General features: G+C 40.1%; 1 long non-coding RNA gene across 1 annotated transcript; it reads left to right on the top strand.

The window, feature by feature from the left end:
- Nucleotides 1–16,159: 16,159 nt before the first annotated feature.
- On the top strand, nt 16,160–31,524 carry LOC113907661. The gene is made up of 4 exons (XR_003515254.1): nt 16,160–16,318; nt 17,229–17,370; nt 19,425–19,522; nt 30,242–31,524. It is a non-coding gene; the product is annotated as an uncharacterized LOC113907661 (long non-coding RNA).
- The last annotated feature ends 40,565 nt before the right edge of the window (nt 31,525–72,089 follow it).

Below are 72,089 nucleotides of genomic sequence, written 5' to 3'. Positions count from 1 at the left end.
AAAGAGATGAGAAGAAGAAGAACCATTAAGGTTGATAAAAGATGTAGGCTGGGAGAATTTTGCTTTTATGTGAAGAGACGAGACTGACATCTTCCTGGAGAAGCTTGGAGGCTGAGCTATGCAAGGTGTCCGCCGTGTAGGCACAAGAGCTCCAGCCACAAGGACATGTTCTCGTCAGCTTCCCACGAGGCCCCCACTGGCTGGAAACTATTTTTCTTAGGAAAAGACTAATTAATAATCTGAGTTTTAACTTGTTAGTTCTTTATTTACTTTTCTGTGGTACTTAATATTTTGGTGTGTTTCTGCAACTTCTAAGGTGGATTACGAGTAACATATAGAACGATTTATCTGTTTTTTATCTTATCTTCTTATTTCTTTTTGTCCTTTGATCCCCTTCACCTTTTTCTCCTACCCCACCCCAGCCTCTGGCCACCACCAATCTGTTCCCTGTATCTAGGACCTTGGGTTTGGTGTTGATTTTGTTTTGTTTGTTTTTAAATTCCACATGTAAGACAGATCTTATGATACTGGTGCTTGTCTCTCTCTGTCTGCTGACTTATTTCACTTAACATAAGGCCCTCAATGTTGTCACCAATAGCAAGATTTCATTTTTATATCTGAATAATACTCCATTGTATGTATATATGTGTATGTATAAATTTAGCACACCTTCTTTATCCATTTCTCCATTGATGGACACTTAGGTTGCTTCCATGTCTTAGACTTTGGAGATAGTGCTTCAGTGAACGTGGGGATGCATGTATCTTTTTGAGTTAGTATTTTCCTTTTCTTCAGATAAACACCCAGAATTGGAATTGCTGAATCACATGGCAGTTCCATTTGCAATTGTTTGAGGAACCTTCATACTGTTTTCCACAGTGGCTCCCCCAATTTACATTTCCACCAACAGTGTACGAGAGTTACATTTTCTCCACATCCTAGCCAACACTTTTTATTTTTGTCTTTTTGATAATAACCATTCCAACACGTGTGAAGTGATATTTCACTGTAGTTTTGATTTGCGTTTTCCGGATGATTAATGATGTAGAGCATCTTTTCATGTACCTGCTAGCCATCTCTCTGTTGGCCTTTGGAAAAAGGTCTATTCAGATCTCCTGCCCATTTTAAGATCAAATTGTTTGTTGCTATTGAGTTGTATGGGTTCTTTATGTCTTTTGGCTATTAGGCCCTAATCAGATATATGGTTTGCAAACATTTTCTGCCGTGAAGTCGGTTGCCTTTTCATTCTGTTGCTTCCTCTGCAACCCCACTTGTTTATTTTTGCTCTTGTTTCTTTTGATTTTGATGTCAGATTCAAAAAATTATTGTAAGGCTTATGTCAAGGAGCTTTCCTCCTATGTTTTCTTCTTGGAGTTTCATGATTTGGGGGCTTATAATCAGGTCTTTAATCCATTTTGAGTTAATTCTTGTGTATTGTATAAGATAGTGGCTTGAGTTTCATTTTTTCACATGTGGTTGTCCAGTTTTTTCCAAACAAATTTATTGAAGAAACTGTCCTTTCTCCATTGTATATTCTTCTTTATCATAAATTAATTGACCACTTATGAGTGGGTTTATTTCCAAGGTCTCTTTCTGTTCTATTGATCTATGTGTCTTTTTTTAATGCCGATAACATACTATGTTAATTACTAAATATTTGTTAATTACTAAATTTGTTACTTTAGTAATTTGTTAAGTAATTAGTAATTTGTTAAGTAATTTAGTAATTTGTTTAGTAAACTTGTTAACTAATTTGTTAATTACTAAATATTTGGATATTTGGTTTCATCCTAGTTTTATAATTATTTGTTCTATTTCTATGAAAAATGCTCTTGGAATTTTGATAACAATCATATTGAGTCTGTAGATTGCTTTTGTTAGTATGGACATTTTAACAATATTAATTCTTTCAACCCATGAACAGAAAATTTCTTTCCATTTATTTGTGTGTTCTTCAATTTCCTTCATTAATGTCTTATAGTTTTCAATATAAATGTCTTTCACTTCCTGCTTAAATTTATTCCTAGGTATTTTGCTTTGCTTTTGTGGATGTAATTGTAAAGAGGAATGTTTTCCTTTTTTTCTTTTTGTTGTTCAGTTTCTCAGTTGTTCCCAACTCTTTACGACCCCATGAACTGTAACACACCAGGCTTCCCTCTACTTCACCAACTCCCAGAGCTTGCTCAAATTCATACCCATTGAGTCAGTGATGCCATCCAACCATCTTGTCCTCTGTCATCCCCTTCTTCTCCTGCCTTCAATTTTTCCAAGCTTCAGGGTCTTTTCCAGTGAGTCAGCTCTTTGCATCAATACTTTGGTGGCCAAAGTATTGGAGCTTCACCTTCAGCATCAGTCCTTCCAATGAATATTCAGGGTTGATTTCTTTTAGGATTGACTGATTTGATCTCCTTGCTGTCCAAGGGACTCTCAAGAGTCTTCTCCAACACCACAGTTCAAAGGCATCAATTCTTCAGTGCTCAGCCTTATTTATGGTCCAACTCTCACATCCATACATGACTATTGGAAAAACCACAGCTTAACAGTGGCTCATCATATATGAAGGTTGGACTGTATGCCACATGCCTGCAAGCCCAGCCTTGAGACCAAAGAAAGAGTCTGGAGTCAGTGACAGAGACATCAATGATTTAATGGATGGGGAATCTTTCATGTCTGAAGCAAGGCCCTGGAGCAACACCTCGCAGTGTGCTGCAGACATTGGGCAGGACAGAAAATGGCCGCAGTCTTTGCTACTGGGGGAGAAGCAAGTACCCAGTTACAGGGGAAATTGACATCAGGTTGGCTGAGGGGTTTCCAGGGAAACAGCAGAGCGAAATGCCCCTCACAGTCCCTCATGCTAAGGACCAACAGCGGGGGATGTTTCTCACTGATCCACTATCATACTGGATCAATAACTAGCTGGGGACCAGGGGCTGGGGGAAAGCACATAGACAGTTACTGATTGGGGCTCCATGATTTAAAGGGAAGGTCAGTCATATGAGTGGGTGGATGTTGTGCATGGACTGGTCTGGCAGGAGATGCACAGAAATCAAGAGAGCAGTCCTCTTGGGTGGGCTGGCCATCCAATGACTTTACGATGTGGAGGTACTGCTCTCTACACCTGCTTTATTGGGAGTTTTTCTCATCAATGTATGCTCAATTTTGTTCAATGCTTTTTCTGCATCTCTTGTAATGATCATGATTTTTTTCTCTGTTTTGTTAACTTGGTGCATCACATGACTGCTTTGCAGATCCATCCACCACTGCATCTCTGGGATGAATTCCACTTGATCATGGCACACCACCTCTCTATCCTACTAGATACAGATGGCCAGCACCAGTTTCTGTTGCCACAAAGCCCCTTGTCTGACACACAGGGTGACTTCATATTATTTCTGGGAGCCTAGCACTGGGGGTGGCAAGGATGGAGGAAAGGTATGTTTAAAGATGAAGAGTCTTTGATGATCTGGTAGGGGTCAGATTCAATGGTCTGTGGAAGGTTAGTTGTTTCATTGTAGAGGTCAAGGAATGAGTAGCTAGTGAATTAAAGAGGGAAACTAATACAATATTTTAAAGTTTAAAAATAAAATAAAATTTAAAAAAAATAAAAATAAAATTATCTTCAAACCAAAAAAAAAAAAAAAGGAAGAAATCACTGGGGAAATGACAGCCCTTGGTGGCTTCACAAATTCCTCAGTAGCAGAGTCTGTCTCCTGTGTGTATTGTCAAGGTTAGCTCTTGTCAATGTATGGACTCCGAGATCCAAATGTGAGGATCCTATTTTAAGAACTAAGGTGTGAGCTAATCACTCTATTACCTGAGCATGGGGTGAGTTATTTCATACTCTGTGGAAAAGTCATTTATCACAGCCAGAGTCAGAATAAAGCATTTATAAGAAATTTGAAAAAAAAAATACAGACAAGTTTAAGAAATTTTCAAGCATTATGGTCTTCACATGTGGTTATGGAGAGGGTGTGCATATGTGAGTGGTGGGGTTCAAACATCACTGTGAGAAAACCAGACACAGCAGAGCTGGGTTAGATCAACAAACACGTAACAAAGTGTTGGTGGAGTGGGTGACTGGGGTGGAAAAGGGAAGCATTACAGCCACTGAAACAAATAGAATAAGTTACAAACATTAAGTTATAATGTAATGGGTTTTTACTACTACCTTCCTATCATCTTCCTCATTTGTACCAACACCACAACTGAGATATTAATAAATTATATTTCATCAGGAAAAAAAATTTTCCACCATTAACTTACTGTTGAAATTACCCAAACATCAATGAGAGCAGGATAATTATTGTTTAGGAGGGTAATTTTTATCAGTTCTTTTTAAATGGTGAAACACATTTGACATCTAAAAACTCCCTACCTTGCGTGAGGAAAATATTCCCACCTAGTGTATGAAAAGTATTATTTAATGTACTGATTAGATCTCTTGACATATTTTAGCAGAGCTCATTTATATTTCCATCAGAAATCATATTTTGGTCACATATAGCATTGGAGGCAATATGGTTAAATATAGAATAGCTTTAATTTTTTTCCATTGCTGTTACCATAGATAAATGAGCCATATCATGTGGGAGATGGTAAGCAAATTTCACAGTTCTAAACAAATTTATAAAACATTGCTTTTGGCATTTCCATAAAAAGACTTGTTTGCTTTTATGTTTCAAATATATTTTGAATTAATTTGAAGCAATGAAACTCTAAAGTCCAAGGAATATGAAAAAGAAAGCGATCAAATTGTAGAATCTAAAATAAGGCAAACCCTAAAAGGGGACATTAATTTTTTCAGTTAATTTCTTAACAAATAGGTCAACATACATGGACATGTACACAGAGTGGACTCCATGGCTTTATGGAGCCCCTAGTCTGTTTGATGGGCTCACCATTCTATCCCTGCTGCTGCTACTGCTAAGTCACTTCAGTCGTGTCCGACTCTGTGCTACCCCATAGACGGCAGGGCACCAAGCTCCCCCGTCCCTGGGATTCTCCAGGCAAGAACACTGGAGTGGGTTGCCATTTCCTTCTCCAATGGATGAAAGTGAAAAGTGAAAGTGAAGTCACTCAGTCGTGTCCGACTCTTAGCGACCCCATGGACTGCAGCCTACCAGGCTCCTCCGCCATGGGATTTTCCAGGCAAGAGTACTGGAGTGGGGTGCCATTGCCTTCTCCGATTCTATCCCTAGTACATGTCAACTACTCAACAAATACTGATGAGCAAGGTAATAAATGAATGGATGATGGCATCTTAGAAAATAGCTTCATTATATGACTTATATGTAACTAGTTTCTATAGTTTCAACTAACTACAATAAAATTCCAGGGATGGAATCAGTAGTAATCTCTTTATCTCTACAAAATTGTGAACTTTGTTTACTAAACCAATTAACATTAAAAAGTCTCTGCATCTAGCATGGAATGCTCACCTTTTAGTAGGATGCTTTTGGCATTATATTAGTATATATATAAATACTCTCATGGAATACAGTCACAGAAAACTAACCAATCTGATCACATGGACCACAGCCTTGTCTGACTCAGTGAAACTGCAAGCCATGCTGTGTAGGGCCACCTGAGACAATGGGTCGTGGTGGAGAGGTCTGACAAAACGTGGTCCACTGGAGAAGGGAATGGCAGCCACTTCAGGATTCTTGCCTTGAGAACCCCATGAACAGTATGAAAAGGCAAAAAGATAGGACACTGAAAGATGAACTCCCCAGGTCGATAGGTCCTCAATATGCTACTGGAGATCAGTGGAGAATAAAGGGATGGAGCCAAAGCAAAAACAACACCCAGTTGTGGATGTGACTGGTGACGGAAGTAAAGCCTGATGCTGAAAAGAGCAATATTGCATACGAACCATGAATCAAGACAAATTGGAAGTGGTCAAACGGGAGGTATCAAGAGTGAATATCGACATTTTAAGAATCAGCAAACTAAAATGGACTGGAATGAGTGAATTTAACTCAGATGACCATTATATCTACTACTGTGGGCAAGAAGCCCTTAGAAGAAATGGAGTAGCCATCATAGTCAACAAAAGAGTCTGAAATGCAGTACTTGGAGACAATCTCAAAAACAACAGAATGATCTCTGTACATTTCCAAGGCAAACCATTCAATATCACAGTAATCCAACTCTATGCCCCGACCAGTAATGTTGAAGAAGCTGAAGATGAATGGTTTTATGAAGACCTACAAGACCCTCTAGAACTAATACCCAAAATAGATGTATTTTTCACTGAAAAGAAGAAAGCCTTCTTCAGTGATCAATTCAAAGAAATAGAGGAAAACAATAGAATGAGAAAGACTAGAGATATCTTCAAAAAAATTAGAGATACTAAGGGAATACTTCATGCAAAGATGGACACAATAAAGGACAGAAATGGTATGGACCTAACAGAAGCAAAAGCTATTAAGAAGAGGTGGCAAGAATACACAGAACTATACAAAAAAGATCTTCATGACCCAGATAACCATGATGGTGTGATCACCTATAGCCAGACATCCTGGAATGTGAAGTCAAGTGGGCCTTAGGAAGCATCACTATGAACAAAGCTAATGGAGGTTATGGAATTCCAGTTGAGCTATTTCAAATCCTAAAAGAAGATGCAGTTAAAATGTTTCACGCAATATGCCAGAAGATTTGGAAAACTCAGCAGTGGCCACAGGACTGGAAAAGGTCAGTTTACATTACAATCCCAAAGAAAGGCAATGCCATAGAATGCTCAAACTACTGCGCAATTGCACTCCTCTCACACGCTAGCAAAGTAATGCTCAAAATTCTTCAAGCCAGGCTTCAATAGTATGTGAACTATGAACTTCAGATGTTCAAGCTGGATTTAGAAAAGCCAGAGGAATCAGAGATCAAATTGCCAATATCTGTTGGATCATTGAAAAAGCAAAAGAATACAAGAAAAACATCTACTTTTCTATTGACTATGCCAAAGCTTTTGACTGTGTGGATCACAACAAACTGTGGAATATTCTGAAAGAGATGGGAATACCAGACCACCTGACCTGCCTCCTGAGAAATCTGTATGCTGGTCAAGAAGCAACTGTTAGAAGTGGACATGGAACAACAGACTGGTTCCAAATAGGGAAAGGAGTATGTCAAGGCTATATATTGTCACCCTGCTTGTTTAATTTATATGTGGAGTACATCATGAGAATCGCTGGGCTGAATGAAGCACAAGCTGGAATCAAGATTGCCAGGAGAAATATCAATAACCTCAGATATGCAGATGACACCACCCTTATGGCAGAAAGCAAAGAAGAACTAAAGAGCCTCTTGATGAAAGTGAAAGAAGAGAGTGAAAAAGTTGGCTTAAAGTTCAACATTCAGAAAACTAAGATCATGTCATCTGGTCCTATCACTTCATGGGAAATACATGGGGAAACAATGGAAATAGTGAGAGATTTTATTTTGGGGGGCTCCAAAACCACTGCAGATGGTGACTGCAGCCATGAAATGAAAAGACGCTTGCTCCTTGGAAGAAAAGCTGTGACCAACCTAGACAGCATATTAAAAAGCAGAGACATTACTTTGCCAACAAAGGTCCATCTAGTCAAAACTATGGTTTTTCCAGTAGTCATGTATGGATGTGAGAGTTGGACTATAAAGAAAGCGCCGAAGAATTGATGCTTTTGAACTGTGGTGTTGGAGAAGACTCTTGAGAGTCCCTTGGACTGCATGGAGATCCAACCAGTCCATCCTAAAGGAAATCATTCCTGAATATTCATTGGAAGGACTGATGCTGAAGCTGAAACTCCAATACTTTGGCCACGGATGTGAAGAACTGACTCCTTGGAAAAGACCCTGATGCTGGGAAAGATAGAAGGCAGGGGGAGAAGGGGACGACAGGATGAGATGGTTGGATGGCATCACCAACATAATGGATATGAGTTTGAGTAGGCTCCAGGAGTTGGTGATGGACAGGGAAACCTGGCATGCTGTAGTCCATGGGGTTGCAAAAATAAAGAAACAACTGAGTGACTGAACTGAACTGATACTATCATGGGCTTCCCTAGTAGCTCAGCTGCTAAAGAATCTGCCTGATATGCAGGAGATCCTAGTTCAATTCCTGGGTCGGGAAGAACCCCTGAAGAACGGATAGACTACCCATTCCAGTATTCTTGGGCTTCCCTGGTGGCTCAGGTGGTAAAGAACCCTCCTGTAATGTGGGAGAACTGGGTTTCATCCCTGGGTTGGGAAGATCCCCTGGAGGAGGGCATGACAGCCCACTCCAGTACTCTTGCCTGGAGAATCCCCATGGACAGAGGAGCCTGGTGGGCTACTGTCCACGGGGTCACAAAGAGTCAGACACTACTGAACAGCTAAGCACAGCACAGCAGTGAATACGATCACACACATAATTGTAAATATATTTGAAACTAAAAAAATTACTTAAGGGTCTTGTATGTGATTTTGAAGAATTTTGAGATTGAACACAGTTTTTTTTTAATTAATTTATTTATTTTAATTGGAGGCTAATTACTTTACAATATTGTAATGGTTTTTGCCATACATTGACATGAATCAGGCATGGGTATACATGTGTCCCCCCTATCCTGAACCCCTCTCTCACTTCCCTCCCCATCCATCCCTCTGGGTTGTCCCAGTGCACCAGCTTTGAGTGGTCTGTTTCATGCATGGACACATTTTTTTTTTACATCCTTCAAGAGCTTTTATTTTCTGAGAACTGAATATTTTTAAAAGTGTGCTATTATTTGACCAAATTAAGTCAAGGAAATAAAATGGGGAGAAAAAGGAAAAATTGCCATTTTGTATTATTCTAAGCTAGTGATTAGCTATGATTTAATACTCTTTCAGAAATACAGAGGATTTCCGTATTGGTCTAATTATTAAGAACCTGCCTGTCAATGCAGGGAACATGGGTTCAATCACTGGTCTGGGAAGACTCCCCATGCCTTGGGGCAACTGAGGCTGTGTACCACATCTACAGAGCCCACATGCCTAAAGTCTGTGCTCTGCAATAAAAGAAGCCACTGCAACGAGAAGCCCTCATACCACAACTAGAGAGTAGGCCCCGCTCACCGCAACTAGAGAAAGCACTCGCACAGCAGTGAAAACCTAGCACAGACAAAAATACATAAATAAGTAGGCATTTTCAAAATATGGTTTCAGTTCAGTTCAGTCGCTCAGTTGTGTCCAACTCTTTGCGACCCCATGAACCGCAGCATGCCAGGCCTCCCTGTCCATCACCAACTCCCAGAGTCCACCCAAACCCATGACCATTGAGTCAGTGATGCCATCCAACCATCTCATCCTCTGTCATTCCCTTCTCCTCCTGTCCTCAATCTTTCCCAGCATCAGGGTCTTTTCCAGTGAGTCAGCTCTTTGCATGAGGTGGCCAAAGTATTGGAGTTTCAGCTTCAACATCAGTCCTTCCAATGAATACCCAGGACTGATCTCCTTTAGGATGGACTGGTTGGATCTCTTTGCAGTCCAAGGGACTCTCAAGAGTCTTCTCCAACACCACAGTTCAAAAGCATCAATTCTTCTGCACTCAGCTTCTTTATAGTCCAACTCTCACATCCATACATGACCACAGGAAAAACCATAGCCTTGACTAGACGGAGCTTTGTTGGCAAAGTAACGTCTCTGCTTTTTAATATGCTATCTAGATTGGTCATAACTTTCCTTCCAAGGAGTAAATGTCTTTTAATTTTATGGCTGCAATCATCATCTGCAGTGATTTTTGGAGCCCAGAAAAATAAAGTCAGCCACTGTTTCCACTGTTTCCCTATCTATTTGCCATGAAGTGATAGGACCGGATGCCATGATCTTCGTTTTCTGAATGTTGAGCTTTAAGCCAACTTTTTCACTCTCCTCTTTCACTTTCATCAAGAGGCTTTTTAGTTCCTCTTCACTTTCTGCCATAAGGGTGGTGTCATCTGCATATCTGAGGTTATGGATATTTCTCCTGGCAATCTTGATTCCAGCCTGTGCTTCCTCCAGCCCAGCGTTTCTTTATCATGATGAAATTTCCACAAAACCACATGCCCAGAAATGAGTGATATTATCTCTAGTCCAGAAGGAAAATATCAGAATGCCAGAAAGATTAATTGATCTCATATCATATTTGCAGAGCAAATTAATGAATTGGGGGTAAATACCTAGGACTCCTACTAAATGAATGTTCTTTATATACACCTTATTTTCTCCTTTTATGCTGTGTAGCCTCCTAGTACCTTCCAGCAATGGGAGTGAAGACTCTCCTATGTTTGATATGAGCACAACTGTAGCAGCATTATTAAGTGACTACTGTATACAGGTCATGATATTACATATAGAAAGACATTTAAATATTTCCCCTGGTTTCCTCCAACAGCAATAGAGAGTGGATACTTTTGTTACTAGTAACAGGATTGTCTATTTTTCAGACACACTGTGACTCTTCAGCATATGGGAGTCACATAAAAATAAAATGATCCCAAATAATCACTTGTGAGTGTGTTATTTTATAATTATTGGAAGCTATAGGATTGAGCAATAAAATATTTTAATTCCAAATCAGAGGAGTCCTTTAACAGATTTCATGGGTTACACTTTTCCTACATCATAACATCTTCAATATCTTTCCAATTCTCTCCTCTTTAGACATTTATTCCTCCTACAGTATGTAGGATGAGGCAAGGCTTATCCAACATATCTTCTATGGCCTGGTTTTCATTTTTATGTACTATATTAAACAAAAAATACCACTTACATTCATTGCCTTCAAGAATATTCATGACTGAAATAAGGGCCAGGTTTTGCTCTTATGGTCCTATCTAAATGGGAAAAATTAATTTTCTATAGGAAAGAAGAGGAACAACGGTTGTAGAAAATATCTAATGCCCTAGAGGAGATCCTAACTTCAATTAACAATAAAAAGCAAGGAAAGAAGGATAAGTCTTTAAGTACTGGTCCCCATGTCTACTCAACCTTGAGTAACAATGTTAGATGGATGCTTTGGGTACACAGACCAAAGGGAATGAGTCCGTGCTTCTGTAGATTAGCATTGGTGTTCTTGTTATTGTTGTTGTTTAATCCCTAAGTCATATCAGACTCTTGCGCCCCCATGGACTGTAGCCCACCAGGCTCCTCTGTCCATGGGATTTCCCAGGCAAGACAACATAGACTTCTCTAAGTAGCTGAATATTGAGCTCTTATGTGATTCATTTTTAGATCCTTTGAACTTAGCCTTCATGGGTAGTGTCAGACCACTAAATACAGTGTTCCCTCAGTATCCACAGGGAACTGACTCCAGGACCCCCTTCAAATACCCAAATCCATGGATGCTCAAGTCCCTCCTACAAAATGGTGTTGTATTTGCATGAGACCTTTGCATATGCCCTATATAATTTAAATCATCTATAGATTATACCAAATGCAATGCAAATCTATTAATTAATAGTTGCAAAGGCATGCAGGCTCAGTCATGACTGACTCTTTGCGACCCCATGGACTATAGCCTGCCAAGCTCCTCTGTCCATGGGATTTTCCTGGCAAAAATATTGGAATAATTTGCCATTTCCTCCTCCATGGGATCCTCCTGAACCAGGGGTCAAACCTGCATCTCCTGCATCTCCTGCATTTCAGGTGGATTCTTTACCACTGAGCTACTGGGGAAGCCCCAATATTTGCCAGGTGCAAGGCAAATTCAAGTTTTTCTTTTTTGAAACTTTCTGAAATTTTTTTTCAAACACTTCTGAATTACTATTGGTTGACTCTGTGGACAAGGAACCTGTGGATAAGAAGAGCCAAATGTGTATCCTGAGAGTTCCAAAGTCCTTAATATTTTCCAACTTTTGCACCAATATATCCAATCCTAGTTTCAGACAACTGACAACAATGAAGATCATCATTGACCAAGATGCATTTTTTTAGGACACCTATGTTCTCTGGTTTGTGAAAAATTTGGTGTGTGTGTGTGTGTGTGTGTGTGTGTGTGTATGGCAAGGAACAGAGAGGGAAATTCTTTGCTGAAATAAATGTGGGCAGCTCTGGATAAGCAAAGTCAGACATCTGTTTAACACTAAACGTTCAAACCATGAATACATTAATAGCATTTCTACATCATGCGCAATCACTAAGGCTGTTGCCCCAACCTTCTGCCCCCACCACTGTGGACATCATTTAAATGCTTTGCAGGACTGTAGCGCCCCTTTGACCCCCTGGAAAATACAGGAACAGACCAGCAAGCTCCTGGCCCAGTGTTGTGGGCAGCAGGTTTGCAGTCCTTGGACCCCACTTTTGCCTCATGAACAGAGACTTTTGACATATTTCATGGTTCCTGCTTTTCTGTCAAATAAGCAAAGCTGAAATACTCTGTCCTGATAGTCACGTTCAGCCCCTCACATAGGGTTAAATCATCTTGCTCTCCAGCCCCTAGCTATTTAATTTCCACCAAAAGCATGACAGATAGTTTTTGTCTCCTGACTTAGAATATAATTATTTTTCAAATCCATGTATTTTCTCTCTGATGATTACAAAAAACCAACAAGACATTTTTTTTTCTTTTTCTTTTTTTTATTTATTTTTAATTTTATTTTATTTTTAAACTTTACATAATTGTATTAGTTTTGCCAAATATCAAAATGAATCCACCACAGGTATACATGTGTTCCCCATCCTGAACCCTCCTCCCTCCTCCCTCCCCATACCATCCCTCAGGGTCATCCCAGTGCTCTAGCCCCAAGCATCCAGTATCGTGCATCGAACCTGGACTTAAGATTTACAAAATATATGCTTTCCCTTCCTGAGTAACCAATAAGTAACAGAATGCTGGAAAATGGGTCGCAGATAAACTTTGATATGATCATTTTTCCAGGGTAAATTTGAGATGTTCAAATGTCTTGTTGGCAAACGAGATGCCCTGGAAATTTACCCTGGAAAAATGATCATATCAAAGTTTATCTGCGACCCATTTTCCAGCATTCTGTTACTTATTGGTTACTCAGGAAGGGAAAGCATATATTTTCTAAATCATTTGATATCATCCCCCTCAGGTTTTTTTGTTGTTCTTAAGATCTCTCCATGTCTGGAAATTTTTGCTCAAAAGCAATGAAAGAGGAAAATTTTGCTCAAAAGCAAAAAAAAAAAAAAAAAGGAAATTCAGTAATAAGAATACAAGTCAATCATAGGTTGAAATTCCTAATTACTTTCTCACCTAAAAAGGAAACAATCTAATGTTGGCCTTTCATCAGGTTAACAGGCAAAATGGTTGAATTAACCACGGTAAGAGTATTGTTAACATTACAATTTGTTTGGAATTAGGCTGTGGGAAAGAGGAGTTTCTACAGAAAGCTAAGCCAAGTTAAACAGAGAAGGAAAAAAACACTGTTATTCCCTTTACTCCAAGTCTGGGTTAAAGAGCTGATTATGTGGGAAGATGCCAAAGGGTCAGATATTCAAAACTCATGGAATCTGGCTTCTTGACAAATACCTAAATATAACTTATGGCTTCAAGTACTTTTTTTCTATTTTGTTCATTTGGAAATTCTGATATAGATTATTATCAAAACACAAAAAGTAGTTTATTCTTTCTTACAAATGGTTTAGATATTTACAAAGTAAATACAAAGTTAATATTATGATACTTTTGCATACAATTATATGGTTTTATAGACATATTTTGCAGATGAAATGTAAACTATCTATTTTGCAAAGAACTCCCAAGGCATTTTATACATGCACAATATCATGGTCTCATCAAGTCTTTAGAGACCATTCTTAATGGAATAGACCATATAAAATTATGTAGTATGTTCTCTAGTTGAAATATGAAATTAATTTTATATTCACATGTATTAGGAAATTGACTCAAAATGGAAGCACTTAATATATAAATTATTGAAACCCAACTGTGGGAATTATCGCTCCATCCTACATCTAGTGTCAGTTTGATGATAAGCATGTATATTTTTATTCATGGAGGCTTACACTATAAAATAACTCTTCTGTAGTCAAACATTTGCCGTGTTGCCTTATTTTAGCACAACTGTGGTCCAACATATACACTGTTCTATGTTGCAACATCAATAAATGTATGAATATTGTAGGACTGTTGTAGTAGATCGCTCAGATGTACTGATTATTTTATTGAAAAAAGTCTTGATTCTTTTCCAAGAGTCATAATGCTGTTATTTTTAGTTAAACGTTGTGTTCTTTGGGTTGCAATTTTTAGACTTGAAAGAAATCTCCTAAACTCTCTTGAAACACAGAACAATTTTTTCTTTTCCTTTTCCTCTTTCCAACCCAATGCCTTACAGCCGCCCTGATTTAAATCTGTTTTGAATTAATTGTTCCTTTGACCAAGAGCAAATAAAATTTCCCCATAGTCCATTCAGCCTCCTTGAGGAAGTTCAGGATGTTTCTGGAAAGGACTGGATATGTTTGTTTCCTTGCTAAGCAAGGCTTGCTGCTGTTTGTCCCCAGGAGCAAGCAAACAGAAACGTCAGTGTGCATGGAGTTGTGATCCGACCCTAAGTCAACAATTTAATAAGTGAACAGGCCACACACTTTCTTACTAAAAATCTTCCTTCAATATAGTTTACTTTGGCTTCACGTGTTGTTGCTCTGGAAAAGTGCAAAAAGATCTGGTCTTTTAGCCTCATTGAAATAACACTACTTCAGGCTTAACTCATTGACTCATATAAAGATGTTTTTAGGTAAAATTAGTAACTTCAGTTAAGAGAAATGGAAGAAAAAATTTAGTCAGACGGAGAGTAGAAAATTAATAAGTGGTGAATTCTATGGTTAACTGTCTGTAATTACTTTTTATCTTATCAAGTAGAAAATTAGAGAAGGTGGGCCTGTTTCCATTCTAAAGGAGAATGCTCCTTCTGACAGGTATGAAACTCACAAGGGAATCTGACAGGCAATTTCTTTTTTGTGTGATGATTTTGTACAATTCGTTTATATACACTTCATCATAGGACTTAAAAGATAAATGACTTATTATTTTGCTAATTTTGCAAAGATAGAAAAAATAATAATCTTCAGTTGGTATAGGAATTTAACCCTCAGGAGGCAAAGTGTACTTTGAATGACAAAGAAAATTAAATTAGTTTATATGGTTTGCAATCTTTCTTTGTTCTCATGAAAAATATAGTTTCTTTAGAAGAAAACTGCACACTACTCTGCCACCTGAGTAATATCTATTCTTCATTAAAATCTTTGCCAAGAAGAAGACTTAAAAAACACTGCTGCTGCTGCTGCTGCTGCTAAGTCACTTCAGTTGTGTCCGACTCTGTGCGACCCCATAGATGGCAGCCCAACAGGCTCCTCCGTCCCTGGGATTCTCCAGGCAAGAACACTGGAGTGGGTTGCCATTTCCTTCTCCAATGCATGAAAGTGAAAAGTGAAAGTGAAGTCGCTCAGTCGTGTCCAACTCTTAGCGACCGCATGGACTGCAGCCCACTAGGCTCCTCCGTCCGTGGGATTCTCCAGGCAAGAGTACTGGAGTGGGGTGCCACTGCCTTCTCCTTAAAAGTAACTTTAATAAAAAAAAAACTTTATAACAGCACAAAGTAGTTGTTATATTGAGGCAGGGGACAATGCTAAAACAGAAAATTCTTTAAATGGAAAATTTTAGACCAGCATGAAGCTTCTAGTTTGTCCTTCTTAAATACACAAAAGCAGATAAAAGAAATTATTTGCTTAATAGCTTTGCCGATCCTCTTCCAATGTCAGTGCAAGATGGAACTACCATACAGCTGCCCCTTAGAGACACGAGGGATCAGGTGCTCTGACCTCTCACAATGGAAAAAGTACAGGCTGCCACCTCTGCCTCAAAAAAATGCCCTCACACCAGGGCAGGAAGCTAAAGCAGTTTGGTTGAAATCAAGATTTGAACCCTTTTGAAATCACATTCTGTGATCTCTAATCAAACACAAACTTCCCCCTACATTCTGTTAATCTAAATTTTTGTACAGTGAAAATATAAGCACTGTATCTATGAAAAAATTCACATATAAGTGCACTCCTGCAGTTCAAGCCCATGTTGTTCAAGGGTGAGTTGTAGTTTAATCTTCTGGTGAATCATTGTTGCAGATATCTAACTTATTAAGCCAAGGTGGGGGAAACAATGTGTGATTTAACGTTAACAAGCTACATCACCTCTTCTTCTGACAGATGGGGCTGCAGAACTTGACTCTTGCTGGAAGCCTCAGGTTCATCAGAAACAGTCGTGGCCCATGTCTTTGAGGTTTGCTTCTAAGGTTAAGGTTCCATAGCAAGTGGAGAAACCTTCAATTGCCTTAGTGGAGTAAGAAGGACTAAGCAAATCTCTAGTACAGTAAGTACCTACATACAAACTTTCGAGTTGTGAACTTCCAAAAATGCAAATATGCCCCTGTATGCCAGCTGTTGTACTGTACTACTGAACTTTTCAAGGTACTGCACTGTAAGATTAAAAATGTTTTCTTTATTGAGTGTATGCTTTTTTATGTATTGTTTGTGTGAAAAGTATTATAAACCAATTTCAGTGCAGTGCTATAGAGTCGATCGTGTTAGTTGGGTGCCTGGGCTAACTTTGTTGGACTTAGAAACAAATTGGACTTTCTCTCGGAATAGAACTCATTCATTTGTAGGGAACTTACTGTGAAGCCCACATCCCTTCACATCCTCTGACATAGCTTTAGATTTTAGTAACCACACTGAAACATTAGATCACTCCAAATATATCTTTTGAGCATTTCTGTGCCTGCCAGGAAGAACCATAGTTCTATGGAAGGGCATATGCTCCTCTGCAGTGGTTGAAGTCAGAAATGATGAAAAAGAAAAGGAAAGTTCATGGTGAGGAAGGAGGTTAAGCTGGAGCAGGAGTAGAGAACAAGGAAATGAGCTCGGGAGATGTGAGGGAGGAAAGAGAAGAACACACTGAAGAAAGGGACCTGTTGGTGAAAGAAGAGGAAGGAAAACAAAAGCAGAAAATGCAGAGAAAGGAGGAAAGGCAGAAAGAAGTTTAAAGTGGCAGTGATGAGATGGGAGTGTTATCTGTGTGTGGATGGAAGGTGTGCCCTTTCCCACGGGGGCTGAGCCTTTCCTATGATTGACAAAGGGGACATTTTCCACCCTTTTCTGGGGGTCTGTGCCCAGGAAGCTCCTGAGGACCCTTCTGTCCTGGGTCCTGGGGTCTGGGCACCTTCCTCACAGGGATGTTTTAAACCAAAGTATACAACTGAAAGATTGTGCTTCATCAACAGGAACCTTGCTGGGCTGAGAAGGAACCTCTCCTGCAGCCAAAGAGGGAGTAAGCAGAGGTCCCAGACCTCAGACCTGCCCTCTCACACCAGACCTTCTCTTCTGAGAAAAAGAGGAACCACCTATTGCAAATGGGCAGCAAAGGTATCTCATTTTTGCTGTGCTTTGGAGTAATATCCATAATAATATTAAAAGGATTTAACAGTAAAGAACTAAAGACAGTTATGAATATCCAGTCTCTACTTCTATGCTGTACGCATTGTAGTGTCCATGAAAGGTTTTACCAAATTTAGGAAAACACTCACATTATATCCAAAACTCATCATCGGCAAGTTGCCTTTATTCTTGTATGAAGAACTTGACCTTGATCAGTCTTAGAGAAAAAAATAAACAGAATATTTTCAAGCTCTGGCATGAGAACATAGCAGTTGTCATGTATCTGTGATCCAGAATTTCGGGGCTGGCAAAAAAATGACATTCTCTTTTATCTGATTTACTGATAAGCATTAACAAAATTTTCTCACACTAATTAGGTCTTATCAGGACAAGAATTTTAAAAATGACATTAAGTTATAGTCATCACATGGGGCCTTTTTTAAATTAATAAATCTTAAGTAAGTAATATGTTGAAAAATTAAACATGTGCATTTTTAAAGAATCTGAAATAGAATATATAACTGAGTCGTGTTATTGAACACCTGAAACTAACACAACATTGCAAATCAACTACACTTCAATAAAAAATTAAATTAAAAAAAGAAAAAACTAACAACTCATGTATACAGCAGCTGTTGAACTTAGTCTGTGCCCCTGTTCAAACTTCAGTGAGACAAAGCTGTTCACTTCCCTAAGCACAGCTGTCTGGATTGCATGGACAACTCATATCATTCTGAGTTGAGTTTTGTTTGTGTCTCCTAAGTTATTTGATATTTACTGAGACTTAGAAATATTCCAAAAATCATTTCCCTGTAAATCATCTTCCTGACAAGTGTTGATCTGCCTGCCTATCCTTTCTGCATATGATCTCCTGTGAGCATCAGCACTCTTTCCTGGCTGGACTTGCAGAGACAGAAAAGTGAGACAAAGTGCCCTTTTCTTTCCAATTAATGAAGCGAGCCTTCTCAGTCTTTCCCATTAATTTTGAGAACAGACCCCATAAATAAACACCTCACATTTCCTTCCCGGTAGTCATTTAAGCCTGGGTACAAAATGCAGCTTCTGATAAGCTTTTCATAAGACTATGAAATCTTTCATGGATCACAGAGTCATAGTTACCTTGAATAATATGGATTCTCTTTATCTTAGAAATGAAGAAAATGAGAACTAACTTAATTCTATGAACCCCTCCATGATTTTGGATTCGGTCCTCAAATTGGATATGATGCTACTGAACATTCAAATAGATTGTTTACCAAAAATATATGCCTGTACATTCTTTTGATAGTTAATAAGATTTCACATCTGACATTTGTGTGAAAATTAAAAGCCTAAGATGACATTTAATAAGTGAATTGCTTATTTTTATAATATGAAGAAGCAGTTGTTGCTGTTTAATCACTAAGTCTTGTCTGACTCTCTTGCAACCCCATGGACTGTAGCCCACCAGGTTCCTCTGTCCATGGGATTCTCCAGGCAAGAATACTGGAGTAGGTTGCCATTCCCTTCTCCAGGGGATCTTCCCAACCCAGGGGTCAAACCCATCACTCCTGCATTGGCAGATGGATTCTTTATCACTGAGCCACCAGGAAAAGCCCATGATGAAGCAGAGCTATGTTCAAAATCATGTCTGGCCAGAAGTGTCGCCCTTGACAATAGACCCATTGTATTAAGTTCATTATTTCACTGTGGCCTGTGCTGGACAAAAAGAAAGGGTGAGAGGAGCAGAACATGGCTTAAGGATTCTAATGTTGGTGATGAGATGCTAGCTTTATGTTCTTTCCTGTCAGAAGCACTACTCGGGAAAAAATGTTATCATCTCAGCAGCAATGTTCCAGGTCCACAGTGTTTAAGAATGAGAGAGATTGCATCAGAAGGAGAGACTGGGTCCTAATCGGACACAAAATCTTGCTTTTTCTGACACTTGGGGCTAAGACATGAAAATGTGTTTCTGCAGACAGGAGACACCTCTACTTTCACATCTGTCTGCATGGAGATTTTGGAGAAGGTGAAATCATACCCACCAAAATCACTGTGTCCAGTTTGGCTTTCAGGGTTAGATGGATGTGTCCTCCCAAGAGGCAACCTCGGGGTGGGGCTCCTTTGATGGATATGTCACAGAATGCAGGACAGTTCATGAGTAAGTGAGTATACTTGAAACCCTTTCTTTACTCATCTCTTCTATGAGCCTCTGCCAAAACCATAATTATATACTCTGTCTTATTTACATAAAATAACAGTGTATCTAGCCATGCCTCAAAACCTGAAATGTATTTAGAGATACACCCAGTTTTCTGTGGTTTTTGTTCTAAGAGCACAAAGACTTGAGGGTCAGAGATGTGGATTCCTAGGGCTGGATTCCTGGGTGGATGGTGATTGGCTTCGTTGAAGAGCTGGTGTTTGTAAGGGTTTGCTTAGCCAAAGGAACTGGAAAACATGAAGTTCCCCAAGACCAATCACCTCAAAAGCATGAAGTTCTGTTTTTTCTGCTTTTTTCCTTTCAAAGGGTTTCAGAGTAACCAAATAGTACCAGTTGCAGGAGTTTTCATTGTTTTAAGTATTTCAACTAATAATTGTGAAAGAAATGAGATAATAAAAAATCACAAATTTCAGGCTTTTAGTGAAATATATGATGCAGTAAACAACAAATATCTGCCAAGCTAAGGCCCAGAGGAGAAGTCCTCATGATGAGAAAGCAGGTGTGACCTCATAGGTCCTGAGTGTGGATCTGCCTTTTGCTGTGCAGCCCTCATCATTTTCCCATTCTCTCCCAAATTCTCCTCACGGCACATCCTTGTCTGTCCTGCTCTCCTTCCTTCCTTCCTTCCTCTGTCCTTCCTCATCTTCTAATAACTGCTTACTGAGACCATGTTGGAACCAGCACTGAGAAACATGAAATTCCAAGTCCTGTCCTTTGTTTCATTCTTGAGAGCCAGTGTTGAATAGAGAAGCACAAGACCAGGTTGGCACACCAAGTCCATCACTTTCAAGCTGAGGGATTTCAAACCAGTGAGTGAAGCCCTCTGAGCTTGAGCTTTCCATTTCTCAGATTTATTGTGTCGGTAAGTGAGAGAGAACTGTAGAGCACCTAGAATAAACAGCAGCACATTGTAAGCACTCGAGGGACCCACCATCACTATGCATCAAGGCAGGTGTGATTGACTGTCTTCTCCAGGATCTGTGAATCCCAGCCAAAGGTAGCAGTTACTTCTTTAAATCTGGAGGAGAGTTCAAGAGGGAGACCTTCGAAAATGGTCCTAGTATTCCAACACTGTGATACACTGCTAAGTTGATTTTTCAAAAGACTTACATCCAAAATTCACCCTAGTGCTGATCTCAGGTGGCCTCAGTTCAGTTCAGTCATTCAGTCATGTCCACCTTTTTGCAACCCTGTGGACTGTAGCACACCAGGCTTCCCTGTCCATCACCAACTCCTAGAGCTTACTCAAACTCATGTCTATCACGTTGGTGATGCCATCTAACCATCTCATTCTTTGTTGTCCCCTTCTCCTCTTGCCTTCAATCTTTCCCAGCATCAGGATCTTTTCCAAGGAGTCAGTTCTTCATATCAGGTGGCCAAAGTATTGGAATTTCAGCTTCAGCACCAGTCCTTCCAATGAATATTCAGGACTCATTTCCTTTAGGATGGACTGGCTGGATCTCCTTGCAGTCCAAGGGACTCTAAAGTGTCTTCTCTAACACCAGAGTTCAAAACCATCAATTCCTTGGCACTCAGCCTTCTTTATAGTCCAACTCTCACATTCATACACAACTACTGGAAAAACCATAGCTTTGACTAGATGGATCTTTGTTGGTAAAGTAATGTCTCTGCTTTTTAATATGCTGTCTAGGTTGGTCATAGCTTTTCTTCCAAGGATCAAGCATCTTTTAATTTCATGGCTGCAGTCACCATCTGCAGTGATTTTGGAGCCCCCAAAATTAAAGTCTCTCACTGTTTCCTTGTTTCCCTACCTATTTGCTGTGAAGTGCTGTACTCAATATGCCAGCAAATTTGGGAAACTGAACAGTGGCCACATGACTGGAAAAGGTCAGGTTTCATTCCAATCCCAAAGAAAGGCAATGCCAAAGAATGCTCAAATGACCACACTATTGCACTGATCTCACACGCTAGTAAAGTAATGCTCAAAATTCTCCAAGCCAGGCTTCAGCAATACGTGAACCATGAACTTCTTGATGTTCAAGCTGGTTTTAGAAAAGGCAGAGGAACCAGAGATCAAATTGCCAACATCTGCTGGATCATGGAAAAAGCAAGAGAGTTCCAGAAAAACATCTATTTCTGCTTTATTGACTATGCCAAGCCTTTGACTGTGTGGATCACAATAAACTGTGGAAAATTCTGAAAGAGATGGGAATACCAGACCACCTGATCTGCCTCTTGAGAAACCTATATGCAGGTCAGGAAGCAACAGTTAGAAGTGGACATGGAACAACAGACTGGTTCCAAATAGGAAAAGGAGTACATCAAGGTTGTATATTGTCACCCTGCTTATTTAACTTATATGCAGAGTACATCATGAGAAATGCTGGGCTGGAAGAAACACAAGCTGGAATCAAGATTGCTGGGAGAAATATCAATAACCTCAGATAAACAGATGACACCACCCTTATGGCAGAAAGTGAAGAGGAACTAAAAAGCCGCTTGAAGAAAGTGAAAGTGGAGAGTGAAAAAGTTGGCTGAAAGCTCAACATTCAGAAAATGAAGATCATGGCATCTGGTCCCATTACTTCATGGGAAATAGATGGGGAAACAGTGGAAACAGTGTCAGACTTTATTTTTGGGGGCTCCAAAATCACTGCAGATGGTGACTGCAGCCATGAAATTAAAAGACGCTTACTCCTTGGAAGTAAAGTTATGACCAAACTAGATAGCATATTCAAAAGCAGAGACATTACTTTGCCAACAAAGGTCCATCTAGTCAAGGCTACGGTTTTTCCTGTGGTCATGTGTGGATGTGAGAGTTGGACTGTGAAGAAGGCTGAGCGCCGAAGAATTGGTGCTGTTGAACTGTGGTGTTGGAGAAGACTCTTGAGAGTCCCTTGGACTGCAAGGAGATCCAACCAGTCCATTCTGAAGGAGATCAGCCCTGGGATTTCTTTGGAAGGAATGATGCTAAAGTTGAAACTCCAGTACTTTGGCCACCTCATGCGAAGAGTTGACTCATTGGAAAAGACTGTGATGCTGGGAGGGATTGGGAGCAGGAGGAGAAGGGGACAACAGAGGATAAGATGGCTGGATGGCATCACTGACTCGATGGACGTGAGTCTGAGTGAACTCCGAGAGTTGGTGTTGGACAAGGAGGCCTGGCGTGCTGTGATTCATGGGGTCTCCAAGAGTCGGACATGACTGAATGACTGAACTGAACTGGACTGATAGGACCAGATGCCATGATCTTAGTGGCCTCAGCCTTCAGCAATTTGAAGCAGGGTTCAGTTCCCAGCCAGAGATTGAGGCCGGGTCATGGCCGTGAGAGCACTGAATTCTAGCCACTAGACCAGTGGTCAGTCAGTGATAAGACCCTGTTTCTTTGGCTTTGCAGAAAAAGAACTTCCACAAAGATGGAAAGTGGTGAAAGAAGTAAATTATTTAATAGGAGTAAAAACACTACAGTATATGTGGATAGACACATGCTGTAGGATATGTGTGGATAGGTGGGCTCAGAGAGAGTCGCTGAGTCGTGTGCTCATTGACAATTTGAAATACTTTCATGGGGCATTTCTTCTGGGTTTCCTTTGACCAGTCATTTTGATTTGCCTGGTGCAGAGTCCCTATTTGATGTGTCTCAGGATCCTCCCACGTGTGTCCATGCATCTCTCAGCCAAGATTGATTCCACGAAAGCGGCCTATAGGTAGTATCTCTTAGCATCACTCCTCTTTTGACCTCCAAGGAGTCTTTCTGCACATGTGTAGTCAGGAAGGTCTCTGACTCTGAGAATAAGAAACATGTGGTCTCTCTTGTCTTCTATCTAGGCGGGGCCCAGCCTCCTCTTTCAGTTTTTTTTTTTTTGCTTTTTAATTTTATTTTATTTTTAAACTTTACATAATTGTATTAGTTTTGCCAAATATCAAAATGAATCTGCCACAGGTATACATGTGTTCCCCATCCTGAACCCTCCTCCCTCCTCCCTCCCCATACCATCCCTCTGGGTCGTCCCAGTGCACTAGCCCCAAGCATCCAGTATCGTGCATCGAACCTGGACTGGCATCTCGTTTCATACATGATATTTTACATGTTTCAATGCCATTCTCCCAAATCTTCCCACCCTCTCCCTCTCCCATAGACTCCATAAGACTGTTCTATACATCAGTGTCTCTTTTGCTGTCTCGTACACAGGGTTATTGTTACCATCTTTCTAAATTCCATATATATGCATTAGTATACTGTATTGGTGTTTTTCTTTCTGGCTTACTTCACTCTGTATAATAGGCTCCAGTTTCATCCACCTCATTAGAACTGATTCAAATGTTTTCTTTTTAATGGCTGAGTAATACTCCATTGTGTATATGTACCACAGCTGTCTTATCCATTCATCTGCTGATGGACATCTAGGTTGCTTCCATGTCCTGGCTATTATAAACAGTGCTGCGATGAACATTGGGGTACACGTGTCTCTTTCCCTTCTGGTTTCCTCAGTGTGTATGCCCAGCAGTGGGATTGCTGGGTCATAAGGCAGTTCTATTTCCAGTTTTTTAAGGAATCTCCACACTGTTCTCCATAGTGGCTGTACTACTTTGCATTCCCACCAACAGTGTAAGAGGGTTCCCTTTTCTCCACACCCTCTCCAGCATTTATTGTTTGTAGACTTTTGGATAGCAGCCATTCTGACTGGTGTGAAATTGTACCTCATAGTGGTTTTGGTTTGTATTTCTCTGATAATGAGTGATGTTGAGCATCTTTTCATGTATTTGTTAGCCATCTGCATATCTTCTTTGGAGAAATGTCTATTTAGTTCTTTGGCCCATTTTTTGATTGGGTCATTTATTTTTCTGGAGTTGAGCTGTAGGAGTTGCTTGTATATTTTTGAGATTAGTTGTTTGTCAGTTGCTTCATTTGCTATTATTTTCTCCCATTCTGAAGGCTGTCTTTTCACCTTGCTAATAGATTCCTTTGATGTGCAGAAGCTTTTAAGGTTAATTAGGTCCCATTTGTTAATTTTTGCTTTTATTTCCAATATTCTGGGAGGTGGGTCATAGAGGACCCTGCTGTGATGTATGTCGGAGAGTGTTTTGCCTATGTTCTCCTCTAGGAGTTTTATAGTTTCTGGTCTTACGTTGAGATCTTTAATCCATTTTGAGTTTATTTTTGTGTATGGTGTTAGAAAGTGTTCTAGTTTCATTCTTTTACAAGTGGTTGACCAGATTTCCCAGCACCACTTGTTAAAGAGATTGTCTTTAATCCATTGTATATTCTTGCCTCCTTTGTCAAAGATAAGGTGTCCATATGTGCGTGGATTTATCTCTGGGCTTTCTATTTTGTTCCATTGATCTATATTTCTGTCTTTGTGCCAGTACCATACTGTCTTGATGACTATAGCTTTTCAGTAGAGCCTGAAGTCAGGTAGGTTGATTCCTCCAGTTCCATTCTTCTTTCTCAAGATCGCTTTGGCTATTCGAGGTTTTTTGTATTTCCATACAAATTGTGAAATTATTTGTTCTAGCTCTGTGAAGAATACCGTTGGTAGCTTGATAGGGATTGCATTGAATCTATAAATTGCTTTGGGTAGTATACTCATTTTCACTATATTGATTCTTCCAATCCATGAACATGGTATATTTCTCCATCTATTAGTGTCCTCTTTGGTTTCTTTCACCAGTGTTTTATAGTTTTCTATATATAGGTCTTTGGTTTCTTTAGGTAGATATATTCCTAAGTATTTTATTCTTTCCGTTGCAATGGTGAATGGAATTGTTTCCTTAATTTCTCTTTCTGTTTTCTCATTATTAGTGTATAGGAATGCAAGGGATTTCTGTGTGTTGATTTTATATTCTGCAACTTTACTATAGTCATTGAGTAGTTCTAGTAATTTTCTAGTGGAGTCTTTAGGGTTTTCTATGTAGAGGATCATGTCATCTGCAAATAGTGAGAGTTTCACTTCTTCTTTTCCAGTTTGGATTCCTTTTATTTCTTTTTCTTCTCTGATTGCTGTGGCCAAAACTTCCAAAACTATGTTGAATAGTAATGGTGAAAGTGGGCACCCTTGTCTTGTTCCTGACTTTAGAGGAAATGCTTTCAATTTTTCACCATTGAGGATAATGTTTGCTGTGGGTTTGTCATATATAGCTTTTATTATGTCGAGGTATGTTCCTTCTATTCCTGCTTTCTGGAGAGTTTTTATCATAAATGGGTGCTGAATTTTGTCAAAGGCTTTCTCTGCATCTATTGAGATAATCATATGGGTTTTATTTTTCAATTTGTTAATGTGGTGTATTACATTGATTGATTTGCGGATATTGAAGAATCCTTGCATCCCTGGGATAAAGCCCACTTGGTCATGGTATATGATCTTTTTAATGTGTTGTTGGATTCTGATTGCTAGAATTTTGTTAAGGATTTCTGCATCTATGTTCATCAGTGATATTGGCCTGTAGTTTTCTTTTTTTGTGGGATCTTTGTCAGGTTTTGGTATTAGGGTGATGGTGGCCTCGTAGAATGAGTTTGGAAGTTTACCTTCCTCTGCAATTTTCTGGAAGAGTTTGAGCAGGATAGGTGTTAGCTCTTCTCTAAATTTTTGGTAGAATTCAGCTGTGAAGCCGTCTGGACCGGGGCTTTTGTTTGCTGGAAGATTTTTGATTACAGTTTCAATTTCCATGTTTGTGATGGGTCTGTTAAGATTTTCTATTTCTTCCTGGTCGAGTTTTGGAAAGTTGTACTTTTCTAAGAATTTGTCCATTTCTTCCACATTGTCCATTTTATTGGCATATAATTGTTGATAGTAGTCTCTTACGATCCTTTGTATTTCTGTGTTGTCTGTTGTGATCTCTCCATTTTCGTTTCTAATTTTATTGATTTGATTTTTCTCCCTTTGTTTCTTGATGAGTCTGGCTAATGGTTTGTCAATTTTATTTATCCTTTCAAAGAACCAGCTTTTGGTTTTGTTGATTTTTGCTATGGTCTCTTTTGTTTCTTTTGCATTTATTTCTGCTCTAATTTTTAAGATTTCTTTCCTTCTACTAACCCTGGGGTTCTTCATTTCTTCCTTTTCTAGTTGCTTTAGGTGTAGAGTTAGGTTATTTATTTGACTTTTTTCTTGTTTCTTGAGGTGTGCCTGTTTTGCTATGAACTTTCCCCTTAGGACTGCTTTTACCGTGTCCCACAGGTTTTGGGTTGTTGTGTTTTCATTTTCATTCATTTCTATGCAAGTTTTGATTTCTTTCTTGATTTCTTCTGTGATTTGTTGGTTATTCAGCAGCGTGTTGTTCAGCCTCCATATGTTGGAATTTTTAATAGTTTTTCTCCTGTAGTTGAGATCTAATCTTACTGCATTGTGGTCAGAAAAGATGCTTGGAATGATTTCTATTTTTTTGAATTTACCAAGGCTAGCTTTATGGCCCAGGATGTGGTCTATCCTGGAGAAGGTTCCATGTGTGCTTGAGAAAAAGGTGAAATTCATTGTTTTGGAATGAAATGTCCTATAGATATCAATTAGGTCTAACTGGTCTCTTTCAGTTCTTGTGCCATCCTTGTCTTGGAGTGTTGGTCCACAGGGGATAAATCTCCAATTGCTTTACCCTGCACCAGGGCCCATCTACCTCCTGCCTCAGTGCCTTTTACCCAAAGATGATTCATGTAAAGAAAGTAAGAGTTATATTCAAGTCAGTCTTTTTTTTTTTTTTAACTGAATGCTTTTGGTCAAAGGCTACTGCCTAAAACTTTCCAAGGGAAATGAATTACAGACTTAAAACTAATGTTGCAACAAAAATAGAAATGAAGTTTTTCCTCTCCTGAGAACAAGGAAAGGAAAGGGGAGCAGTGAAAAGACTAAAGAAGAAACATAAATGGACCTGGAGAAGTTAATCACTCCTAGCTTTGCTTTTGGAGAAGGCAATGGCAACCCACTCCAGTACTCCTGCCTGGACAATCCCATGGACAGAGGAGCCTGGTAGGCTGCAGTCCATGGGGTTGCTAAGAGTCGAACACGACTGAGCATCTTCACTTTCACTTTTCACTTTCATGCATTGGAGAAAGAAATGGCAACCCACTCCAGTGTTCTTGCCTGGAGAATCCCAGGGACGGGGGAGCCTGCTGGGCTGCAATCTATGGGGTCGCATAGAGTCGGACACGACTGAAGAGACTTAGCAGCAGCAGCAGATTTGCTTTAACTGTTACTACTCTGCAGAGTTTGTAACAAGATTAGTATTTCACAAAGCTAACCTAACACTCCCTGACACTATGCAAAGCTAACCTACCACTCCCTGACACTACACTATCCTGTACCTGCTGCTTACTTTCCCCACACTCCCTTTGCAGACCACTCTTTGTAGCTTTTTGTATTTCAGAAAAAATGTTGCAGAGTGATAAACATAGAGACAAAGGACCCAATTACTGGACTACTTGACGCCAGCTCTGACCGTTTGGAAGTAATGCAGGAAGAAGAATTCAAGATTCTCACTACTTTGTTCCTTATCACATACCCCAGACTGCAAGCCCCACCTATATAATTCCCTCAGATTCCTCAAAGTGGGGCACAGTTCTTGAGATGCTAGCCTGAGGTGTTCTCTCACCCATCTTTCTATTTGCTCCAAAACCTTGTCTCCATATTTTTATTTAGCATCAGTGGAGAGGGAGCCAGGATTTTGGCAGTAACACTAAGAAGCTACAAAGTTCAAAATATAATGGAATTCTACCATGCCACTGAATATGAATGTCTGCTAGGTAACAATATTGGTTTCATATAGAGTAGTGAATATAATATTATTCTTAATTTCATTTTTAAAACATGGCAGACCATATCAACTTTTGCTACTAGAGATGTCAAATCCAGCTCCAGTTTATGGTTTCATAATTCATAATATGACAGAATGAGTTACTTCTTAATTAAGGAAATTAATGAGTCTACATCTTGAGAGTTAAATGGTACTGACCGTATTTCACAATGTATCTGAGGGACAGTATTAGATACTAGTAGCAGTGGCTTGATAAGAAAACAGTGTTTCTTAATGTCCTAAGTGTGATCTGGTAAAGGAGTAAGTGTGAGGCAGACTGTTCCATGTTCTAACCCCTCCCTCTCACAGAACAGTTACCTGCACTACCATGTCTTCTGACTTTGCTTAACTTCAGTAACTTTATCCATAAATGGAAATAATATTGAGAAATGGAATATTTCCTGCCATATCAGTGAACAAAGAATGTCACAATCCTTAGCAGTTGCAGCCACCACAGATAGTGAGCTGGTGAGCCCTGAGGGGACTCAGGAAGGAAAGAACACCTGCCATCCAGCAGCCATCAGACTGCAGCCACTCCCCATAGTAAGCTCTGTGGAACTCAGGTTGTGAAAACACAAGATCCTGGCCCCAGAGAGCTGAGGTGCACATCAAAGGAATGACTTCAGTGAGTCCAGACTCTTGCATCTTCCCGTACATAGAAAACACTAAATTCCTTGACTTGAGATGTCTGATTTTCTTGAGTGCTCACAGTGGCTCAGAGGGTAAAGCCTCTGCCTGCAATGCAGGAGACCTGGGTTCAATCCCTGGGTCGGGAACATCCCCTGGAGAAGGAAATGGCAACCCACTCCAGTACTCTTGCCTGGCAAATCCTATGGACAGAGAAGCCTGGTAGGCTACAGACCATGGGGTTGCAGAGTCGGACATGACTGAGTGACTTCACTTTCACTTTGTTCCAAATACCTGCCCTTTGTTGCAAAAACTCCTGTGTAACCTGGCTCCCTCCCCTCACCTCCTGGGAACAGTTCTCTTAGGATTACTTGACATGTTGCCTCCTAGGCTTAAAATCCTCAGTATGTCCACTGAATAAAATATACCTCTCAACTTTTAGGTTGTGCATTTATTTCTCAGTTGACATTAGATTACCAATTTGTTTTAAAAGGATACAACCCAGGGACAACCAACAGAAAATGTGCACAGGGTGAGGTTTGGGCAAAGGGCTTGGGGCTTCCAGACCCTCTCCAGACACAAGCTCTCCCAGAATCTTCACATGTTCCCTGACCAGGAAGCTCTTGCTACTTCATCCTTCTGTGTTTGTACAGAGGCTTTGTCAGATAGATATGACTGATTACATCTTCCATTGGTGACCTCCACCTCTAAGCCCTCTCCCCTCCCTGGAGGTCAGGGCATGGGACTGAACATTCCAGGCTTCTAAACACAAAGTTGATTCTCTTGGCAACCAGCCACCACACTTAGGTTACCTAAGGTCAGTCCAAAATCCACCTCATTAACAAATAAAGGGCACCTTTGTTGTTTTTATCACTTAGGAAATTCCAAAGGTTTTGTGCCAAAATACCAAATATATATTTGTTATTATAAGTCACAATATCACAAGTAGATACCCCTAAAGTAATTGGAGAGAATGCCCCATTTACTAATACGTATACTAAGTACCAATATAACAATGTAACGAGTACTGATGTAGCATATGTATAAAATAGCTGCTGAGGTCATTTGATGCTATTATACTGAAAGAATTAATGAAAGTAAACGTAATGAAAATAACTATTTAAGGATAAGAATGAAGTTTCATGGAGATGAAGCTTTGACAATTTAAGGCTCCCAAAACCGAGAGCAGGATGGATGTTCTATAATTCATGAAAATAGGACTCTTATCATCTGCCTGCCAGACTGAAAGAAATGACATATAATGAATTTGTCTTCCTTGTTCTTTTGCAGTGTTTCAAAGCCTTATCTCAAAGACAATATATGCAGCTGCTTTTAGTCAACCTACTGATTAAAGGAAGGAAAGCCAAAGTTACAAATGTTTAAAGCGTGTGTCCCCAAATTTGGAAACTCATTTTGCGTTACACAGATCAGACTCTGCCCTGCTCTGCCCCAATGCTGTTATCAACACTGCTGCTTCCTTGCTGGAAGAAAAGTCGGCTATGCTCTTCTTTTCTCATATTATGAAGTGTGATGCACTTTAAAAGATAAATAGAAGAAAATTTTGACAAAAATAGTACCAATCACTTATCACCAATTAGTTATTAGTATATCACATATCTACTTGTTAAAAGGACTGGAATGGAAACATCTTATGTAAGGATGAAAATATATGAATAGCTAAGGGTATCAAAGTGTCAAAAAAAATAGTCCTCAAACAGGAAAAGTAGTGAATTCCAATTTGTAATTACTGGATGTGCCTGAATTGTTAGTAACCAGGCAAATGGCAACAAACTGGTCCAGGTTCCTGGCTGCCATTGCACGATATTCCCAGGCCACCACTTGGGAGTCTAGAAGACAAGTCTCTCCTAAGAGACAACTTTTTTATGAGTTCCTATTGTACATATTCACTACTGTGAGGTGTTTATCTCACAGCAGGTATTTCTGAACATTTATGGGTAAATCCTTTCTACTTTTGCCTCTTACTGTCCTCACCCCTCTGTAAAGTTGATTATGGCACTCTCTTCAAGGGCTTCCTTATTTGATAGAGAAACTGGCTTTTCCCTGAAGAGTTTTGATTACTTTCCAGTCAACAGGAAAGTAATGAGTTATTTCATAAAAAATGGCAAGAATAATTGAGATTCCAAAACTAAATGCATGATTCACATCATTTATTGTGTAAAATAAATTTACACAAGCTAACTTAGAGTTGATAATAACTGCTCTGCTTATCGTCAAGTCAAGTGTGACTGCTACAGGACACCCTGAGACCACCTGAACAGCAATTATTGTAAATGGGATTTCTATTAAAAATTATCTGTTCAACAAGAAGCTCTAGTTCTTATAATCTACACAATTACATCATAATGTATGTGCTTTACTACTGTGGCAAAAAGACATGTAACATTGTACTATAAAGATATAGTCATCAAGATAGTATGGTACCAGCAAAAAAACAGAAATATAGACCAATAGAACAAGATAGAAAGCTCAGAGGTACCCATGCACCTATTGGCACCTTATTTTTGACAAAAGAGGCAAGAATATACAATGGAGAAAAGACAGCCTCTTTTATAAGTGGTGCTGGGAAAATTGGACAGCTACATATAAAAGAATGAAATTAGAACACTTCCTAACACCATAAACAAAAATAAACTAGTGATGGATTAAAGATCTAAATGTAAGACCAGAATCTATCAAACTCTTAGAGGAAAACATAGGCAGAATACTCTTGGGCATAAATCACAGTGAGATCCTTTATGACCCACCTTCTAGAGTAATGGAAATAAAAACAAAAATAAACAAATGAGATCTAATTAAACTTAAAAGCTTTTGCACAGCAAAGGAAACCATAAACAAGGTGAAAAGACAACCCTCAGAATGGGAGAAAATAATTGCAAGCAAAGCAACTGACAAAGGATTAATCTCTAATATACACAACCAGTTCATTCAGCTCAATACCAGAATATTAAACCACCCAATCAAAAAGTGGGCAGATGACCTAAACAGACATATCTCCAAAAAAGAAATACAGATGGCTAATAAACACATGAAAGATGCTCAGCATCACTCATTATTAGAGAAATGTGAATCAAAACTACAATGACGGTATCATCTCACACCAGTCAGAATGGCCACCATCAAAAAATCTACAAACAGTAAATGCTTGGGAGGGAATGGATAAAGGGAACCCTTTTGCACTCTTGGTGGGAATGCAAATTGATACAGCCACTGTGGAGAGAAGTATGGAAATTCCTTAAAATACTAGGAATAAAACTACCACAAGACCCAACAATCCCACTACTGGGAATATACAGTGAGGAAACCAAAATTGAAAAAAGCACATAAACCCCAATGTTCATTGCAGCACTTTACAGTTGCTAGGATGTGGAAGCAAGCTAGATGTTCATCAGCAGATGAATGGTTAAAGAATTTGTGGTACATATATACAATGGAATATTACTCAGCCATAAAAGGAAACACGTTGGACCCAGTTCTAATAAGGTGGATAAACCTACAGCCTATTATACAGAGCGAAGTAAGTCAGAAAGAGAAAAGCAAATATTATATGATAACACATATATGTGGAATCTACAAAGATAGTACTGATGAACCCATCTGCAGGGCAGCAATGGAGATGCAGAGTCAGAGATCAGACTTGTGGACACAGCAGGGGAAGAGAGGGTGGGATAAATAGAGAGAGTAGCACTGAAACATATACATAACCATGTGTAAAATTAGATAGCCAGTGGAAATTTGCTGTATGATACAGGAAGCTCAAATCCAGTGTTCTGTAACAACCTAGAGCAGTGGGATGTGGTGGGAGGTGGGAGGGATATTCAAGAGGGAGGGGACATATGCATACCTATGGCTGATTCATGTTGATGAATGGCAGAAACCAACACAATATTGTAAAACAATTATCTTCCAATTAAAAACAAATAAATAAAACTTTTTTAACACACATAACATAAAATGCATTCTTGCAACAGTATTGTAATGTGTGTTCTTAATGCTACTCTTAGGATCCAGCAAGATTGTGAAATGCTTTTTTCTGGATCAGCAGAGATGAATGCATTCAACACAGCCCTAGGACATTATTTGCTGAAGCGGTGATTGCAGCCATGAAATTAAAAGACACTTACTCCTTGGAAAGAAAGTTATGACCAACCTAGATAGCATATTCAAAAGCAGAGACATTACTTTGCCAACAAAGGTCCATCTAGTCAAGGCTATGGTTTTTCCTGTGGTCATGTATGGATGTGAGAGTTGGACTATGAAGAAGGCTGAGCGCCGAAGAATTGATGCTTTTGAACTGTGGTGTTGGAGAAGACTCTTGAGAGTCCCTTGGACTGCAAGGAGATCCAACCAGTTCATTCTGAAGGAGATCAGCCCTGGGATTTCTTTGAAAGGACTGATGTTGAAGCTGAAACTCCAGTACTTTGGGCACCTCATGAGAAGAGTTGACTCATTGGAAAAGACTCTGATGCTGGGAGGGATTGGGGGCAGGAGGAGAAGGGGACGACAGAGGATGAGATGGCTGGATGGCATCACTGACTCGATGGACATGAGTCTGAGTGAACTCCGGGAGTTGGTGATGGACAGGGAGGCCTGGCGTGCTGCAATTCATGGGGTCGCAAAGAGTCAGACACGACTGAGTGACTGAACTGAACTGAACTGAACTGAATACTCTTAGAAAAAGTATATGCACATTGTTTCCCTCCTCCCCCAAACTTGCCACGTCTTTAGAATTACATGGGAAAGAATTTGCCAAACGTAGACTCTTCTGTGGAGACTTTGATTCAGTCTGGAGTAGACAGAGGGATCTGGATTTTTAACAAGGACCCCAGCTGATTGCTTATGTCAGACTAATTGAAAAACACAGGAACAAACAAACAAAAAATGTATATTTCTGTTTATTAAGATAGCTCATCCTCCATCTATCAGTTCAGTTCAGTCACTCAGTTGTGTCTGACTCTTTGCTACCTCATGGACTGCAGCATGCCAGAACTCTCTGTCCATCACCAACTCCCAGAGTTTACTTAAACTCATGTCCATTGAGTTGGTGAACCATCCAATCATCTCATCCTCTGTTGTCCCCTTCTTCTCTAGCTTTCAATCTTTCCCAGAATCAGGGTCTTTTCAAATGAGTCGGCTCTTGCATCAGGTGGCCCAAATATTGGAGTTTCAGCTTCAACATCAGTCCTTCCGATGAACATTCAGGAATCATTTCCTTTAGGATGGACTGGTTGAGTCTTCTTGCAGGCAAGCGAATATCAAGAGTCTTCTCCAACACCATAGTTCAAAAGCATTAATTCTTTGGTGCTCAGCTTTCTTAATAGTCCAACTCTCACATCCATACATGACTACTGGAAAAACTATAACCTTAACTAGACTGACTGTTGTTAACAAAGTAGTCTCTGCTTTTTAATATGGTGTCTAGGTTGGTCATAACTTTTCTTCCAAGGAGTACGTATCTTTTCATTTCATGGCTGCAGTCACCATCTGCAATGATTTTGGAGACCAAAAAAATAAAGTCAGCCACAGTTTCCACGGTTTCCCCATCTATTTCCCATGAAGTGATGGGACAAGATGCCATGATCTTAGTTTTCTGAATGTTGAGCTTTAAGCCAACTTTTTCACTCTCCTCTTTCACTTTCATCAAGAGGCTCTTTAGTTCTTCTTCACTTTCTGCCATAAGGGTGGTGTCATCTGTTTATCTGAGGTTATTGATATTTCTCCCTGCAATCTTGATTCCAGCTTGTGCTCCATCCAGCCCAGCATTTCTCATGATGTACTCTGCATAGAAGTTAAATAAGCAGGGTGACAATATATAGCCTTGACATACTCCTTTTCCTGTTTGGAACCAGTCTGTTTCTCCATGTCCAGTTCTAACTGTTGCTTCCTGACCCACATACAGATTTCTCAGGAGGCAGGTCAGGTGGTCTGCTATTCCCATCTCTTTCAGAATTTTCCACAGATGATTGTGATCCACACAGTCAAAGGCTTTGGCATAGTCCATAAAGCAGAAATAGATGTTTTTCTGAAAACACTCTTGCTTTTTCGATGATCCAATGGATGTTGGCAATTTGATCTCTGGTTGCTGTGCCTTTTCTAAAACCAGCTTGAACATCTGGAAGTTCATGGTTCACATATTGCTGAAGCCTGGCTTGGAGAATTTCGAGTATTACTTTGCTAGCGTGTGAGTGCAATTGTGTGGTAGTTTGAGGATTCTTTGGCATTGCCTTTCTTAGAGATTGGAATGAAAACTGACCTTTTGCAGGTCTGTGGCCACTGCTGAGTTTTCCAAATTTCCTGGCACACTGAGTGCAGCACTTTCACAGCATCCTCTTTTAGGATTTGAAATAACTTAGCTGGAATTCCATCAATTCCCCTAGCTTTGTTCATAGTGATGCCTCCTAAGGCCCACTTGACTTCATGTTCCAGGATGTCTGGCTCTAGGTGAGTGATCACACCATCGTGATTATCCGGGTCATGAAGATTTTTTTGTACAGTTCTTCTGTGTATTCCTGCCACCTCTTCTTCATATCTTCTGCTTCTGTTAGGTCCATACCATTTCTGTCTTTTATTGAGCCCATCTTCGCATGAAATCTTCCCGTGGTATCTCATTTTCTTGACGAGATCTCTAATCTTTCTCATTCTATTGTTTTCCTCTATTTCTTTGCACTGATCACTGAGGAAAGCTTTGTTATCTCTCCTTGCTATTCTTTGGAACTCTGCATTCAAATGGATACATCTTTCCTTTTCTCCTTTGCTTTTCACTTCTCTTCTTTTCACAGCTATTTGTAAGGCCTCCTCAGACAGTCATTTTGCTTTTTTGCCTTTCTTTTTCTTTGAGATGGTCTTGATCCCTGTCTCCTGTACAATGTCAAGAACCTCCATCCATAGTTCATCAGGCACTCTGTCTATCAGATCTAGTCCCTTAAATCTATTTCTCACTTCCACTGTATAATCATAAGGGGTTTGACCTAGGTCATACCTGAATGGTTTAGTGGTTATCCCCACTCTCTTCAATTTAAGTCTGAATTTGGCAATAAGGAGTTCATGATCTGAGCCACAGTCAGCTCCTGGTCTTGTTTTTGCTGACTGTATAGAGCTTCTCCATCTTTGGCTGCAAAGAATATAATCAATCTGATTTGAGTATTGACCATCTGGTGATGTCCATGTGTAGAGTCTTCCTTTGTGTTTTTGGAAGAGGGTGTTTGCTATGACCAGTATGTTCTCTTGGCAGAACTCTGTTAGCCTTTGCCCTGCTTCATTCTGTACTCCTAAGTCAAATTTGCCTGTTACTCCGGGTATTTCTTAACTTCTTACTTTTGCATTCCAGTCCCCTATAATGAAAAGGATATTTGCGGTGGGTGGAGGGGGTGTTAGTTCTAAAACATCTTGTAGGTCTTCATAGAACCACTCAACTTCAGCTTATTCAGCATTACTGGTCGGGGCATAAACTTGGATTACTGTGATATTGAAAGGTTTGCCTTGGAAACAAACAGAGATCATTCTGTCATTTTTGAGTCTGCGTCCAAGTACTGCATTTTGGACTCTTTTGTTGACTATTATCACTACTCTATTTCTTCTAAGGGATTCTTGCCCACAGTAGTAGATATAATGGGTCATCTGAGTTAAATTCACCCATTCCAGTCCATTTTAGTTCACTGATTCCTAGAATGTCGACATTCACTCTTTGCCATCTCCTGTTTGACCACTTCTGATTAGTCTTGATTCATGGACCTAACATTCCAGGTTCCTATGCAATATTGCTCTTTACAGCATTGGACCTTGCTTCTATCACCAGTCACATCCACAACTGGGTGTGTTTTTGCTTTGGCTCCATCCCTTCCTTCTTTCTGGAGTTATTTCTCCAGAAGCATATTGGGCACCTACCAACCTAGGGAGTTCATCTTTCAGTGTCCTATCTTTTTGCCTTGTCATACTGTTCATGAGGTTCTCAAGGCAAGAATACTGAAGTGGTTTGCCATTCCCTTCTCTAGTGGACCACATTTTGTCAGAACTCTCCACCGTGACCCGTCCTTCTTGGATAGCCCCACGTGGCATGGCTCATAGTTTCACTGAGTTAGAGAAGGCTGTGGTCCATGTGATTAGATTGGTTACTTTTCTGTTACTGTGGTTTTCAGTCTGTCCTCCATCTATGCTGGGAAGCAAATCATTAATATTACCTTCTTTCACATATTATTGAGTAGTGGGAGCTTTCTTCACTCTTGAAAGTCAGGACATTTGTGGGTTCTGACAGGCTGTGCTGTCACCTTGATTCTGCCTCAGTCCTCATAAAAATTCACACCCGCAGTGAGAGCCAGGAGCCAGAGGGATGTCATTGTGAGTGACATCTCTTCAGGTCCTGGCAGCCCTGACATATTTACCAGTCCCTTGTGAAAAATACAAAAGGACAATTCTAGAAACAAAGCTTTAGAAAAATTGTCCACCCCAAAGGGGTTCCAGAAATGACTAACCAAAGGTAAATAATTAACCTATGGTAGGTTCAACCTGAATGTTTGTTTTGTTTGTAATACAGACTAAAATTTCAGATATTGAGCATAAGTCTGTCTTTTTATCTTTATAAATAAAAATAACTTTTCTATTTATTAAACTTTCAACTTGCTCCTTTTAGTAATATTTGCCAGTGATAAATATCTGGGTTTTAAACAAAAGAGATGTTTATGCTAGCATAACATTAATATTAAACAACAAAAAGGGAGAATCGAAGCTATTAGAAGCCTATGAACAGTTAAAACAAAAAACTGCAAGTTTGCAAAATATGTACAATTCAATTACATTTTTTATAATAAAAGTAAATGTACAAAGTCCTATATGATATAGAAAAATAAAGAGTAGAAGAAAATATACCAAAATGTAGGTGATAGGTTTCTGATTCTGAAATTATGGGTAATTTTAGTCTTTTATCCTTTTTATTTTGTATTTTAAATCTTTTAAACATGATAGTGTTATATTTATAATAATTTTTAAAATTTTGTTTCAAAAAATCACTTGCTTTTCCTGAAACATTACTAAGGATAGTATTTTTGCAAGCTTACTTTTTAATCCCTTCTTTTTTAAAATATAAATTTATTTACTTTAATTGGAGGCTAATTACTTTACAATATTGTATTGGTTTTGCTATACATTGACATGAATCTGCCACAGGTGTACATGTGTTTCCCATCCTGAACCCGCCTCCCACCTCACTCCCCATACCATTCCTCTGGGTCATCCCAGTGCACCTTGTAAATTTTTTCTGATATTTGTACATCAATGTTACCAGTAAATTTACACACCAAAAACCCAAAAATCAGCTGCAGAAAGTTCAGGGTGAAAGGCATGTTTGATTAGATGACATTAATAATATGCTGTCAATTCTGTATTCATATATCTTCCAACTCATTTGGAAATTTTTAGCTCCAGATGAATACGACTCAATCTTTGATGTGAAAAGAAGATGGGAGCAGTATTTGGAAGAAATAATTTAACAAAGGCATTAAGGAGAAAGGTTATGCATCAAATCACCTCCCATATAAGTGATTTTCTAAAATCCAAAGCTATTTACTTTCAAAGTAAAAGTGCTATTTTTCAACTTAGTTGTCCAGTGAAAATGTGTGGCCTAACACAAGGCACTGGGTTCTATGGCAGGAATTCCCACCAGAGGAGTGAGGTGACCATAGATAATATGGGGTTCCTCAAAAGTTGCATGTGAATTTAATTATGCTCCCTTTAAACACCTCATAGAGGTCATGTAAAGTGAAATATAGAGAGATTACTTTGAAATGTTAAAGACACACTCTGAGAACCATACATGGTCAGGTGAAATTGAAGTAAGATTGTCCAGATTTACTCTTCCACCATAAACAATTAAAACTTAGAAGAGAATATATGAAATACTGGTTCTTAGAGGCTGAGGTCAGGCAGCATAGGGACTGATCTCTGGAGGAAGGAACCAAATGCAGTCACCCTGTGATTGCTCCAGAAAGAGATATGAGAGGGACCTGTGGTCTCCTGGAGCTGAGACAGGTAGGCACCTGGGGACCAAGGAAGTCTGTGTTTCCTTAGAGGATCCTGCAGAAGAGAGAATTACAGAAGCCAGAGGAGGCAGAGTACTCATCAGGTCATGCACATGAGGGCATCACTGAATGCAGGGAAATAACCATTTCTGACTCTCAGGCTCCCAACCAGCTAAGAAGAGCTTATGTTCTCAGCAGCCAGAGTGAACAGGCTTCTTCACTCACAGAGTGTGTTACTTAGGAGAGCACAGCTTCAATACTAAGATAAATTAGCCTTAGACTATAGGCTATGCCAGGGCCACCTAGGAGAACTGAAAGTTTAAAATTGGTTTTGATTGTTTAAGTTCAAAATTGTTTTTAAAAAAATTGAACAAAAAATTTTAAATTGTTTTTGTTCTGCACTGCAGAACACATTTTCAAAATATCAGTGTTGTTGTTGTTCAGTCACTCAGTCATGTCTGACTCTTTGTGAACCCAAAGAGTCTTGGGGCTCCAAGACTAATGTCTGATTTTTAATATGTTGTCAGGTTTGTCATAGCTTTTCTTCCAAGCTATGAACTGCAGCATGCCAGGCTTCCCTATCCTTCACCATCTCAGGGAGTTTGCTCAAACTAATATCCACTGAGTCGGTGATGCCATCCAACCATCTCATCCTCTGTCATCCCCTTCTCCTGTCTTCAATCTTTCCCAGCATCAGGGTCTTTTCTAATGCATCAGCTCTTCACATCAGGTATTCAAAGTATTAGACCTTCAGCATCAGTCCTTCCAATGAATATTCAGGATTGATTTCCTTTAGGATTGACTGGTTTAATCTCCTTGCAGTCCAAGGGACTCTCAAGAGTCTTCTCCAATAACATAGTTCAAAAGCATCCATTCTTTGACGCTCAGCCTTCTTTATGGTCCAACTCTCACCTGGACAGAGTGCCTGATGAACTATAAATGGAGGTTCGTGACATTGTACAGGAGACAGGGATCAAGCCCATCCCCCTGGAAAAGAAATGTAAAAAGCAAAATGGCTCTCTGAGGAGGCCTTACAAACAGCTGTGAAAAGAAGAGAAGCGAAAAGCAAAAGAGAAAAGGAAAGATATAAGCATTTGAATGCAGAGTTCCAAAGAATAGCAGGAAGAGATAAGAAAGCCTTCCTCAGCAATCAATGCAAAGAAATAGAGGAAAACAAGAGAATGGGAAAGACTAGAGATCTCTTCAAGAAAATTAGAGATACCAAGGGAACATTTCATGCAAAGATGGGCTCGATAAATGGACAGAAAGGACAGACCTAACAGAAACAGAAGATATGAAGAAGAGGTGGCAGGAATACACAGAAGAACTGTACAAAAAAGATCTTCATGACCCAGATAATCACGATGGTGTGATCACTCACCTAGAGCCAGACATCCTGGAACATGAAGTCAAGTGGGCCTTAGGAAGCATCACTATGAACAAAGCTAGTGGAGGTGAGGGAATTCCAGTTGAGCTATTTCAAATCCTGGAAGATGACACTGTGAAAGTGCTGCACTCAATATGCAAGCAAATTTGGAAAACTCAGCAGTGGCCACAGGACTGGAAAAGGTCAGTCTTCATTCCAATCCCAAAGAAGGGCAATGCCAAAGAATGCTCAAACTACCACACAATTGCACTCATCTCACATGCTAGTAAAGTAATGCTCAAAATTCTCCAAGCCAGGCTTCAGCAATATGTGAACCATGAACTTCCAGATGTTCAAGCTGGCTTTAGAAAAGGCAGAGGAACCAGAGATCAAATTGCCAACATCCCCTGGATCATTGAAAAAGCAAGAGAGTTTCAAAAAAACATCTATTTCTGTTTTATTGACTATGCCAAAGCCTTTGACTGTGTGGACCACAATCAACTGTGGAAAATTCTGAAAGAGATGGGAATAGCAGACCACCTGACCTGCCTCTTGAGAAACCTATATGCAGGTCAGGAAGCAACAGTTAGAACTGGACATGGAACAACAGACTCGTTCCAACTAGGAAAAGGAGTACGTCAAGGCTGTATATTGTCACCCTGTTTATTTAACATATATGCAGTGTACATCATGAGAAACGCTGGGCTGGAAGAAGCACAAGCTGGAATCAAGATTGCTGGGAGAAATCTCAATAACCTCAGATATGCAGATGACACCACCCTTATGGCAGAAAGTGAAGAGGAACTAAATATCCTCTTGATGAAAGTGAAAGAGGAGGGTGAAAAAATTGGCTTCAAGCTCAACATTCAGAAAATGAAGATCATGGCATCTGGTCCCATTACTTCATGGAAATAGATGTGGAAACAGTGGAAACAGTGTCAGACTTTATTTTTTTGGGCTCCAAAATCACTGCAGATGGTGACTGCAGCCATGAAATTAAAAGACGCTTACTCCATGGAAGGAAAGTTATGACCAACCTAGATAGCATATTCAAAAGCAGAGACATTACTTTGCCAACAAAGGTCCGTCTAGTCAAGGCTATGGTTTTTCCAGTAGTCATGTATGGATGTGAGAGTTGGACTGTGAAGAAGGCTGAGCGCCGAAGAATTGATGCTTTTGAACTGTGGTGTTGGAGAAGACTCTTGAGAGTCCCTTGGAGTGCAAGGAGATCCAACCAGTCCATTCTGAAGGAGATCAGTCCTGGGATTTCTTTGGAAGGAATGATGCTAAAGCTGAAACTCCAGTACTTTGGCCAACTCATGCAAAGAGTTGACTCATTGGAAAAGACCCTGATGCTGGGAGGGATTGGGAGCAGGAGGAGAAGGGGATGCCAGAGGATGAGATGGCTGGATGGCATCATTGACTCGATGGACATGAGTCTGAGTGAACTCCGGGAGTTGGTGATGGACAAGGAGGCCTGGCGTTCTGCAATTCATGGGGTCACAAAGAGTCGGACACGACTGAGCGACTGAACTGAACTGAACTGATGCTCAATATCTTACAATAATCTATAATGGAAAAGACATAAAAAGGATATATACAGTATTCATATATATAAATATATGTGACTCTTACATATATATATATAAATCACTTTGCTGTATACCTGAAACTAATACATTATAAATCAACAATATTTCAACAAAATTTTCAAAAAAGAACTAAATGTAAGAGTTTACAATTATAACATTTCTAGAATAATACATGGGTAAAAACTTTGGGTCTTGTGTTTATAATGATTTCTTTAAAAACACACAAAAAACACAAATATTCTCAAAGTCAAAAAAGTCAAAAAAATAGTAAATACCAATTAAAATCACATTGATTAGACCACTGTATGTAAAACACAATATCTAAAAGTAGAAAGGCTTACTATACCAAGGACTAGTGAGGATGTGGAATAATTGGGACTGTCATAAATTGCTGGTGGTAACTCAAAATGGTATGATTATGTTTGTATATAATTTAGGCACTTTGTAAAAAGTAAAATATCACTCAACTCTTAGAAATGAGCACATGTTCTCACAAAGACTTTTATGTCTTTGTTTGGAATAGCCCCCAAAAAGAACCAACTCACATGTCTCTCAAGTAGTGAATAGAAAACAAACTAGCTTACCCACAGAATGGAATCCCACTGTGCATACAAAGATATGAGCTATCATTACATATTTTGTGATCGACATAAAAGTATCAACATATAAACTGGTTTATACTCACAAGGGGTAGGTGAAATATTTATATAAGTGAAGAATTGAAAATAAATTTTTAAAAATGACTTGCTTTAAATAATATAGTTATTATAAAGCATACTTGAGATTTGAACCCAATACCAACAAGACTGTATCCACATTATCTTATTCATTTTACTGTCTCTTAATTCTGCCCACACTTCTATTGCTCCTGTTAAAGCAAAGACATTTTTGCCATGCAATCAGACAGACCAAGTCTTTTTATTATGTGAGTTTCTTAATGACAAAAGAGGTCATTAGAGTGACTGGTTTTTCCACTTTGGTAAGCTCGAACAATTTGTAAACTCTGAGAATTATTTTCAAAATATATGCGTAGATTGAGAGACAGACATAGATGCAGACAGATATGCAAGGGACTGAAGTAAATGAAACAAGCTTGAAAAAAGTGAGGAAAAATTAATGATGGATAGATGTCATTTGACATTTGTTCAAACTCATAGAATGTACAGCAGCAAAAGCAACCCTAATGTAAACTGTGGACTTTGGATAATAGTGATGTGTCTGTGTAGACGCATCAGTTATAACAAATGTACTGTCTGGTGGGATGTTGATAATGTGGGGGGCTGTGCACATGTTGGGGAGGGGTAGATGGGAAATCTCTGTACTTCACACAATTTTGCTGTGAATCTAAAGTGTCTATAAAAATTAAAGTCTTAAGAAATGCACACATACACATCAGTACAAATAGCTCTTCAACAGAACAGTTTAGTGGTCTTAGCAGAAAAGCTGAATTTTCATAGTTATGTTTATAGTTCTTATAATTTGGAACCCTCTGAGAAATTACAGAATTAAATTTTATTAAATAAACTCTTTGTATCATAATCATTATTTTAATTCATAAAACCCATGCTCTTTAATAAGGGATTTGGGAGAGCTCATAAAAATGGATACATACTTAAAGAGATAACTAAAATACAGACATGATGACTAGGAAAAATACGATGTTGAAATCTATGCTAAAATATGAGAGGCATTCGTCTGGCTTATTGCCCGCACAGCCCAGACTCAGGAGAGGGGCAGCAGACCCCACAAAGCTGGGTCCTTCAGGCCAGCTCTCTGAGACAGGTCTCAGAGGAGACCTGTTACCGGGGGCACAACTAGTCTTGGAATAAATCCCATGCCAAGGATGAAAATGGAAGTTGTATAAGGAGGAAAAAAGTAGATGATGGTCTTGAAATATCATTCCTTCATGATGCCAAAAAGGACAGGAACCAAAAATTAGGAAGCAGGAGGTGAATCCAGAATAAGGGGGGAAATTAATCTGAACACAATTCTGTACCAGGAGTCGCTTTGGGATGAATCTCACAGGTGCCAGGTTCTTGCAGATGCAAACCTCAGCAGACGGGATTATCAGTAGGCTCCTCCAGAGTAGGTGAAGATTTGTCAGTGTTAACCAAAACCACCCTGGACACACAAATCATTTAACTCAGTCTTAAATCGAGGGGAGAATGGAAACACATGGTATGATTTAATTTTTGTTGCTAATCTCCTTTTCAAACTACAAAAAACAGATTTACCAGGCTCTAAATAGCATTTATGAGGAGGAACCTTGTGTAAGGGACATGAATAACAAACGATGTTTTCTTTAAAAGGAGATGCCAATTTTTATATCTATGACGCATAAACCCTTTTCAGTTCAGTTCAGTCACTCAGTCATGTCTGACTCTTTGTGACCCCATGAACCGCAGCACACCAGGCCTCCCTGTCCATCACTAACTCCCGGAGTTTACCCAAACTCATGTCCATTGTGTCGGTGATGCCATCCAACCATCTCATCCTCTGTTGTCCCCTTCTCCTCCTGCCCTCAATCTTTCCCACCAGCAGGGTCTTTTCAAATGAGTCAGCTGTTTGCATTAGGTGGGCAAAGTATTGGAGTTTCAGCTTCAACATCAGTCCTTCCAATGAACACCCAGGACTGATCTCCTTTAGTATGGCCTGGTTGGATCTCCTTGCAGTCCAAGGGAATATCAAGAGTCTTCTCCAACAGCACAGTTCAAAAGCATCAATTCTTTGGTGCTCAGCCTTCTCTATAGTCCAACTCTCACATCCATACATGACTACTGGAAAAACCATAACCTTGACTAGACGGACCTTTGTTGACAAAGTAATGTCTCTGCTTTTTAATTTGCTATCTAGGTTGGTCAGAACTTTTCTTCCAAGGAGTAAGCATCTTTTAATTTCATGGTTGCAGTCATCATCTGCAGTGATTTGGGAGCCAAAAAAATAAATAAATAAAGTCAGCCACTGTTTCCACTGATTCCCCGTCTATTTCCCATGAAGTGATGGGACTAGATGCCATGATCTTGTACTCTGAATGTTGAGCTTTAAACCAATTTTTTCACTCTCCTCTTTCATTTTCATCAAGAGGCTCCTTAGTTCTTCTTCACTTTCTGCCATAAAGGTGGTGTCATCTGCATATCTGAGGTTATTGATATTTCTCCCAGCAATTTTGATTCCAGTCTGTGCTTCTTCCAGCCCAGTGTTTCTCATGATGTACTCTGCATAGAAGTTAAATAAGCAGGATGACAATATACAGCTTTGATGTACTCCTTTTCCTATTTGGAACCAGACTATTGTTCTGTGTCCAGTTCCAACTGTTGCTTCCTGACCTGCATGTAGGTTTCTCAAGAGGCAGGTCAGGTGGTCTGCTATTCCCATCTCTTTCAGAATTTTCCACAGTTTATCGTGGTCCACACAGTCAAAGGCTTTGGCATAGTCAATAAAGCAGAAATCGATGTTTTTCTGAAACTCTCTTGCTTTTTCAATGATCCAGGGGATGTTGGCAATTTGATCTCTGGTTCCTCTGCCTTTTCTAAAAACAGCTTGAACATCTGGAAGTTCAAGGTTCACGTATTGCTGAAGCCTGGCTTGGAGAATTTTGAGCATTACTTTACTTGTGTGTGAGATGAGTGCAATTGTGTGGTAGTTTGAGCATTCTTTGGCATTGCCTTTCTTTGGATTGGAATGAAAACTGATTTTTTCCAATCCTGTGGCCACTGCTGAGTTTTCCAAATTTGCTGGCATATTAAATGCAGCACTTTCACAGCATCATCTTTCCAGAATTGAAATAGCTCAACTGGAATTCCCTCACCTCCACTAGCTTTGTTCATAGTGATGCTTCCTAAGGCCTGCTTGACTTCACATTCCAGGATGTCTGGCTCTAGGTCAGTGATTACACCATCGTGATTATCCGGGTCATGAAGATCTTTTTTGTACAGTTCTTCTCTGTATTCTTGCCACCTCTTCTTAATATCTTCTGTTTCTATTAGGTCCATACCATTTCTGTCTTTTATTGAGCCCATCTTCACATGAAATCTTCCCGTGGTATCTATAACTTTCTTGAAGAGATCTCTAGTCTTTCCCATTCTATTGTTTTCCTCTATTTCTTTGCATTGATCACTGAGGAAACTTTCTTATCTCTCCTTGCGATTCTTTGGAACTCTGCATTCAGATGCTTATGTATTTCCTTTTCTCCTTTGCTTTTCACTTCTCTTCTTTTCACAGCTATTTGTAAGGCCTCCTCAGACAGCCATTTTGCTTTTTTGCATTTCTTTTTCTTGGGGATGGTCTTGATCCCTGTCTCCTGTACAATGTCATGAACCTCTGGCCATAGTTCATCAGTCACTCTGTCTATCAGATCTAGTCCCTTAAATCTTTCTCACTTCCATTGTATAATCACAAGGGATTTGATTTAGGTCATACCTGAATGGTCTGGTGGTTATCCCCACTTTCTTTAATTTAAGTCTGAATTTGGCAATAAGGAGTTCATGATCTGAGCCACAGTCAGCTCCCAATCTTGATTTTGCTGACTGTATAGAGCTTCTCTTTCTTTGGCTGCAAAGAATATAATCAGTCTGATTTCGGTGTTGGCCATCTGGTGATGTCCATGTGTAGAGCCTACTCTTGTGTTGTTGGAAGAGGGTGTTTGCTATGACCAGTGCATTCTCTTGGGAAAACTTTCTTAGCCTTTGCCCTGCTTCATTCTGTATTCCTAGGCCAAAATTTCCTGTTACTCCAGGTGTTTCTTGACTTCCTACTTTTGCATTCCAGTCCCCTATAATGAAAAAGACATGTTTTTTGGGTGTTAGTTCTAAAAGGTCTTGTAGGTATTCATAGAACCATTCAGCTTCAGCTTCTTCCATGTTACTGGTCAGGGCACAGACTTGGATTACCATGATATTGAAAGGTTTGCCTCGGAAATGAATAGAGATCATTCTGTAGTTTTTGAGACTGCATCCAAGTACTGCATTTTGGACTCTTTTGTTGACCAATGATGGCTACTCCATTTCTTCTAAGGGATTCCTGCCCACATTAGTAGATATAATGGTCATCTGAGTTAAATTAACCCATTCCAGTCCATTTTAGTTCGCTGATTTCTATAATGTTGACATTCAACGTTGCCATCTCCTGTTTGACCACTTTCAATTTGTCTTGATTCATGGACTTAACATTCCAGGTTCCTATGCAATATTGCTCTTCACAGCATCGGACCTTGCTTCTATCACCAGTCACATCCACACTTGGGTGTTGTTTTTGCTTTGGCTCCATCCCTTCATTCTTTCTGGAGTTATTTCTCCACTGATATCCAGTAGCATATTGGACCCCTCTGACCTGGGGAGCTCATCTTTCAGAGTCCTATCTTTTTGCCTTTTCATACTGTTCATGGGGTTCTCAAGGCAAGAATACTGAAGTTGTTTGCCATTCCCTCTCCAGGTCTGACCACATTCCATAAGACCTCTCCAAATAGTCCCTTTTCATACTTGTTTATTCCTACATATTTATCCAGACTAAAATATTGAAAGTGCTGGTGTTCAAAAACTTTAATATACTATGGTTCAAAAATCATCAATTCTTCAAGGCTCATATGCAAATGCATCTATTCTGGGTATCAATGACATAACACAGAATAGCTTTCTAACCTATAATCAGAAGAAATAAATAAACTATAAATATTGTGAAGAAGCATAAATCTTATTCCTGAATGCAGGTTTTTGAGACATTCATATTTTATAATATTTCTATTAGTTAATTTAATTTCTTCTTTGAGAAACTGAATTTCATAAAATTATGACTTTCACTCTCTAATTTTTCTGGTTCTCAATGACTGTAGGAAGTGCCAGGCATTGATCTAAACATATGATCAGGTATTCCAACCCTGCTTGGGCAAATCCAGCCACCAGATCATTATTAGAGTGCATATAAGCCTAAATATTTCTCCTAAGATTTAAAAAGCATTAACAATGATTCTGTACCCTGGATGCTTCCAAATTCCTCCTGTCTTTTAGATAGCACCCACAAAAAGGAAGGTGGCTGGAGCCTCACTTCCACATATAAGTGGGAAGTCCTGAATTTTTCCCTTTAGGGAATATATTCAAGAATTAATCACTTAGTATTGTTTTGTATGGCTATTGTATTTCTGCAGCTCACCTCCCACTCCAATTTCCTGCCTTCATAGGTTTTTCAGTTACTATTGAAAAATGCTCACCACAAAGTACAGACTAAATACTTATTTGTTAAATAACAAATTTACATTTAGTTGTTAGGCTTTTAGTAGATCACAGTGGAACTTAAAGTGTAAGTATCTCTGTGATTCAATTTATGCCTCAGTGGAAATGGCATTAGATGTCTCTCGTTCAGGGGTTGCAGGGGACTCTGCACGTGCTGTGTGCTTAGTCGCTCAGTCGTGTCTGACTATGTGTGACCCCATGGACTATAGCCCATCAGGCTTCTCTGCCCATGAGATTTTCCAGGCAAGAATGGATAACCCTTTGCCACAAGATATTTTCCACTATAGGTCACAGTTGGAGTAGATATCCTTGGTTCGCATTTTGTGAACTACATAAATTCACAAAAACATTAATTTTGATAAAACAAACCTTACAATAGGGACTCAAAAAATTGTGACTCTTAAACCTGAACTTGTTTTCTATAGTTGAGACTACTATTGGAAATACCATTGTCAGGGGGAAAATGATACTATTCTTTTACATGGACTTTTGTTATGAGAAAAAAAATTATTAAGTTTCCTGGTTCACAAGCAATTATTTGCTTCTATATTGTGAGCCAACTCACTGGAAAAGACCCTGAAGCTGGGAAAGATAGAAGGTAAGAGAAGAGGCTGACAGAGCATGAGATGGTTGGATGACATCATCGACTCAATGACATGAGTTTGAGCAAATTCTGGGAGATGGTGAAGGAGAGGGAAGCCTGGAGTGCTACAGTCCATTGGGTCGCAAACAGTCAGACATGACTGAGTGACTGAACAACAACAGCAACAATATTGTAAGGGGGGAAAATATCCATAAATAAGGTACAGGAATCTCTATGCAACAAATGTCATTGAACTTTTCCCTTCATTTTATTCATTAGATGTAAGGTTAGTTTTATTTTCTGTTTTTTGTTTGTTTTATTTTATTGGAGTATAATTGATTTACAATGTTGTGTTAGTTTGAAGTGTGCACCACAGTGTTCATGTCAGCACAATTTACAATAGCCTAGAATGTGGAAGAAACCTAAATGTAAGGCTAGTTTTAAATATCTTTTTCCATGGAACCTGAATATTCTTCCATGGAAATCTTCCATTCAGTACAAGTGAGTTGCTCTTCCATATGGCCTGGATGCCTGTTATCTGGGTTGCAATACTAAACAACAGATCCTTAATACTTACTGGTCTAAGCCTGAATTTTTAGAAAGAAATTTTGGCTTTTTTCATTGCAAATGAAAAAGCTCCTCAGTGGGAGAAAATCATTCCATCTTGGTTCAATCTTAATGTTGCACAGGAGGCTCCAACAGAAGCAGTCCTCTCCCTCCCCAACCCCTCACTGCAGAAATGCAGATCCATCACCTTATATTCAAAAGTAGCCTCACCTCCTCTCTGGAAGAATAACAGAAGGGACAATGCTCAGTAGAATGATGTTCCTACCCCAAACTGAGTCAATTCTGGAAGAAAGAAAAAGGTCTCTGTCTAGGACTTACTGGAAGCAGGTATTTCATCATAGCATCACATATACAATTAATTTTCCTTTATTCAGTTTGCTAGAAGACTACAATGGAAAAGAACCTTTATTGATTTTATTCAAGTAAGGGCAACCTGTAGATCCTCAAAATGGACCTGTTGTAATATAGATAGAGAAATCCTAGATATCTTTTCCCTGGAAAATGCAAAAGTAAGCCAAGAGTGGAGAAGAGATTAATAGTAGAGCTCTAAGGAATTGAAAATGGCATCAAACATGAAACAAGCAAATATTCTGAGAATACAATCAGAATATCATATACAGCCTTGGCAAGAAAAAGCCAAGAAAATTCTGACAATTTAATCTTGTTAGAAGGGAAACCAATTCTAATGAGAACTGTGTTTTGCCCTAAAGTCCTTGTGCTGTTTTATGAGTCAAAATAAGAATGAATATTTCTTTTGAAGCCTCAGGAGACTTGGTTAGATGAGATGCACTAAATCCAACTCAAGCAATTCGGTTAAGAAGTGGCTACCTGGTATACCACTTAGAAGAACTTGTACAATGATCATTAACGTATAGTCTGCTAAGTTGTATCGCAAAAGAGACACTGATGTATAGAACAGTCTTTTGGACTCTGTGGGAGAGGGAGAGGGTGGGATGATTTGGGAGAATGGCATTGAAACATGTATAATATCATATATGAAACAAGTCCAGGTTCGATACACGATACTGGATGCTTGGGGCTGGTGCACTGGGATGACCCAGAGGGATGGTATGGGGAGGGAGGAGGGAGGAGGGTTCAGGATGGGGAACACATGTATACCTGTGGTGGATTCATTTTGATATATGGCCAAACCAATACAATATTGTAAAGTTAAAAAATAAAATTATTAAATTAAAAAATAAAAATAAAAAATAAAATGAAAAAATTCTAAAATGTCAATACAGCAAAACTAATCAATAAATTGAACTACACTAGTTATTATGCAGAGAAGGCAATGACAACTCAATCCAGTACTCTTGCCTGGAAAATCCCATGGACAGAGGGGACTGGTAGGCGCCTGAGTGACTTCACTTTGACTTTTCACTTTCATGCATTGGAGAAGGAAATGGCAACCCACTCCAGTGTTCTTGCCTGGAGAATCTCAGGGACGGGGAGCCTGGTGGACTGCCGTCTATGGGGTTGCACAGAGTCGGGCACGACTGCAGCGACTTAGCAGCAGTAGCAGCAGTTATTGTGACTGAGACAGCTTTATAAGTGGGACACAGATTAGATCGCTCTAAAAGTGAAAGTGTTCATCTCTCAGTTGTATCTGACTCTTTACAACCCCATGGATTGTAGCTTGCCAGGTTCCTCTGTCCATGGAATTCTCCAGGCAAGAATAATAGAGTGGATTGCCATTTCCTTCTCCAAGGGATCTTTCAGACCCAGGGATCAAACCCGGTCTCCTACATTGCAGGCAGATTATGCACCGTCTGAGCCACCAGGAAGCCCTGATTGGCTAAGGATGCTTTCCTTTCATCTTTATTTGTACACAGGCCAGAGTTTTATTTCTGAGCATAGACTAAGGGTCATAAACTCAAATTCTAGGGGATATTAGTTAACTAACAGACTACATTGAATTTGAGAAGATATAACACATCTGAAGACACTAATTAAAAACAGACAATGTTTAAAAATAAAATAAAACTTAAAAAAAATAAAAATAAAAAATTATGAAAATATCATCTTTTTAAAATGTAAAAATTAAAATAAATAAATAAATAAATAAACAGACAAAAAACAAGCCAAAAATATTGTGCAATCAAACTGAACACCTACCTATCCCTCAAGCAGTGGGCATCTCCATGCCTACAGCTGTGTCTGGCTCAGAAAGGCATGAGGTGGATATTTGGTGTGGTCAGTCAGCTTCCAGCTGGGGAACCACCCAACATGTTGGAGCTTCCTTGAACAGCTGTATCTCTAAAGACATGAATTGCATTTTGGTCCAAAGAGAATGAATAAAATACTTCAAAGTGATTTTAATATTTAATGACATTCTGAAGTCTATTCCATTATTGAAAAAGATGAAGTTTGAATAGGTGCCAGCAGTCATCATCCAAATCTTCCTTGTTTGTATTGATTCCCTTCAGGCTCGTGTTTTGAACCCCTGTCAATGCCTAAGTAATTCCACTAAACTAAGGATAGGTGCCAATTAACCACTTAAAATTTTTAAAAATACTGATGACAGCATGCTGATCACAGATATATTGGAAGGGCTGACTATAGAAATTTATTATGCAGGCCATGATTCTTATATAAGCCTCTCAAGAAGCCCTTCTGAAGGAATACTGTCCAGGTGGACAGTGAACTTGTCTGGAAGCTGTGCTGGAAATGCCTCTATTGGCCTCTTGAGATCCACTCTCTACGATCTGCACTTTGCACTGTGTCCTGGGAGTCTGGCCTGTGATAAATGAGCCAAAAGTCTCCCTTGGTCTCTGGTTTCTGGTTGGATTCATCCAATGAAAGAATACTGAAAAGAGATCAGAGGATGGAGAAGCATGAAGTCCTGAAATTTGTTTCTTTGGTTCCTCTTATAAGGGTTACCATGAGTGGGTCACAGTCCTCAACCAAAGACACAACTCCCCTCAAGGGACCTTCCTTCAACCAAAGACAAAGCTCCCCTCAGGGGACTTTCCTTCTCTACATAACTCTCTCATTCTCTGGACTCCAGTGATGGCCCCCTCTCCTGGCCCCTTGGAAAATAATAATCATGGCTCCACCGTTACCATCCTGGAGTAGTTGTGATCCCTATTGCTTTTCTCAAGAGCTGCCCACCTCCTTTAAAATAGTCCTTATTAAATGCTTGTCCCTTAATTAATCAGCCTGAGGTTGCTATCTATTTCCTGCTGGAAGACTAACAAATACATGTGCAGAGTGAGTGTATTTGGTCCACAAGCAGGGAGAGAGAAGGCCTGATGCTGTGGACAAGCCATTTTCTGCATTGCCTTGAGTAATCTGAGGTGCATGTGTATTTGAGGGTACACAATACCAAAAAAAAAAAAAAACCTGCCTTAAAAGGGTCCTAATAACTCTTTGAAACTTTTAGCTAAGTTTTAATGGATAGCATTCTAAAATTACACAGTGAAGTACAGCTTAAACTGATTACTAAGATAGTCTAAATGAAATTTCAAGACATTCTTAACTTAAAATTAAATCTTTAGTCAAAGATTTAAACTAAATCTTAGTTTTAAATTATTTTTCATGTATATTATCCAATTTAATAATAGACAAATAATTACCAAAGAAGATAGTGAGAATGTAGGTAAATATGGAAAAGAACCTGTCACTCCTAAATGAAATCAGTCCTGAATATTCATTGGAAGGACTGATGCTGAAGCTGAAACTCCAATCCTTTGGCTACCTGATGCAAAGAGCTGACTCATTTGAAAAGACCCTGATGCTGGGAAAGATTGAGGGCAGAAGAAGGGGATGACAGAGGATGAGATGGTTGGAGGGCATCACCGACTCAATGGACATGGGTTTGGGTGGACTCTGGGAGTTGGTGATGGACAGGGAGGCCTGGCGTGCTGCAGTTCATGGGGTTGCAAAGAGTCAGACACGACTGAGCAACTAAACTGAACTGATGGAAAAGAAGAGGAGCTTGGGGGAAAAAGGTTAACACTGAATTAGTTGTGAAGTTATAATTGCTATAGTTCTCTTAATGAAGATGATTTGGCAAAACTTCTACCAAAAACAAAGCCTTAACAAAATGCCTTTTTGAAGAGTATATATAGGAATCAATTTAATTCTGTCTCAGTTTTCAGTTCCTAAAGGGATAAACAGAAATAATGAAACTGTATATTTTCCACGAAACATGAAGACCATGTGTATTAGGGGACTCACAAAGTGAAGGTTCTCATGTGGCAACATCAAATGACCTAATCCGCAAAAGTGGGTGCTTTGGTGGGGTGAAGGCTAATAACGACCATGGCAGTAGGCTGGCTTGAAGTCAGCTTGTTGTATCTTAGGGGGATTTACTTCTGGAGCAATATTTCTCTGGTTGAGTTATTCTCATGTGTTAGTTTTGCAATCTTCTTCCCGTTGAGCAACTTCATCTGATCACAGACATAGTAATAGCTAAACAGAGTCTTTGATCACTTCTCCAATGAACAGAGCATTTTCTTGACAGCACCTTCTCAGGTAGCAGAGAAAAGAGATGTTTGCCTGTCACCGACTTTATGTTTCATTCAGCTTGAATTCAGAAGATGATGTCTCACGTAAACACACAATACTTAGAAAGCTGAAGTGAGCTCAAGAAGATGAACATGTCCTACCAGGGTAACCAGCTGGACTATTTCACTGCTCAAAATGTGGTTTTCATTATGAATGAGTTGGCTTCCAGGGAGAATTTTCACAAGAATATGAACTCTGATGACTTAATATTACCAGTAAGCACCATCTAAATAAAGTGATCTGTGTAAACGAAGGCTGTGAAGCTGGGATCTGCTGGTGAACACATGTTACAGAGGCAGCTCTATGTATGGTGTATGCATGTCTGCCTGGGATTACTCAGCCTGGATGTGGTAAGTCATACTTATGCCTGCCGTGAAAAGATAAGGAGAAAACATTTTATTTATCTGTAGCAAAAGTATATTCCCACGAAATGGTGGCAAGTTCTTTCCCAGAGGTTTCTGAGTGCTGGATAGCTATGTTTCTGGGAAGAGGCTAGTATAAGCTTCTTCAATCTATAGACTTAAAAATATTCACAACCTAAAAGTTGAGAGTTATGTTTTATTTGGTGAGAATGTTTAGGACTTCAAATCCAGAAGGCAGAAACTCAAGTAACCCTGACAGAACTACTGAGGAGGTGAGAAGGGAGTGAGGATATGTGGTTTTGCAACAAAGGGCAGATAGTCTGAACATCAAAAGATTATTGTAAATGAAGAAGAAAACCAGATATCTCAAGTTAAGGGATTTAGCACTTTTCTGTGTGTGGGAAGATGCGAGAGTCTGGGCCCACTGAAATTATTTCTCTGATATGTACCTCAGCTCTCTGGGGCCAGGATCCTGTGTTTCTGGGGCCAGGAAACTCACCTTCTGAGTTTCCTCAGAGCTCACTGTGGGGAGCGGCTGCAGTCTGATGGCTGCTGGATGGCAATTCTTTCCTTCCTAAGTTTCCTCAGGGCTCACCAACTCACTATCCATTGTGGCTGCAATTGCTGACGACTGTTACATTCTTGTTTACTGATATGGCAGGAAATATTCAATTTCTCAAATTCAAGAATATGGGCATGTTACGATACCTGGAGTTACTAGAGCCTCACTCTCTACTGTTAGCCTTCATCATATTTTATTACTAGCTTAGGGTCTAGCATAATAAAGTCCCCCTGATGATGTAAACATCTTACATCACTCTTCTGTTTAAAGTCTCTCAGAGGTCCTGTGTTTCTTTCACAGCAAAAGCAAAGCCCTCCCAGTGGGTCTGGCCCTGCCCCTTTCTTGCCTCTGGTTTAGTTCTACATCGAAGCCTGCCCCTCCCCCCAACTCCTTGCTCAGCACTCACCTCCTGCCACACTGGCCCCTGTCTGTTTACAAGCTTGGCTCTGGCCTTTCCTCCTCAAGAGGCTCTTCCAGACATCTGCACTGCATCTTCCATTTGGCTTGCATTCATTTGCATGACCTCCGCCCTGACCACTCAGTCTGATGAAGCAAACTGCCACCGTCTCCCACGTCACTGTCTCCATCCCCTTTGCCCTGTCCCACCCTTATTCTGCTTCTAAGGCATGTGTCACCTTCAAAAATACTATGTGATTTATTCATATATTATCATCCATCTCTCTCCCACTGGGATATAAGTAGCATGAGGCAAAGGTCTTTGATCCTTCTATTCACTAGGGCATCATTGGCACCTAGACAAGCAGCTAGCTTGTAGTGAGGGGCAGATAAATATTTGTCTAATTTCAGTAACTTCATATGAAAACAAAAACAATTCATTCAAAATGTGTTAAAAATCTGAAATCTAGAAATATCTCAGACATATGAATTATACTTGGAGATGGTAGCACTTAAAGAATTTGCCATAAGCTTTTAAAATGTACTATTTGCTATTCAGAGTAGTGATCAGCAAACCGTGGCCTGGGCCAGGTGTGGCTAGTCATCTTCTGTTTTGTTTGTTTTAAATCAGAGTGTTATTGGAACCCAGCTCCCCCGTGTTCACTTACCTTGTCCAAGGCAGCTTCTCATCTGCAAGAGCAGAGTTAAGTGCTTGGGACAGAAGCTTCTGGCAAGAAAAGCCAAAATTATTGCCTGGCCTTTACTTTGCTGACACTGATTTAGATCAAAGTTGCAGCCATAATTTCCAGCAATTATCTAAATAGATATTTTCACTTACGTGTCAGGAGTGTAGAAGGAATCTAAGGCCGAGAAACTGAAGCATTCTTGCCTCTGCACTGTAGCTGCCTGTCCATCCGTCTCTCTGACATACCTTAAGTATCTCAGTTTTCCAGTGATTTGTGGACTTCAACTGAAATTGAAATCTGGCAGAATTCTAAAGCAAACGACCCCTTGAAGTCCCATCTGGATTATTTTATTACTCAGAATAGTCTATTTTCCTTTCTATTATTGGGCATCTTTTAGATATTATAATAACCTGGATTATTTAGAGCCTGTGTCCTCAGTGACCTCTTTCTGTTTAAAAAGCAGTTGCCTAGATGTTCTCTGAGAGGTATTCAGACACTATTATACTATATTTATAGTTCATTTTCTTGAAGGAAGATATAATTTTCCTTAACATTTAATCCTAATATAAAATTAGTGCACCTTATATAGCAGCAGTATTGTTAACCTAATAGCTGCATTATAACTAATGGTAGAGACCAGCAGATTAAGATGACAGATTTATCATTATGCTTCACAAAACATAGGATGCTAGTACTTTTAAAGGGATGCATTTAGGTGCTATTTTAAACAATACTTAATGGAATATATTCAAAGATCTCTTAGTAGAAATTAGAGTCAACCTGAAGCAAGTCTCTGGATAATTCAAGAAAAATATTATCTTTCTTTAATTTCTAGATATTTCAGATGATATTTTACATATGTGATGTGTGAATGTCTGGTTAAGATAGATGATTAGATGGATGGATTGAGAATTAGATAAATGGATAGGTAATTAGATAAATAGATAACAGATTATTATATGGATGGATAGGTAGACGATGGATGGATGGGTGGATGGATAGATAATTAGATAGATGACAGGTAAATAATTAGATAGATGATAGAAGATTAGATGGATGGATAGACAGATAATTAGATAAATAGACAGGTAGGAAAGGGCTTCCCTTGTGGCTCAGCTGATAAAGAATTTGCCTGCAGTGTGGGAGACCCTGGTTTGATTCCTGGGTCAGGAAGATCCACTGGAGAAGGGATAGGCTACCCACTCCAGTATTCTGGCCTGGAGAATTCCATGGACTGTATAATCTACAGGGTTGCAAAGAGTCAGACATGACTTTCACTTTCACAGGTAGGGTTTGCCTGGAGGCTGGCCTACAGAAGGTATCCAACAAATATTATTGTTCTCTTCCTGTACATTATTTTCTTTCTCACCAATGGATATCAAAATTGAGAGAAGTCTTAGAAAATTCTTATTAATAGAATGCATCGAAATAGCGAAAATGAGTAAGTGACATTCAGTTCAGTTCAGTTCAGTTGCTCAGTCATGTCCGACTCTTTGTGACCCCATGAATTGCAGCACACCAGGCAATGGCACCCCACTCCAGTACTGTTGCCTGGAAAATCCCATGGACAGAGGAGCCTGGTAAGCTGCAGTCCATGGGGTTGCTAAGAGTCGGGCACAACTGAGTGACTTCACTTTTACTTTCATGCATTGGAGAAGGAAATGGCAACCCACTCCAGTGTTCTTGCCTGGAGAATTCCAAGGATGGGGGAGCCTGGTGGGCTGCTGTCTATGGGGTCGCACAGAGTCGAACACGACTGAAGTGACTTAGCAGCAGCAGCAGCAGGCCTCCCTGTCCATCACCAACTCCTGGAGTTCCCCCAAACTCATGTGCATTGAGTTGGTGATGCCATCCAGCCATCTCATCCTCTGTCATCCCCTTCTCCTCCTGCCCCAATCCCTCCCAGCATCAGAGTCTTTTCCAATGAGTCAACTCTTTGCATGAGGTGGCCAAAGTACTGGAGTTTCAGCTTCAGCATCAGTCCTTCCAATGAACACCCAGGACTGATCTTTTTTTTTTAATTTAAATTTATTTATTTTAATTGGAGGCTAATACTTTAAATATTGTATTGGTTTTGCCATACATCAACATGAATCCACCATGGGTTTACACATGTTCCCCATCCTGAACCCCCCTCCCACCTCCCTCCTCATACCATCCCTCTGGGTCATCCGAGTGCACCAGCCCCAAGCATCCTGTATCCTGCATCGAACCTGGACTGGCGATTCATTTCTTATATGATATTATACATGTTTCAATGCCATTCTCCCAAATCATCCGACCCTCTCCCTCTCCCACAGAGTCCATAAGACTGTTCTATACATCTGTGTCTCTTTTGCTGTCTCACATACAGGGTTATCGTTACCATCTTTCTAAATTCCATATATATATGTGTTAGTATACTGTATTGGCGTTTTTCTTTCTGGCTTACTTCACTCTGTATAATAGGCTCCAGTTTCATCCACCTCATTAGAACTGATTCAAATGTATTCTTTTTAATGGCTGGGTAATACTCCATTGTGTATATGTACCACAGCTGTCTTATCCATTTGTCTGCTGATGGACATCTAGGTTGCTTCCATGTACTGGCTGTTATAAACAGTGCTGTGATGAACATTGGGGTACATGTGTCTCTTTCAATTCTGGTTTCCTCGGTGTGTATGCCCAGCAGTGGGATTGCTGGGTCATAAGGCAGTTCTATTTCCAGTTTTTTAAGGAATCTCCACACTGTTCTCCATAGTGGCTGTACTAGTTTGCATTCCCACCAACAGTGTAAAAGGGTTCCCTTTTCTCCACACCCTCTCCAGCATTTATTGTTTGTAGACTTTTGGATCGCAGTCATTCTGACTGGTGTGAAATGGTACCTCACTTTAGAATGGACTGGTTGGATCTCCTTGCAGTCCAAGGGACTCTCAAGAGTCTTCTCCAACACCACAGTTCAAAAGCATCAATTCTTCAGCACTCAGCTTTCTTCACAGTCCAACTCTCATATCCATACATGACCACTGGAAAAAACCATAGCCTTGACTAGACGGACCTTTGTTGGCAAAGTAATGTCTCTGCTACTAGATATGCTATCTAGTAGCCTACCTTATAGGAGGAGAAGAGGGTTAGTAATCAGATATGCAAGTAAGGACATTGTATGCCAAAAAGTATTAAGAATTATGGGATATTATGTATTAAATTAGGGTATATATGTGGAATCTAGAAAAATGGTATAGATGTTTTTATTTGCAAAACAGAAATAGAGACACAGACATAGAGAATAAACATACAGACACCAAAGAGGGAAGGGGGAGTGGGATGGATTAGGAGACTGGGATTGACACATATATACTATTTACACTGTGTATAAAATAAACAACTAATGAGAAGCTACTGTATAGCAAAGGGAACCCTACTCAGTGCTCTGTGGTGACTTAAACAGGAAGAAAATCCAAAACAGAGGGTATATATGTACATGCATAGCTGATTCTCTTTGCTGTACAGCAGAAATTAACTCAATGTTGTAAAGCATCTATACTCCAATAAAAATTCATCTTAAAAAATGAACTATGGGAAAACCCATATCTGCTAGAAAAAAATAAACTTTTCCCCAGAGTTAAGATACCATGACATTCACATTTTTTAAAAAAGAACGAACAAAAAAGAAACAACTAAAGGGAGACATAAAGCCCAGCAAGAGAATAGACAGTCCAGAGGAACAGGAAGGGGCTGCATGAATGCCCTTTGCTAGGTCTGCTGAAGGAGGGCCAGTGAGGAAGGGACATTCGAATAGAGACCTGATTTCATCTGAGGGAGCAGAATGTGCATAAAAATCTGCAAGAGCATCGCCAGAGGAAGAGACATCAAAGGCTGAAGCCCTGAGCTGGGGACCTAGCTGACGAGTTGAAGGGTCACTGGGGGATTCCCATGTGACTACAAGGAGGTGGACAGGGATGCAGCAGTGGAGGATGCCCTGTGATAAAGGACTACATGTTATTATAGTGCATGTGTGTTCTCAGTTATGTCTGACTCTTTGTGACCCCATGGACTGCAGCCCGCCAGGCTCCTCTGTCCATGGGATTCTCCAGGCAAGAATACTGGAGTGGGTAACTATTTCCTACTCCAGGGGATCTTCACAACCCAGGGATCAAACCGACATCTCCTGTGGTTCCTGCACTGGCAGGTGGGTTGTTTACCACTTGAGCCATGTGTTATTAACCAAATATAAGTTCCTGAGCACCTTAATCGGTCTGGCTGCTATTACAAAATACCACAGACTGGGTGGCTTCAGCAGCAGACGTTTCTCACTGTTGGCTGGTCAATATATCCCATGCAGTTGGACTCTGGGAGGCCCTTCTGGTTTATAAACAGCCACTTCCTCACCCAGCAGAGAGCAGAGAGGCCACATGTCAGTGTCTCTTTGTATAAGGATACTGATCCCATATGAGGGCTCTGCCCTCACAACCTAAGCATTCCTCAAAGCCCTCATCTCCTAATACCATCACTTTGGACCTAGGATTTCTACATATGAACTTGGCAGCGACACACACATTCAGTCCATAATACCAGGCATTTCTATGTTTTACTGAACGTGTGGGCCCTGGTGAGAAATCTATCCATGATGTTTTGGAAGAATGTGAAGCATGTCCTACATCACAGACTGAAAGGCAAAGATTTGGAAGCCAGAAAAGGAAGAAGATGGGATCCAATCCCAGCCCCTGGGAAGGGCTATGTGAAGTTACACATGAGGAGCTTCTATCTACTGAAGTTTGGTTGAGGATTTCTTACTAATTTACTATTGTCCATGGGCTTCCCTGGTGGCTCAGATGGTAAAGGATCTGCCTGCAATGGGTTTGATCCCTGGGTGGGGAAGATCCCCTAGAGAAGGAAATGGCTACCCACTCCAGTATTTCTTGCTTGGAAAATCCCATGGACAGAGGAGCTTGGTGGGCTACAGTCTGTGGGGTCACAAAGAGTCAGACACAACTGAGCAACTAACACTTTCACTTCACTTCACTATTGTCCACACTTCTCACCACTAGAATCCTTACTGCACAGTCCTGCCTGGTCTCTGAAATATGTTAAGGGTGACTTTACAATTTATCATCCCAAATGGGGCCCACTGAAGTGTTAAAGGGGAGCCCTAAAATTACTCCAGGAAAACACAGAATAAGTCAGGGCTGTTCCAGGAAGGCTGACATACATGGTCATCCCACTTTACATGCAGTAACTCAGCCCCATGCTCACCAGCCCCGGGCACTGGAGTCCCCTGAAGCTGGGAACTCAGGGCTGAGAGTCCAGACTTGTGAGATGCACCCCTCAGTTGTGCTCATCTACCAGGGTTCTGGACACAGATCTGCAAAACCAAAGCTCCTGGGGACCCTGTCTCTGTCTGAGCCTTAGGGACCCTCATGATTACCCACTGAACCTGAGAGTCACTCTCTTCAAAGCACAGGATGCTTTCAACCTTACTTGCAAAATATCCTCCAGAATTCAGGCTTTCAGAAAACAAAAGCCTGAAAGAAAACATATTTTAGGTGCTCCATATCACAACTTACCTCCATGGTTGTTGCTGTTCACTCACTAAGTCATGTCAACTCTTTGTGACTCCATGGACTGCAGCACACCAGGCCTCCCTGTCCTTCACCATCTCCCAGAGTTCAATTAAGTTCATATCCCTTGAATCAGTAATGCCATCCAACCATCTCATCCTCTGCCATCCTCTTATCCTTCTGCCTTCAATCTTTCCCAGTGTCAGGGCCTTTTCCAAAGAGTCAGCTGTTCTCAATTTACATCAAGTGGCCAAAGTGTTGGAGCTTCAGCTCCGTGGTGGGAAGGGGTGAATAGTTTCTTCCCTGCATTGTTTCAGGACACTTAGACAGCTCTCAGAAATCACCAAGAGATCAAAGGGCCAACTTCACTCCTGGCAAAACTGGTGGAGAGAGTGTTTTCAGATGTTGCCAAGTGGGCTTACAAATGCTTTTACCTCCTGGGAATCAGTTATCCACTTAATTACTGATGGAGCTGGGCAACTCTGGGTCCCTTCAGCAGGGGCAGAGTCTACTCAGAAAGGTCACAGTGTGAACGATGGGAGGAGTGACAGGCTGTTTCCACAAGACAGAGCCTGGGAGGGGCTCGATCCCACCCTGTAGACATGACTTCTCTCTCAGTGAGCTCCAGTCCACATGGTAGGGAGAGGACCAGAGCTTTTCTACAGCCCAGGTCCCTGAATATGGGAACATGTGACATGGGGCAAATATCTTCCCAGCATGCACTCGTGTTCTCTATGATTTGATTTGTCTATGGCAGCAAAGCCAAAGTAACATTAGTGTTTCCATGAATAGTTCTGCACAAACTGTAGGCTTTATTCTTCCAGCAACTTTCAAAAAGCATCTGAGAGACTTGCCTGGTGGTCCACTGGTTGAGAATCCCCCTTACAGTGCAGGAGACACGGGTTCGATCTCTAGCTGGATGTCTGAGACCCCATATGCCACAACTAAGACCTGACACAGTCAAAAATAAATATATATATATGTGTGTGTATTTTAAATCTAATTTTCTTTCCTAATGTGCAGCTCATAGTAGGTCTTCAATAAATATTTGTTATGCATGCCTGTACCAACAGATGAATCGTGGCCTTCATTTTATGTCCCTACACAGAGGCCCTTAAGTGACTCACTTTAATTCCTAGGTTAGAGTGGAATTTTCTTAGCCTAGAATCCAACTCTCTCACATGTGCTCTAACAAATCTTTCCACATCACGTTCGACACTTGGCAACAGCCTCCTCCCTTTCCAACCAAAGGGTCTGATGAGAATCCGTTATACCACATTCCGGTTCATTTCTGATTGTTTGGATTGTGCTGCTTTTCTTACTACCCCAGTTTGGCCCACCCTGCAATATTCAGTTCAAATTTCACCTTTTCCCCCACAAATTACACTGACTTGTGCAACTTAATTGTTATTTTTCAAATACTGCCTTGTATAGCTGTGGAATTCTTCCATTGTCCACATCTTTTCCCTTAAATGAATACGCCTGTGGAGGCTGAGAAACACACCCACACTTTTCCTACTCACTCTAATGCCTAGAAGAGCTATGATCTGCTCAGATCATAGCACCTCATCAGTCTCTCTGACTGTGATAAGTAAACAGGAGCCTCCTGTGCTGGGTCATTTCCTGCCTGTGCTCTGCTCTCTAATGGCCACTGGATGCCCTTCACAGCAATTCATGCCTCTGAATCCAGCTGCATTGAATCTGACATCCTCTAGAGTTAAACGCCTGCCTCCGTGCCTCCTTTTGCCAAGAAGAGATGGACGGCTAATTTTCCAAGGCAATTCTGAGACATTATCCTTCTTCAAAATTACCGCGTACTTCAATTATCATTACTGTTAGCACATTAATTAAAATTAGCACATGATTTTAATTTCAGTTCAACTTTGAACATCACATTATATTTTCACATTGGTTTAGTTTCAGAATATGGTTATGTGACACAGTGTGAGAGCATAAATTTTTACACTTTTGGAGGGCAACTTGCAATGGTATCACATGCTGAAAAATGTTATAAAATCTTGGTTAATAAGTTCCATTTCCACATATTAAAGACAGTCAGAAGTACATGCAAAATTTATTTAAGGGTATTATCTTGACATTGTTTATAAGAATTAAAAGTTGAAAACTAGTTCTATGTCAAGAAATAGTGATTGATAAAATTAAATTCTGATGTACATATTACATGTATTATGTATAAACACATGTGGTTACTGAAATAAGGAAAAAATAATTTTATCTATGTATGGATAAGTTTTGATAAAAATGGCTGGAAAAAAACATGGACCACATACCACATTTAAAAACATGTAAATAAGCAAAATGTAGGAAGTTTGTCTAAAACATTTACCCAATAAATGCTGTATTTATCTCTGTGAGAGGGGCTGATTGTTTTTCTTTTATTCCATTACTATCATCCTATATTTATTTTTGTCAGCTTGGATTGTTTTGGAAATAAATTTAAAACATAAATATTACAGTATATTATTATCAAGAGAACTTGAAAAAAATCTACACAGTCGATAAATTTAATGCTGGTTGGTTCGGAAGGCTCAGTTAATTCTGGGACAGTGGGGGAAACACAAGATGAGACTCAAAGACTTTAGTGGTAAATGGGCTTTAGGTCAAAAGAAAGAAAAAGGTACCAACATTTGAAAAACGACCTCTACTTGTGTCCACCGGGAAAAGTCCTTCCTTTCCTAGAAGCTGAAAGATTCTGTATGCAGTAATCTCCACAACAGTCTGCACAATTTTATTTGCCTCCTCCAAATGCTGCACATCCAAATTTGTCATGAGAATTCCCTTCTGTGCTCTAGAGGTCACAGAGTTAATGATGGAGGCATGGTTTACAGGCAGTTTTCTTCCTTTTGCAAAAAATGATAAACTGTCATATTTCGCTTATTATAAACAAGTTTGAAATAACCATGAAAAAATAAATATTTTAACAAGGAAAATTAAGGCAATCAGAGGAGGAGATTGAATAAGTGTTTACAGAGGCTGCAAACTTTATTACAACAATAGTTATTTTCATCATAGGATCTTTTATCCTGGCTACATGAAATCCTTTTAAACAAGAATTAATTAAGATTTGCAGTGAATGTAATAAACAGCTTAGTGTTATGATGTTCTTTAGTGCCTGGATCATTCATTTGTTCCTGTCCTACAGATTTTTACACATATTTATTGAGCTGCTCAATGTTCCCAATGCTGCGCTGAGGTTTCACAGTTCAGTTCAGTTCAGTTGCTCAGTCGTGTCCAACTCTTTGCAACCCCATGGATTGCAGCACGCCAGGCTTCCCTGTCCATCACCAACTGCTGGAGCCTACTCAAACTCATACCCATCACATTGGTGATGCCATCCAACCATCCCATACTCTATTGTCCCCTTCTTCTCCCACCTTCAATCTTTCCCAGCATCAGGGTTTTTTTCCAATGACTCAGTTCTTCGCATTAGGTGGCCAAAGTATTAGAATTTCAGCTTCAGCATCAGTCCTTCCAATGAATATTCAGGACTGATTACCTTTAGGATGGACTGGTTGGATCTCCATGCAGTCCAAGGGACTCTCAAGAGTCTTCTCCAACACCACAGTTCAAAAGCATCAATTCTTCGGTGCTCATATTTCTTTATAGTTCAACTCTCACATCCATACATGACTACTGGAAAAACCATAGCTTTGACTAGATGGACCTTTGTTGGCAATGTAACATCTGCTTTTTAATATTCTGTCTAGGTTGGTCATAGCTTTTCTTCCAAGAAGAAAGTGTCTTTTAATTTCTTGGCTGCAGTCACCATCTGCAATGATTTTGGAGCCCCCAAAAATAAAGTCTGTCACTGTTTCCCCATCTATTTGCCATGAAGTGATGGGACCAGATGCCATGGTCTTAGTTTTCTGAATATTGAGCTTTAAGCCAATTTTTTCACTCTCCTCTTTCACTTTCAACAAGAGGCTCTTTAGTTCTTCTTCACTTTCTGCCATAAGGGTGGTGTCATCTGCATATCTGAGGTTATTGATATTTCTCCCAGCAATCTTGATTCCAGCTTGTGCTTCTTCCAGCCCAGAGTTTCTCATGATGTACTCTGTATATAAGTTAAATAAGCAGGGTGACAATATACAGCCTTGACGTACTCCTTTCCCTATTTGGAACCAATCTGTTGTTCCATGTCCATTTCTAACTGTTGCTTCCTGACCAGCATACAGATTTCTCAAGAGGCAGGTCAGGTGGTCTGGTATTCCCATCTCTTTAAGAATTTTCCACAGTTTCTTGTGATCCACACAGTCAAAGGCTTTGGCGTAGTGAATAAAGCAAAAGTAGATGTTTTTCTGAAACTCTCTTGCTTTTTCGATGATCCACAGTCAACAATTAACTTCCCAGATGGCGCTAATGGTAAAGAACCCGCCTGCCAATGCAAAAGACATATGAGACATGGATTTGATCCCTGGATTGGGAAGATCCCCTAGAGGAGAAAATGGCATCCCACTCCAGTATACTTGCCTAGAGAATCCCATGGACAGAGGGCCCTGGTGGGTTACAGTCTCTGGAGTCACACAGAGTCAGACATGAGTGAGCACTCACACTCACGCAGGTTAAGGAATTATGGATTCCAATTTGCATTAAAAGGTTTTTCACTGTAAGCTAACACCCTTGGTTCCTAGCACACTACAGGGTTTTACACAGATGGCTTTGGAAGAAGTAGAACAGGGCAGAGTTTCCCCAGATTGCCACTGCCCACCGCGGCCTCTGCAGCCAGGGCTTTGGAGACCTGAGCTGGCACTCCCAGAGGGGACTCTTAAGGACTTGGAGTACTATGTCTCCCTGTTTGTTCCACACTCTGCCCAGTACATAAATCCCTTCACGCACAGTCCAATCCTGCCTCATGCTGTAATAGCAATAATCCATTCTGACTTCTTCTCCAACTCAGAGCCACTTCTTGGCAGGCTCCTTCAGAGTCTCTTCTTAAATGTCCCTTCTTTAAGGGAGCTTCTCTGATTTCACTCCCCTAAGGCAGGTCTCCCCTTGTATTTTCTGTCTAACCACCTCCATCCCGCTGTTTGCTTCCCTCCCAGCCACAACCACAGCCTGCATGCTTGTTTATTCTTAGCTACTCATATCTAGTCATCACATCCTTTAGACTGTAGTCTTCAGGAGGACAGCAACCACGTTCCCCTTCACTGTTAAATTCCTGCTACCCAGCACTCAGCAACTATTTTTTGAATGGAAAAAAAAAAAAAAATCAATTGCTTGGTTAACTGTGGATAACCCCCTCCCACCCCTCCTCCCTTTATGCACTTTGCTTTTAGGAAAGATCTGCATTAGTTCCTGTTTTCACATGGAAAGAAATTCACCATTATGGAACAAAAGGCAGGAAGTGAAAGTACTATTTGTCTTACAGGTAGCTGAGCAGTTACAGAGGCAGCGGTGCACAACCAAGCAGTGAGAGTGGCCATGCCATGGTGCGTCCCCCAAACCACACTCAGCACCTCAGCATCCCGCCTCCAGAACACTGAAATGTGGCTGTGAGCATCTGTGCTTTATCTTAATTTTGTGCCTCTATTAGCAAGAGGTGTCCTAAGGTAACCGCCTCTTCACTGTATACCATTTTAGCTTGCAAAGGTTTCATGGAGATAATCTACTTTAGGATAGCAAGTGAAACCTGAATTCAGCTTTAATGCAAATTCCAAAAAGGTTAATTATCTTCTCCAAGGTCAATATTTGAATTTGGGTTTGTCTGACATGAAATCCCAGGCTGTGTCCACACCAAATAAGCCCTGGCTGATGTCATGAGCTTGAATTTCTTATCTGCAGACTTCAGTCCCAAATGACATGGTGTCCTGCACCCCTGGAAGAGAAAAAAAATGGGAGAATGGTTGCCAAGCAACCACGGCACCAGGATGTCCTGATTGCAGCGTGATCGACTGGAATCTGGCAAGTTTCCCAGGATGAGAGTAGCAGGAATAATTATTTTTCTGTCTTCTAATTTCCTATCAGGGTTGCCTTGAGTTCCAGTCTCACATACTAAAATCGTAAACATTATTTCCAATTTCACATCATCTAAACCATAATTATGTCCTTTGGGATAATTTAAAACTCTATGCTACTGATTTAATCTGCTGATGAATTTACCCTCAATTATCACAGCACCCTCAGAGAGTTTTGACATGAACCATGACTTTTATAAGCAAAGTGTTCCTGGTTTTAAGACAGTTTTATTTCACCTGTGTAAATCACATACCTAGACAATTAAATTATCTAAATATAGGTAGTAATTCTGATTTGGTTTAGTAGCGATTTTACCATTATAACTGGGAAGGGACTTTATTCGGGGAGCCAGCTGACTAAGAAGATAACAGGCTACCATCTCAAAATGCCAATCTTGTCTGGATCTGGATACCAGGCTCTTTTGTAGAGTGAAGAGAAAGAAGCAATGAGGAACTAAAGTCAAAACATAGAACAGAGAGGGAGAGGCAGTGGGAACGTGAAGTGAAATGGTTTTCAGTCTTACAAAACATCTCCAACTGAATGGCCAGACTTTGGAAGGGGTTTCTTAATCTCTTCTATTCACAGATGTGTATGTGTTAGTCGCTCAGTCGTGTCCAACCCTGCGACCCCATGGACTGTAGCCCGCCAGGCTCCTCTGTCCATGGAATTCTCCAGCAAGAATATTGGAGAGGATTGCCATGCCCTCCTCCAGGAGATCTTCCCAACCCAGGGATCAACCCAGGTCTCCCGTATCACAGGCAGATTCTTTTCCATCTGAGCCACCAGGGAAGCCCAATTCACAGGTGAGCAGGGTCAAATAATCTCTCTCTGAGCTGAACAAAGGCACTTTAATTTACAGTCAGGCAGTGGGACAGGGTCCTCTGAGGCAAGTATGATTATAATAACAAAAGCAATGAAGATCAAGTCAAAGAAACAGCTTCCAACATTGAGTCAGAATTGGCTTTCTCTCTGCAACATAACAATTAAACCAGTCTGATATTCCAAGGAAGGTCACAAGATAAATTTGCAGAACCTATGGGGGGGGGGGGGTTTCAGGACCTATGGTGTGACCCTAAAGGGGCTCACAGAAAGTACACAAAACTTTCAGTTTCAGGTTTGAAACTGAAATGGCTACGAAAGGCAAAGATACATCCTGTAGCCACAAGAAAGGGATGAGAGCAATTTGTTCACTACCAGAAGAGTAAGGGGCTTCAACCGACCACCCAAAGAACTCACTATGGGTTCCATACATTTGAAGGGCAGAGGAAGCTAATGACTTAAGAGCTGAGAAACCTCAGTTGTCATAAGCTGCCTGAAGTGTCCTTTTATAGCACAGTCTTATGTTTTGGAAAGGAACAGCACTGGCATGATGACAGTTCTAAGCTGTGTGTCTGCTGTGGGCCGACAGGCTGCGCGGGAGAAGGATGGGAGGGGATGTCTGGTAGCTTGTGTTAACGGGTCCCCTGAAGGGACAGGAAGACCCCCTGAGAAGGATGCCAGGGATGTTCAGAACATATGGCCGGGGGGCTGAGACAGGAGTCCTAGATGGCCAACTGGAAACTTCAGTTCTCAGCCAAGGGAGGCACAGGATGTCTGTAAGGGCTGCAAAAGAAAGGTCCAGTGTCTGGCTGAGTCCAGGGAAGGAAGGCACCCACAGCCCCTTCCCACGGCAGGTGTCCGGCTAGAGTAGAGCCAAGCTGAGAAATATTTAACTGTGTGTCAAGGCTCCAGTTGAGGTCATCACACGTCACACTGTTTTAATTACAGAATCAACTTTGGGGAGCAACAAGGCTGCAGGTCTTTTCCCTACGCGAGTATCGAGAAGAGGGCGGAGGCCGTCTTGGAGTGCGTGAGAGAAGGGCCAGCCTGGAGGGGCGTCAGCACACGGAGAGGAAGTGACGCAATGGCTTTCTTTGTTTCCCGTGATTCCCGCTTCTTCACACCACTGGTTTCCTGCATTTTCCTACTGGGAGGGTGCCACACTTGGTATGACTAGGATCTTTGACATCATTTGAAACACTTGATATTTGACTTTCCTGCCCTACAGCAATAAAATATTGAGGGGAGGGGAGGAATATTGGGATGAAACGGTGACAAAGTGACACACAACAGATACATTTGGCTCTCTAACATTCATGGACTGATGCTGAAGCTGAAGCTCCAATACTCTGGCCACTTGATGTGAAGAACTGACTCATTAGAAAAGACCTTCTTGCTGGGAAAGATTGAAGGCAGGAGGAGAAGAGGACGACAGGGGATGAGATGGTTGGATGGCATCACTTACTCGATGGACATGAGTTTGAGAAACTCCGGGAGTTGGTGATGGTCAGGGAAGCCTGGTGTGCTGCAGTCCATGGGGTCACAGTCGGAAACGACTGAGTGACTGAACTGAACTGAACAGTCTTGGGTTTGCATCAAATGCAGTGAAGTCTCTAACTAGAGCTAATCAAGTGGAACTAACAGAGTGTCGTTTGTGTACCAGGCTCCCTAGATCCCATTGACACTGCCCATGATCCCAGGGCCACACATCTCCCTGGGGGGGTAGGGGTGGGGATAGGTAGTTCCAGATACTGAGATCCAGCCAGCTCTGAGCTTGAGGCAACCTTACCTCTGCACCCAGCCAGCTGCTCAGATGTGATTGTTCTGTGCACTTGTCCTGACTTGTGAAAGGTTGAGAAGGAGTTCTCTAGGCAATCCTTTGAATTAAATATGAATAATCCCATTTTATAAACTCTGACTTTGGAGGCAGGGCACTTAAAAACTGGACATTGCCTTCTTTTCACTGCATAGGTATTGAACTGATACATAAATGACAAGATCCGTGAAGGAAGGAAAATTATTAAAGTTAAAACAATGACATATAGATTGTTTAAAGATATCTGGTCACAAATTACAATGCATTTAAGCTAATCTGTGTATGAAAAAACCTCTTTAAATCAATATGGAGAAGGGCAATCACCAAGTGGGGGCTGCAGCAATGTTTACACAGTGATGAAAGCCACAGAGTGGAGCATAGTGATACCCTGCAGATATTGCCATCTGGGGCAAGTTCTCTACCGTTGTATCCATTCCTTTATATAAATGTGGGTATTTATAGTATCCTGGGAGTTTTGAATGAGATTGTGTAGGTAAATGCTTAGCACAACATACACACATAATAAGCATCTAAAGGTAATTACTGTTATCATTATGTCAAAATTTTTCTAATGGTATAAGCAGTAATTACAAATAGCTTGAATTTCAAAACATTATCAAGATAGATTGTTATAAGGATTAAGATTATAATTAACACATTAAAAGAAAAATATCCATATATGAATAATATTTCTGTCCTTCTACACAATGACAGTGCAGGGAAAAAAGAAGACACCAATTAAATAAGCTTTCTGGTTCTGAGTAATTGTCAGTCTCTCTCTTCTGTACTTTCTTCATAAGTTAAATGGAATCGTAATTACTGTACCTAGGAATGTTGTGGGAAAAAATGGGAATGAGTCTGTAAAGGTTCACATATTTTATAAACTGTAAAAGAATATGCAAACTAGTTCACTGTACAGAGGAAACATACTTGTACTGTAGAAAAGATCTTATAATTCTCACCCTATAAATGGTTAGTGGCTTATTTACTATGCACGCTGCATCACGAAGGAGATGCTGGCTCTGTGTGGAGATGGAAGCAGCAGTGGTACCTGCTTATCAGAGTTCACTGGATCAGGCTGATGGTATGCTGGTGACTCATTAATAGTGGACACTGGTAGGCAGGACTGGTTTAAGTGTCTGCCAATTTCTGTTGTGTAAATATGTCCCTACCTTGGCTGATCTTAAGCCACCACCATGCTGGAACTGAAGAGAAAGTTGGTAATGTATGAGCTTAGATAACCACCTTGAATCAGCATAGTCCAGCTCCAGTACAATACTAGGTCAGGGGCACAATACTTGGAAGTCAAAAAAACTCTAGCAAGATTTGCCTTGTAGAAAGAAATGGTCAGAATCAAAACCACATTTGTTGTCTTTCTACCCTGAAACTAGAGAATCTCTGAGAACAATAATTTTAAGTTTTATCCCTCTATAGTTTCAACATATTATCCAGGAAAATCCCAGTTATATAACATCCTCTCTCAATCCTCTGGGGAATATCCCCCTTGATATTCTGGCAATAATGAACTTTGCTCTCCTTATCTTTAGTTGGCAATTTCTTTTCTACTTTTTTGTTTTTTTTTTTAACAAGGATACAGTTGCTGCAGTTGCCATCACATTGACTCCTTTTTCTGAAGAATGTAATTATTTTGCTGGGAATAACTTTATTTGGCTTTTGAGTATAAAGGGAGTCAGGAAATCGAATTTGGTTGAAGTTATCTTTTCTGAATATAAGATTGTTATTCTTGTGCAGTGCGTGACTTGAACAACCAGTGAGTTTGGTCACTGTGACATCGTAATGCACATGTTCATAAAACATCCCAGTCACACCTGTGAGTCTTGGCAGCAAAAAGGAGACACAAACCTCTGAATGGTCATTCCAAACTAGGAGGTAAAATCAAAATATGTTAATATCATACAACATTAAAGACACAATCCGTGAAAGAAATAGTTCATAAGCCAGACTTCATTAAAATTAAATACTCTGCTGTGTGAATGCTAACATCAAGAGAATTAGAAATGTGAGAAAATGTTTGCAAAAGACACATTGGATAAATAAGTGTTTATTTACAAACACTTTATTTATTGAAAACAATGCAATTTCTAAATGGGC

This window comes from Bos indicus x Bos taurus, chromosome 17, assembly GCF_003369695.1.
Source record: "Bos indicus x Bos taurus breed Angus x Brahman F1 hybrid chromosome 17, Bos_hybrid_MaternalHap_v2.0, whole genome shotgun sequence".
In the NCBI taxonomy this organism is placed as follows: Eukaryota; Metazoa; Chordata; class Mammalia; order Artiodactyla; family Bovidae; genus Bos; species Bos indicus x Bos taurus.
The sequence above is the reverse complement of the archived record's forward strand: the minus strand, read 5'-3'. Positions and strand labels throughout refer to the sequence as shown.